The sequence below is a fragment of the Ranitomeya variabilis genome, chromosome 2 (genome assembly GCF_051348905.1).
Source record: "Ranitomeya variabilis isolate aRanVar5 chromosome 2, aRanVar5.hap1, whole genome shotgun sequence".
Classification (NCBI taxonomy): domain Eukaryota; kingdom Metazoa; phylum Chordata; class Amphibia; order Anura; family Dendrobatidae; genus Ranitomeya; species Ranitomeya variabilis.
In genome coordinates, this window is record NC_135233.1 from 556,575,845 (window position 1) to 556,647,933 (window position 72,089).

Below are 72,089 nucleotides of genomic sequence, written 5' to 3' on the forward strand. Positions count from 1 at the left end.
TGCTGGTTAAATGTCTACGCATGCACGTTGTATTTTAATTTTGAAGATTCTTCCCTTTGCTAAAGGTCTTTGAGCATTTTGACTAGTGTTGAGCGATACCTTCCGATATCGGAAAGTATCGGTATCGGATTGGATCGGCCGATATTCCAAAAATATCGGATATCGCCGATACCGATACCCGATACCAATGCAAGTCAATGGGACGAAAATATCGGAATTAAAATAAACCCTTTCTTTCCTTGTAGGTTAATTCTACATGAAGGAAAACAAGTAACAATAATGTAGGATGTATTGGGGGAGGTGGCGGAGACATTAAAATCACAGAGGTTTAGCCCAATCAAATAGAATAGCAGGAATTTTTTTTTTTTAAGACGTTCGGATTTACCAAGATATTGACTATGTTAAGATTTTTTTTATTTTGTCAGATATTGATGTTTCACTACTTCCACCCCCTTCACCTTCTTTTTTACTTCTCCCACACTTTCTTCTTCATCATCCTCAGCAGCAGCATCTTTGACATCAACTTCTTCTTCACCTTATTCATCTTCTTCTTCATCTTCTACCTATTATTTTTTTTTGTTACATTCTTCATATTCTTTTTATTCAACTATTATTCTTCTTCGTATTCTACTTCTTCATCATATTCTTATTTGTGACAGGCATTCCTGTAGTTGTTATCTATAAAAGTTTGAAGATTACACCTTCCATTCTGCCTGTCACAAAAGAGTTACAACAGGATTTGTCCGCGTTCAGTTTGGCCTGCAGCAGCAGGCTTTATCCAGGGGCACCACGAGGAGGAACGGACTCACCCCCATACACTGCTTAGTCTTCTTCTTCTTATAATTTAGATAATATCTTTTGCTCTGATGTTTAGTCTTATGCTTAATGTTCTTCTGCTCTTTGTTCTGCAGCCTCTTGTTCTTCTGCTTCTCGGTCTTCCATGTCGTCGTCTCCAGGGTTGTCGTCTCCGGGGTCGTCGTCGTCATCGGGGTGGTCTTCAGGGTCATCGTCTCCAGGGTCGTCGTCATCTCAGTGGTTGTCGTCTCTGGTGTCGTTGTCATCTTAGGGGTGGTCTTCTGGGTCATTGTCTTTAGGGTCTTGAACTTGGAAATGTAGCAGAAGGTACAAGAAGGCTGAGAAAATGCCGAGAACCAGCTGATGGAACTGGAACTCGGATGGCTACCCAAAGGTCCAAGAGCCAATGGAACTGCCGAGGACCAGCTGACGTTACTGGAACCCGGTAACTAAGCAGGAGGTACCCGTGCCAGAAAGCACTACCAAAGAACACCTGACGTTGGTGGAACTCGGAAACCCAGAAGGAGGCACCTAAGCCAAAGGCTCTGCCCGGAACCAGCTGACGGTACTGGAACCAGGATGGGGAGCAGAAGGTACAAGAGCAAAAGACACTGCCGAGAACCAGCTGACGGTACTGGAACCCGGATGGGTAGCCCAAGGTCCAAGAGCCAATGGAACTACCGAGGACCAGCTGACATTACTGGAACCCGGTTACTAAGCAGGAGGTACCCGTGCCTGAAAACAGTACCAAGGACCACCTGACGTAGGTGGAACTTGGATACCCAGAAGGAGGCACCTAAGCCAAAGGCTCTACCCGGAACCAGCTGACGGTACTGGAACCAGGATGGGGACCTATTCAAGATTGTCTTCCTAGAGCCCCAACTAGCGGTGTTGGAGCAAAGGGTCAGCAGGGGGAGCAGAGTGAAGGCCGAAGCCTGCACTGGTGGCAGCTTTGTGTCTGCATGGCGTTTGCAGGACACGATGCCGGCTACACAGCAGGGGAACAGCTGGCGTTGCTGAACCCCACTGACACATTGGCGGGTGTTTTTCTCTGTGCAGCCAGCACTTCCGAGCACCAACTGGCAGTGTTAAAGCCCAGGGTCAGCAGGAGGAGCAGAGGAGCAGAGTGTAGCCCGAAGCCTGCACTGGCGGCAGCTTTGTGTCTGCGTGGCGTTTGCAGGACACGATGCCGGCTACACAGCAGGGGAACAGCTGGCGTTGCTGAACCCCACTGACACAGTGGCAAGTGTTTCCTCTGTGCAGCCAGCACTTCTGAGCACCAACTGGCGGTGTTAGAGCCCAGGGACAGCAGGAGAGAGTGTAGGCCGAAGCCTAACTGAACCAATTTTAAAGGGAAACTTTAAACCCCCTCAGTTGTTACAAACTAGAAGAGCCACCTTGTGCAGCAGTAATGCTGCACAAGTAAAAGATTGCTCTTTTAATTTTGCTCCTTGCACACTTAGAATGAAACACGTATAAAATTTAGCCCCTTAGACAGTCAAACTGTCTTGGAGGCGGGACTTTCCTTCTTAATGAGACGCAGCACAGCTGTCAAAATTACCACCTTGGTGCTGGGCGCAGCCTCCTGAGCGTCGCTTTTTGCTGCCCAGGAGTCTGCTCTGTTGTGTTATCCCTTGGCCATGCGCTGTTTGCGCTGCCCGTCTTCTGACATCATTTGATGTCAGCCGGTGCGGTCGCAATGGCCATGAATCCCAGCCCCGCAGTGTCTTTTCATTTATTCACTTATTCACACTGCGGGGCTGGGATTCATGGCCTTGCGCAGTAAATATGTTCGCCTCTCACTCATGTCCTTACACCTGCTTCAGACTGTGCGGCGTCAGCTGATCCCTTATCACATGCCATGGCCATGAAGCCGCACAGTCTGAAGAAGGCGGAAGGAGATGAGTGACAGGCGAAGATATGCACATATCATGCCCATCAATCACACCCTCGCAGTCAAAATAAATAAGACACCAAGGGGCATTGTGTCGGTCAGGGCGGCCGCACAGGCGCAGCCAGCCTGCCAACCAATGATGTCAGAAGACGGGCAGCGCTACCTGCGCATGGGCAAGGTTGAACATAGCAGCGCAGGGTCCATGGCAGATTCAAACAACGCTGATGACGAGGCGGTGCATGGTGCCAAGGGGGTTGCTGCGTGTCATTACAAAGGAAAGTCACACCTCAGGGACGGTTTAATGGTATCAGGGGACACATTTTATACCTGTTGAGTTCGAAGTGTGCAAGGAGAATAACTTAATGAGCCACCTTGTACAAATGCAGCATTAATGCTGTACAAGGTGGCTGTTATACATACAAACGCCTGGGGGGGACAGGTTCCCTTTAATTTCAGTTGTTTTGTCTGCGTGGTGCTTGCAGGACACGATGCCGGCTACACAGCAGGGGAACAGCTGGCGTTGCTGAACCCCACTGACACATTGGCTGGTGTTTTTCTCTGTGCAGCCAGCACTTCCGAGCACCAACTGGCGGTGTTAAAGCCCAGGGACAGCAGGAGGAGGAGAGGGAGCAGAGTGTAGGCCGAAGCCTGCACTGGAGGCAGTTTTAGGTCTGTTGTGTCTGCATGTCTTTTGCAGGACACAATGCCGGCTACACAGCAGGGGAACAGCTGGCGTTGCTGAACCCCACTGACACATTGGCGGGTGTTTTTCTCTGTGCAGCCAGCACTTCCGAGCACCAACTGGCGGTGTTAGAGCCCAGGGTCAGCAGGAGGAGCAGAGGGTAGGCTGAAGCCTGCACTGTCAGCAGCTTTGTGTCTGCGTGGCGTTTGCAGGTCACGATGCCGGCTACACAGCAGGGGAACAGCTGGCATTGCTGAACCCCACTGACACATTGGCGGGTGTTTTTCTCTGTGCAGCCAGCACTTCCGGGCACCAACTGGCGGTGTTAGAGCCCAGGGACAGCAGGAGGAGCAGAGTGTAGGCCAAAGCCTGCACTGGAGCAAGTTGAAAGGGAACCTTTAACCCCCCCCCCAGGCGTTTGTTGCTGAAAGAGCCATCTTGTACAGCACTAATGCTGCAAAAGGAAATGGTGGCTCTTTTAGTTATGCTCCTTGCAAACGCTGAACTAGACACTTATGAAATGTGTCCACTCACACCGTAAAACCGTCCCGGAGGTGGAACTTTCCTTTGTAATGTGACGCAGCACAGCCGTCATTCCTACCCCCTTGGCGCAGTGCGCCGCCTCCTCAGCGTTGTTTGATTCTGTCACGGAGCCTGCGCTAATATGTTATCCCTTGGCCAGGCGCACTTAGCACTGCCCATCTTCTGACATCATTTGGTGTCAGGCTGGCTGCACCTGTGCGGCCGCGCTGCCCGAGATCCCACCTCGCAGTGTCCTCTAATGTAATCCCACTGCAGGCCTGGGATCCATGGGCATGCGCAGTGCATATCCTCGCCTCTCACTCCCCTCCCTCCGGCTTCTTCAGACTGTGCGGCGTCACGGCCGTGGCATGCTATTAGGGATCAGCTGACGGCGCACAGTCTGAAGAAGGCGGAGGGAGATGAGTGAGAGCCTGAGGTGAAGATATGCACTGTGCATGCCCATGGATCCCAGGCCCGCAGTGGGATTAAATCAGAAAACACTGTGAGGCGGGATCTCGGGCAGCGCGGCTGCACAGGCGCATCCAGCCTGACACCAAATAATGTCAGAAGACGGGCAGCTCTAAGTGTGCATGGCCAAGGGATAACATAACAACGCAGGCTCCGTGACAGAATCAAACAACGCTGAGGAGGCGGCGCACGGCGCCAAGGGGGTAGTAATGACGGCTGTGCTTCATACCATTACGAAGGAAAGTTTCACCTCCGGGACGGTTTTACGGTATCAGTGGACACATTTTCTAAGTGTTAGGTTCAGCATGTGCAAGGAGCACAACGAAAAGAGGCACCTTTTCCTTGTGCAGCATTACTGCTGCACAAGGTGGCTCTGTCAGTAACAAATGCCTGGGGGGACAGGTTCCCTTAAATTTAAGTAGTTGTGCCAGCGTGGCGGTCGCATGACATGTTGCCGGATACACAGCAGGGGAGCAGCAGGCGTTACTGAACCCCACTTACACATTGGAGAGGTGTTTGGCTCTGTGCAAACAGCACTTCCGGGCAGCAACCAGCAGTGTTGGAGCCCAGGGACAGCAGGAGGAGCAGAGTGTAGGCCGAATCCTGCACTGGAGGTATGTAAATGTCTGTTAGTGTGCCAGCGTGGCGGTCGCATGACACGTAGCCGGATACACAGCAGGGGAGCAGCTGACATTACTGAACCCCAATAACACGGCAGCAAGTGTTAACTGTGCAGCCAGCACTTCCAGGCACCAACTGGCGGTGTTGGAGCCCAGGGACAGCAGGAGGAGCAGATTGGAGGTATTGCCACACATACAGCAGGGGAGCAGCTGGCGTTGCTGAACCCCAATAACAGAGGAGCGACTGTTGACTGTGCAGACAGCACTTCCGGGCAGCAACTGGCGGTGTTGAAGCCCAGGGACAGCAGGAGGAGCAGGCTGGAAGTATTGCCTCACACACAGCAGGGGAGCAGCTGGCGTTGCTGAACCCCAATAACAGAGGAGCAACTGTTGACTGTGCAGACAGCACTTCCGGGCAGCAACTGGTGGTGTTGAAGCCCAGGGACAGCAGGAGGAGCAGAGGAACACAGTGTAGGCCGAAGCCTGATTGGAGCAAGTCGAAAGGGAACCATTAACCCCCCCCAAGGCGTTTGTAGCTGAAAGAGCCATCTTGTGCAGCACAAAGGATGCAAAAGGAAAAGGTGGCCCTTTTCATTATGCTCCTTGCAAACACAGACCTAAACACTTATAAAATGTGTCCCCTGATACCGTGAGACCGTCCCGGAGGTGGGACTTTCCTGTTATGATCCCAATGGCAGGGGACCTCTAAGATTACAGCAAAGTCTGCAAAACATAAATACCAGCTCATAGGGAGGTGGTAACTAGGCTGACCATATACCTGATCCTAGCGCAAACACTAACAGCAGCCGGGGAACGTGCCTACGTTGATTCTAGACGTCTCGCGCCAGCCGGAGAACTAACTACCCCTATCAGGGAACATAAGACCTCTCTTGCCTCCAGAGAAAAGACCCCAAAGTAATACAAGCCCCCAACAAATAATAACGGTGAGGTAAGAAGAAAAGACAAACGTAAGAATGAACTAGATTTAGCAAAGAGAGGCCCACTGACTAATAGCAGAATATAGTAAGAAGACTTATATGGTCAGCAAAAAACCCTGCAAAATATCCACGCTGAATATCCAAGAACCCCCAAACCGACTGACGGTGTGGGGGGAGAATATCAGCCCCCCTAGAGCTTCCAGCAATAACAGGAATCACATATTGTACAAGCTGGACAAAAAAATATGAACAATGCAAATGATCAAGAGTACGAAAGCAGAACTTAGCTTATCTTGCAAAGAACCAGGACCTGAAGACAGGAGCAAACAGAAGAGAACTGATTACAACGAAGCCAGGCACTGGACTGAGAATCCAGGAAGTTTAAATAGCAACACCCCAGGCCTAACGAAGCAGGTGAGCACAAACCTGGCAAAAGACAATCCAAGTGCCAAATCACTAGTGACCACAAGAGGGAGCCAAAAAGTATAGTTCACAACAGTACCCCCCCTTTAAGGAGGGGTCACCGAACCCTCACCAAGACCACCAGGGTGACCAGGATGAGCAGCGTGGAAGGCACGAACCAAATCGGCCGCATGAACATCAGAGGCGGCCACCCAGGAATTATCCTCCTGACCATAGCCCTTCCATTTGACCAAATACTGGAGCCTCCGTCTAGAGAGACGAGAATCCAAGATCTTCTCCACCACGTACTCCAACTCGCCCTCAACCAACACCGGAGCAGGAGGCTCAACAGCAGGAACCACAGGCACAACGTACCGCCGTAACAAAGACCTATGGAACACGTTGTGAATGGCAAACGACACCGGAAGATCCAAACGAAAAGAAACCGGGTTAAGAACTTCCAAAATTTTATAAGGACCAATAAAGCGAGGCTTAAACTTAGGAGAGGAAACCTTCAGAGGGACATACCGAGAAGACAACCAAACCAAATCCCCAACACGAAGTCGGGGGCCCACACCGCGGCGGCGGTTGGCAAAACGCTGAGCCTTCTCCTGTGACAACTTCAAGTTGTCCACCACATGATTCCAAATCCGCTGCAACCTATCCACCACGGAATCCACCCCAGGACAGTCAGAAGACTCAACATGACCTGAGGAGAAACGAGGATGAAAACCAGAGTTGCAGAAGAATGGCGAAACCAAAGTAGCGGAACTAGCCCGATTATTAAGGGCAAACTCCGCCAATGGCAAGAAGGTCACCCAATCATACTGGTCCGCAGAAACAAAACATCTCAAATAAGCCTCCAGTGTCTGATTAGTTCGCTCCGTTTGACCATTAGTCTGAGGATGGAAGGCAGATGAAAACGACAAATCAATGCCCATCTTAGCACAAAAAGATCGCCAGAATCTGGACACAAACTGGGATCCTCTGTCGGACACGATATTCTCCGGAATGCCGTGCAAATGAACCGCATTCTGAAAAAACAAAGGAACCAGATCGGAAGAGGAAGGCAACTTAGGCAAGGGTACCAAATGGACCATCTTGGAAAAACGATCACACACCACCCAGATGACAGACATTCCCCGAGACACCGGAAGATCAGAAATGAAATCCATGGAAATGTGCGTCCAAGGCCTCTTCAGGACGGGCAAGGGCAAAAGCAACCCGCTAGCACGAGAACAACAAGGCTTAGCCCGAGCACAAGTCCCACAGGACTGCACAAATGACCGCACATCCCGTGACAAGGAAGGCCACCAAAAGGACCTAGCCACCAAATCTCGGGTACCAAAAATTCCCAGATGCCCTGCCAACACCGAGGAATGAACCTCGGAAATGACTCTACTGGTCCATTTATCAGGAACAAACAGTCTGTCGGGTGGACACGAGTCAGGTCTACCAGCCTGAAATCTCTGCAACACATGTCGCAAATCCGGAGATATGGCTGACACGATCACTCCCTCTTTAAGAATACCAGCTGGCTCCGAGACTCCAGGAGAGTCAGGCACAAAGCTCCTAGAGAGAGCATCAGCCTTAACATTCTTCGAACCAGGCAGGTATGAGACCACAAAGTCAAAACGAGAGAAAAACAATGACCAACGAGCCTGTCTAGGATTCAGGCGCTTAGCAGACTCGAGATACATCAGATTTTTGTGATCAGTCAAGACCACCACACGATGCTTAGCACCCTCGAGCCAATGACGCCACTCCTCAAATGCCCACTTCATGGCCAACAACTCCCGATTACCAACATCATAGTTCCGCTCAGCAGGCGAAAACTTCCTAGAGAAAAAGGCACATGGTCTCATCACAGAACAACCCGAGCCTCTCTGCGACAAAACAGCCCCAGCACCGATCTCAGAAGCATCCACTTCAACCTGAAAGGGAAGTGAGACATCAGGCTGGCACAAAACAGGCGCCGAAGTAAACCGGCGCTTCAGCTCCTGGAAGGCCTCCATGGCTGCAGGAGCCCAATTAGCCACATCAGAACCTTTCTTGGTCATATCCGTCAAAGGTTTAACAACGCTAGAAAAATTAGCGATAAAGCGACGGTAGAAATTAGCGAACCCCAAGAACTTCTGAAGACTCTTAACAGACGTGGGCTGAGTCCAATCATGAATAGCTCGGACCTTGACTGGGTCCATCTCCACGGCAGAAGGGGAGAAAATAAAACCCCCCCAAAAAACCTTCTGCACTCCAAAGAGACACTTTGAGCCCTTCACAAACAAAGCGTTATCACGCAAAACCTGAAACACCATCCTGACCTGCTTTACATGAGAATCCCAATCATCCGAGAAAACTAGAATATCATCAAGATACACAATCAAAAATTTATCCAGATACTTCCGGAAGATATCATGCATAAAGGACTGAAACACTGAAGGGGCATTAGAGAGCCCAAAGGGAATCACCAAGTATTCAAAATGACCTTCGGGCGTATTGAATGCAGTTTTCCATTCATCTCCCTGCCTAATGCGCACAAGGTTGTACGCACCACAAAGATCTATCTTGGTGAACCACTTGGCGCCCTTAATCCGAGCAAACAAGTCTGACAATAGCGGCAACGGATAGTGAAACTTAACAGTGATTTTATTCAGAAGCCGATAGTCTATACAAGGTCTCAAAGACCCGTCTTTCTTGGCCACAAAAAATAATCCCGCACCGAGAGGAGAAGTGGATGGACGAATATGCCCCTTCTCCAAAGACTCCTTGACATAAGAACGCATCGCGGCATGCTCAGGTACAGACAAATTAAATAATCGTCCCTTAGGAAATTTACTGCCAGGAATCAAATCTATAGCGCAGTCACAGTCCCTATGAGGAGGGAGAGCACTGGACCTGGACTCACTGAATACATCCTGATAGTCACACAAATACTCAGGAACTTCTGAAGGAGTAGAAGTAGCAATAGACACTGGCGAAGAATCGCAATGAATTCCCTGACAACCCCAACTTGAGACAGACATAGCCTTCCAATCCAAAACAGGATTATGGGTCTGTAACCATGGCAGACCTAAAACGACCAAATCATTCATTTTATGCAGAACAAGAAAACGAATCACCTCCCGATGTTCAGGAGTCATGCACATGGTCACTTGTGTCCAATACTGCGGTTTATTTTCCGCCAGTGGCGTAGCATCAATTCCTCTGAGAGGAATCGGAACCTTTAAAGGCTCCAGGACAAAACCGCAGCGCTTGGCAAATGACAAGTCCATAAGACTCAGGGCAGCACCTGAATCCACAAATGCCATAACAGGGTAGGAAGACAATGAACAAATTAAAGTCACAGACAAAATAAATTTAGGCTGCAAATTACCAATGGTGACAGGACTGACAACCTTGGTTAGGCATTTAGAGCATGCTGATATAACATGTGTAGAATCACCACAGTAAAAACACAGCCCATTCTGACGTCTATGATTTTTTCGTTCAGTTCTAGTCAGGATTCTATCGCATTGCGTTGAGACAGGTGTCTGTTCAGACAACACCGCCAGTGGTTTAGCGGATTTGCGCTCCCGCAAACGCCGATCAATCTGAATGGCCAGCGCCATAGAATCATTCAGACTTGTAGGAATTGTAAAACCCACCATCACATTCTTAATGGCTTCAGAAAGGCCATTTCTGAAATTTGCGGCCAGAGCACATTCATTCCATCGAGTAAGCACGGACCATTTCCGAAATTTTTGGCAGTACACCTCAGCTTCATCCTGGCCCTGAGAGATGGCCAGTAGAGCTTTTTCTGCCTGAATTTCAAGATTAGGCTCCTCATAAAGCAATCCGAGCGCCAGAAAAAACGCATCAACATCCGCCAATGCAGGATCTCCTGGCGCTAACGAGAAAGCCCAATCCTGAGGGTCGCCACGCAAGAAGGAGATAATAATTTTAACTTGCTGAGCTGAATCTCCAGACGAATGAGGTTTTAAAGATAGAAACAATTTACAATTATTCCTAAAATTCCTAAATTTAAATCGATCTCCAGAGAACAGCTCAGGAATAGGTATCTTAGGCTCTGACATAGGACTGCTAGCAACAAAATCCTGCATGCCCTGCACACGTGCAGCAAGCTGATCCACACTAGTAATCAAGGTCTGAACATTCATGTCTGCAGCAAAGCTTCAAGCCACTCAGAGATAAAGGGGAGGAAGAAAAAAAAAAAAAAAAAACTCAGAGCTTCTTTTCTTTTAATCCCACTTCAGCAATGCATTAACTATTTATTTTGGCCTGGCTTACTGTTATGATCCCAATGGCAGGGGACCTCTAAGATTACAGCAAAGTCTGCAAAACATAAATACCAGCTCATAGGGAAGTGGTAACTAGGCTGACCATATACCTGATCCTAGCGCAAACACTAACAGCAGCCGGGGAACGTGCCTACGTTGATTCTAGACATCTCGCGCCAGCCGGAGAACTAACTACCCCTATCAGGGAAAATAAGACCTCTCTTGCCTCCAGAGAAAAGACCCCAAAGTAATACAAGCCCCCAACAAATAATAACGGTGAGGTAAGAAGAAAAGACAAACGTAAGAATGAACTAGATTTAGCAAAGAGAGGCCCACTGACTAATAGCAGAATATAGTAAGAAGACTTATATGGTCAGCAAAAAACCCTGCAAAATATCCATGCTGAATATCCAAGAACCCCCAAACCGACTGACGGTGTGGGGGGAGAATATCAGCCCCCCTAGAGCTTCCAGCAATAACAGGAATCACATATTGTACAAGCTGGACAAAAAAATATGAACAATGCAAATGATCAAGAGTACGAAAGCAGAACTTAGCTTATCTTGCAAAGAACCAGGACCTGAAGACAGGAGCAAACAGAAGTGAACTGATTACAACGAAGCCAGGCACTGGACTGAGAATCCAGGAAGTTTAAATAGCAACACCCCAGGCCTAACGAAGCAGGTGAGCACAAACCTGGTAAAAGACAATCCAAGTGCCAAATCACTAGTGACCACAAGAGGGAGCCAAAAAGTATAGTTCACAACACTTTCCTTCGTAATGGGACACAGCACAGCCGTCATTCCTACCTCCTTGGTGCCGTGCGCCGCCTCCTCAGCGTTGTTTGATTCTGTCCCGGAGCCTGCGCTGTTATGTTATCCCTTGGCTCCAGGACAGATTCAAACAACGCTGAGGAGGCGGCGCACGACACCAAGGGGGTAGGAATGACGGCTGTGCTGCATTCCATTACGAAGGAAAGTTTCACCTCCGGGACGGTTTTACGGTATCAGTGGACACATTTTCTAAGAATTAAGTTCTGCGTGTGCAAGGAGCTGAACTAAAAGAGCTACCTTTTCCTTGTGCAGCATTACTGCTGCACAAAGTGGCTCTTTCAGTAACAAACGTCTGAGGGGGGGGACAGGTTCCCTTAAATTTTAGTTGTTGTGTCAGCGTGGCGGTAGCAGGACACATTGCTGGCTACACTGCTGGGGATCAGCTGGCGTTACTGAAACCCAATAACACTGGGTCGTATGTTTTGACTGTGCAGATGGCACTTCTGCGCCTCAATTGGCAGTGTTGGAGCCCAGGAATTACAGTTCAGGTGGTAGAAAGATGAACACAACAGGAGACCTGGATACTGTAGACAGTCACCCAATTATTTAATTAGGAAGAGGAGTGGCAAATTCCTGCGAGATCCAGGCCTGGATCATTTTCAGAAAAGTAAGCCGGTCAACGTTATCGGAGGATAGTCGCATGTGACGGTCTGTTAGTACACCACCTGCAGCACTAAAGACGCGTTCCAATAATACACTAGCCGCAGGGCAAGCCAGCACCTCCAATGCATACTGGCTTAGCTCTGGCCATGTATCCAGCTTAGAGACCCAAAACTTGAAAGGGGAAGAGCCGTCTCGGAGTACAGTAAGAGGGCAAGACATGTAGCCTGTCACCATGTGACGGAACCGTTGCCTCCTGCTGACTGGAGCCGCCTGTGATGGTGTAGACATGTGTGGCGGGCACACAAAACTGTGCCACAATTGGGCCATACTGGTCTTGCCTTGTGCTGAGGCACTGCTTTTGCTTGCTCTTTGTGCAGAGCTTCCTCCACTGCCTCGATGCACTGAGCTGCTTTGTAAAGCACTAGCAGCACTGCTCTCAGTTGGACTGGAGAAGATGATGGAATTCACCAGTGTGTCTTGGTACTCCCGCATTTTACACTCCCGGTTCAACGGTGTGATGAGGCTTTCTACGTTGTCCCGGTAGCGACGATCGAGGAGGGTGTACACCCAATAATCAGCCATATTGAGAATGTGGACGATGCGGCGTTCGTTTCTCAGGCACTGCAGCATGTAATCAACCATGTGCTGCAGACTGCCAACTGGCCAAGAAACGCTGTCCCCTGCTTGAGGCGTGATCTTTGCCCGCTCTTCATCACCCCACCCTCGCTGTACACACTGACTACTGGACAATTGTGTAACTCCCTCCTCTGGACGGATGTCTTCCTCCTCCATTGACTCCTCATCATCCTCCTCACAAAGTGTCCCCTGCCTACGCCTTTGTGAGGAACCACGTGGCGCTGACTGTCCAGATGCTGATGGAAATGGTGACTCCTCATCCTCCACCTCTCCCACAACATCATCCCTTAGCGCTTGCAGTGCTTGTTGAAGCAGGCAGATAAGGGGGACAGTCATGCTGACTAGTGCATCATCTGCACTCGCCATCCTCGTGGAATAATCGAAGGGACGCAAAACCTGGCAGACGTCCTTTATAGTGGCCCACTCTGTGGTTGTGAAGTCTGAACGGCGCGGAGTGCGACTTCTTTGCGCCTGATGCAGCTGGTACTCCATTACTGCTTGCTGCTGCTCACACAGCCGCTCCAACATATGTAACGTGGAATTACACCTGGTTGGTAGGTCACATATGATGCGATGTTCCGGAAGGCGGAATCGGCGCTGCAGAGCTGCAATGCACGATCTTGCCATGCTGGAATGCCGCAAGTGAGCACACTCTAGGTGGACCTTGTGCAGCAGTGCATCAAAATCCGGATAGTCCCTCAAAAAACTCTGCACGACCAAGTTGATCACATGTGCCAGACATGGGATGTGAGTGAGGTGGCCGAGGCCCATAGCTGCCACCAGATTTCGGCCATTGTCACACACTACCATGCCTGGCCGGAGATTCGCTGGCAGAAACCACACATCGCTCTCCTGCTTGATGGCATTCCAGAGCTCCTGCACTGTGTGGCTTCGATTCCCCAAAGAAATTAATTTCAAGACGGCCTGTTGACGTTTGGCCATGGCTGTGCTCATGTCGATCGTAACAGGTAAACGTTCACGGGTCCATGTGGAGGTGGACTGTGACGGCTCCTGCAGCGATGATTCTGAGGAACTTGTGTATGAGGAGGAGTCAATGCGTACAGAATGGATTCCTGCAATCCTTGGAGTGGGCAGGACACGTCCTGCACCACTCGCACGATCTGTACCCAGCTCAACAACATTAACCCAATGGGCAGTGAGGGAAAGGTATCGCCCCTGTCCATGGTGACTGGTCCACGCATCGGTGGTGAGGTGGACCTTGCTACTGATGGCGTTCAGTAGCGCGTGTTTTATGTGTCCCTCCACATGCTTGTGCAGGGCAGGGACGGCTTGCCTGCTGAAATAAAAGCGTCTGGGCACATTGTACTGTGGGACTGCCAATGCCATCAAGTCATGGAAGCTGTCAGTCTCCACCAGCCTGAATGAGAGCATTTCAAAGGACAGTAGTTTTGCAATGCCAGCATTCAGAGCCTGTGCTCGGGGGTGGTTTGCCAAGAATGGCCGCCCTTTCTCCCATGCCTGTACTACCGATGGCTGTAGACTGGGCTGGGAGTGTGAGGATGACTGGGAACGTGGTGCTGTGGGTGGAATTACAGTGGGTCTCTGGACAACAGTGACAGAGGTTCTTCCATGGCGATCCAGGGAGGAAGCCGAACCAGCTGTGTGTGAGCTGGAGGAAGAGGCAACACGAGCTGAAGAGGTGGTAGCTGCCGCTGTTGGTTGGCCTAGGTCTTCAGTGTGTTTTTGTAACTCCACCGCGTGCCTGGTCCACACATGTTTCCACATATTTGAGGTATTGAGGTTGCTGACATTTCTCCCTCTTTTGACTTTCTGATGACACACCTTGCATTTGACAAAGCAAATGTCATCTGCAACTGTGTCAAAAAAGGACCAGGCACTGCAAGTCTTGGGAGCGCCCTTTTTGGCCTTTGGAAGAGGCATGCTCCTAATGGGTGCCGAAGTGGAGGCTACAGGCTCTGCAGTCTTCCCCCTCCCTCTCCCTCTTTGGCCCGTTCGGGGAATCTCTTCCTCAGAGCTGCTCCCACCACCCTTCTGTTCCTCACACCACGATGGGTCAAGGACCTCATCATCTACACTACTCTCTGCCACCAACTGCTCCTCCTGGGTAGTCTCGGCAGCACAGCACACACCAGAAAGATCTCTGACTGCTTGGGCAATTTGACAGGTGGTGAAGAGGCAGATGGGTGCTCTCCAGTGCTCTGTGCCTGAGAGGATGTGGCAATAATTAAAGTCAATGCGCTAGCTGCCATCCATCCGACAACGGCTTCAATTTGGTCTTCACGCAGCAGCGGTGTACGGCGCTCTCCTACAAAGCTGCACATGAAGGACAGTTCCCTGCTGAAACTGGATGATGATGAGTCACCAGTGCCCGCAGCAGGCACAGAATCCCCACGTCCTCTCCCTGCTCCGCGCCCACGTGCCTTACTCCCTGCCCTCTTCATCTTGGTTGACTGATAAAGATAAGCAGAAAAGTACTAACGGCTTAGTGTGCTTATTCCTGAACAGCTCCTAACAGGTATAAGAAACACTTATTTTCTAAAGTGTGGACTAGACTTTAATATAAGCTAATGTGGCCTACACAACTGTAAAGTCGTGTGTTTGTTGCACTTTATTTTTTTGGGGGGGCAGAACTGACTACAGAGCGAGCTGCACTCATACGGAGACCGTGCAGACAGCCGTAAACGGCGCTGCAAGGCCCAAAAAAACTCCTCTATGTTATCCTATGTAGTGTTTTTCCACAATGTAGCTGGATACGGGTGGAAAGCCACTAATAGGAAATATTTGAAAAAATGTGCAGCAGGCTGCACTATTAGCAAAAAAGGACTATGTATTTTACGGTATGAGGCAGTGACGCACCTGAGCTGAATACAACCAGCTGTGGCTGCACACATACTACAGAACGAGCTGCACTCACACGGAGACCATGCAGACAGCCGTAAACGGCACTGCAAGGCCCAACAAAAAACTCCTCTATGTTATCCTATGTAGTGTTTTTCCACAATTTAGCTGGATACGGGTGGAAAGCCACTAATAGGAAATATTTGAAGAAATGTGCAGCAGGCTGCACTATTTGCAAAAAAGGACAATTTATTTTAGGGTATGAGGCAGTGACGCACCCTGAGCTGAATACAACCGGCTGTGGCTGCACACAGACTACAGGGCGAGCTGCAATCACACGGAGACCGTGCAGACAGCCGTAAACGGCGCTATAAGGCCCCAAAAACCTCCTCTATGTTATCCTATGTAGTGTTTTTCCACAATTTAGATGGATACAGGTGGAAAGCCACTAATAGGAAATATTTGAAAAAACAGTGCAGCAGGCTGCACTAATAGCAAAAAAGGACAATGGATAGAACAGTATGAGGCAGTGAAGCACCCTGAGCTGAATACAACCGGCTGTGGCTGCACACAGACTACAGAGTGAGCTGCACTCACACACACACACAGACCTTGCAGACAGCTGTGAAAACAGTGCTGCAAGGCAAAAGCAAGGTTCTCACACAGCGGTTGCTAAACTAGCCTGGGTAAAGCACAATGAAGCAAATCGCTATCTCAACTGGCCCTCAGTCAGAACACAGCGTCCTGTCACTAACTGAATTCACAGCAGAGTGAGCCTGAAATGGCGGCAGCGATTTTTATAATGCATCATGACATCATTTCAGCAGCCAATCACAGCCTTGCCTGTAGTTACATGCCCACCATGCAGAACAGGATGTGCCCACACTTGTAATCATTCCTCATTGGCTGAATTTGTGCAGTATGAATTCTGGAAACTTCCGATTCCGGTATCCGATATGCGGTAAATATCGGAACTCGGTATCGGAATTCCGATACTGCAAATATCGGCCGATACCCGATACTTGCGGTATCGAAATGCTCAACACTACTTTTGACTGATCATTCGGATCTTGGTTAAAAAATTGCCACACTACATTCTTCCTACTATGGAATACCTTTTCAGGCATTGCACGCTGTGCTACTTTCACCAGAGGGCCATGCTGTCCTAAAACTGTTTTTGTTTTTGACAAATGTTTTTGGCCTGATACGGGCCTGCCAGATGACAGCTGTTGCGATGTAGATGGCTGCTGCGGATCATCCTCCTCCGCTTCTGAGCTACTGGCAGTGGCACCCTCTTCCCCCAATGGCTGCCAATCTGGGTCAACAACTGGGTCATCTATCACCTCCTCTTCAATGTCATGTGCACCTTCCTCTGTGTCACCGTGTAAGGTGCTATAGCGTTCGGGTTGGGGCACCATAGTCTCATCAGGGTCAGATTCTGGCTGAGTACACTGCGAGAGCAATGTAGTGATCTGAGTCAATGAAACAGCATAATAATCTAGCTGTGGCTGTGCATCAGTGCACTCCATGTCCGATTCATCTTGTAACGGGCAGTTAACAATTTCCCTTTCTAACCCAGGCACGATATGTGTAAAGAGCTCCATGGAGTAACCTGTGGTGTCGCCTGATGCATCCTTCACTTTTGGTTTGGGTGAAGGACACAAGGAAACGTCTTGTTCCTTACCGGGAGCATCCACTGACGACTCGCTGCTTTTATATTTTGAACTTTCTGAAGAGAAGGCGAAAGAGCTAGAGGCTGAGTCAGCAAGGAAAGCCAAAACTTTTTCCTGCTGCTCTGGCTTTAAAAGCTGTTTTCCTACTCCAAGATCAGGGAGCCTTCGAGGCTTTGTGTAGCCAGACGATGATGCTGGCTCAATGCCTCCAGCCTTAGGTGCTATTTTGCTTTTCCCACTACCACCAGATGCTCCAGCACCACCACCACCATCAGTACCTGCTGGCAATGACCACCCACGATCTCTTCAACCAGACTTCCTCATTTTTGGGAAAATCTAACCAAAATAACAACCATTATATGGTACTGCAAAACAAGGTAGAAGGTGTATATAAACTTGCTGAGAATTTAAATCTCCCTTTTTTTGGGAGGAGACTGCACCAAAACTCAGGCCCAGTGTATAACACAACACAATGTGAGTGGCAGAACGTGGCTGGCTGATATACGACAAACTAACAGAACTGACGTATATTCACTTTGTGACAATTTGAATCTCCCTTTTTTGGGGGGAGACTGCATCAAAACTCAGGCCCAGTGTATAACACAACACAATGTAAGTGGCAGAACGTGGCTGGCTGATATACGACAAGCTAACAGAACTGACGTATATCCACTTTGTGAGAATTTGAATCTCCCTTTTTTGGGGGGGAGACTGCACCAAAACTCAGTCCCAGTGTATAACACAACACAATGTAAGTGGCAGAAAGTGGCTGGAAGATATAGGAAAAAATATAAGGACTGTAGTACAAATTCAATCTCCCTACAATGATCTCAGGACAAGTATGGCAGCAATACAAACGACTGCTGCACACAAAAGTGTGGACAAATAAACAAGATAACTGTGCAGAAAGGAGCAACAGGATTTTTGCTTTTAAAAAAGCAGTTCGTTTGCACAGCAGCGTGCAAACAGCAATGCAGCTATCAGGGAGCCTTATAAGGCAGCCTAATAAGCTACAGAGCTGATGCACAAAAATATACCCTCCACTGTCCCTGCAATAAAAAGGTGGTGTTGGACAGTAGAAATCGCTACAGTACAAGCGGTTAGGGGGTTAATCTTCCCTCCCTAACTATATCCCTTCTTCTGATGAAGCTGCAGCAACTTCTCCCTATGCTAAGATCGGCAGAAGTAAGATGGCGGTCGGCGTGCATGCCCCTTCATACCCCCTGTGATGCCACAGAAAGCAAGCCAATCACAGTCATGCCCTTCTCCAAGATGGTGGGGACCGAGACCTATGTCATCACGCTGCCCACACTCTGTGTCCTCCTTCATTGGCTGAAAAATGGCGCTAAACGCGTCATAAGAAACGCGACTTTGGCGCGAAGATCGCTGACCTCATGGCCGATCACACACTAGGATCGGGTCGGGTTTCATGAAACCCAACTTTGCCGAAGGTCGGCGATTTTTGAATTTGTCCTATCCGTTTTGCTCAACCCTACCTACAATATTTTGGAACAAATTCCATCAGGACTTGCTTTAAACAAGTGACTTGTATTCTTTTTTGCACAATCCATTTTTCAAAACCTCATCAGGAATAAAAATTCTCAAACTCAGCATAGACATGGATTTCCCATAGTAATGACTAGGAAGAGTTAGCTAAGCCAGAAAGGTCTTTAAATTGAATCTGTCAGTAGAATCAACCTCTCTAAGCGATCTATATGGACGTGTAGGTCATAGGAAGCTGAATAAAAAGATACCTTGATATTTGTGGTCTTATTCCAAGAATATCCATATTTTTATTAAATGTAAATGAGCTGTTCAGAACTATGGGCCGGACACTGATCTCCCATAGAATCTGCCTCCAGAGATTATTAAAAATGAAAGAAGGCTGCAGCATTTATGAGATATATGTCCTGTCAGGGGTGATCAAAACATTTTATCTACCCCAAAGTGGTATCAATAAAAATGTTCATTCTGAGCTAGAAAAAACAAGCCCTTACACAGCTCCCTTGACCGAAAATTGAAAACATTACCAGCTCTTGGAAGATGGTGAAAGAAACGTTTTTTTTGTTAACTAAATTCTGAACTTTTTTCACATTTGAAATAAAAAAAATCATACTAAACTGGAGAATCAAATTGCCAGAACTTTTTTACCATATAATGAATGCTGTAAAATCAATACCCCCCTAAATGTTCAGAATAGTGCCTTCCTTCGCACCTTTTGCCGCACTTGAATTTTTTTTCTGCTTTCCAGCACATTACATGATAAGATGGGGGGTCATTCAAAAGTACAATTTGTTCTGTAGAAAACAAGCCCTCATATTGCTATGTTAACAGAAAGATGAAAAAAAGTTATGGCTTTTGGATGTGGAGGGAAAAACTACAGAATAGAAAATGAAAATCACTTGGATGGGAAGAGGTTAACCCATCTAATCCGTCAAAAATTTGTTTGATAGATACATTTTAATTTATAGAAACATCATCCTGAGCCAAAATATGCAATTTTTTAAGAGGACTCTGGACTAATTATTGAGATAAGATCGTACAGTCACTGTATCTTTATGAGTAGGTCTAGAAGCAAACTTTAACTATAATTGCTAAGAAAAAAAAAGAAAATTAAGTTTCTACGAGATAATAGTGAAGAGAAGAAAATGAAAATCATTTTTGGTATTCTTATTCAACTAGCCGGAGTATTCTCAATTTATTATACTTTGCAGCCTGTTATGATTAATAAGTGCCTACATGCATTCAACTAGAGTGGTTTTGAGAACTTCTCTTTGCTTGTTAAGATTAAAGAAGTCAAGAGGTCATTAAATGGAAGAAGAAAAATGTGGTGACTGAAATTTTATTTCTTTAACTTCCGAAACACCATGGAACTGATAAGCAATTGTAATACCTCAATATATAAGCCAAGACTGGATACAATTGTCTAGTGGCAAAACTTAATTTTTCAGCTTTCACCCATACGGGGAATGCTGACGTTGGTTCAGTCATTGCCCTGAGTATACAGAGTGGCTGCTGTATCCGCACCCCTGGCCCTGATTGACAGCTGGCCCCAATGTAGAGCGAGTGTCAGTCAGGGTCGGGGGTGCAGTTAGAGCTTCTCTACGCAGAGCGGTGACTGAAACAGTGCCGGCACCACCCCTATAACTAGAAGTTAAATTCTGCCTGGAGAATAAAAACTTATTTTGTCCTGACAGCAATCGGATACGTTTGGATGCTGGGCAGGTTCAAAACGCTATTAACCTGCAGATTAGTCTTATATCTGCAGGTTATTAGCATTTTCCTGGGGACAGGTTCCCTTTAATGTTCCATTTTTCATGTAAATGATGCTCTTTGCTGGGGGTCCTTGAAATGGAATAACATGTTATCACCTTATTTTTGGAGCCACCTTTCTTATGTAAAATCAAGTATCTAAAGTAGTAATTACTATAAAAAAATACGTTGTATTATTGTTTTATTATTGATTCAGTTTGCATTGCCAACACAACCAACATAGACAAATAAAAGTACAGTAATTTACATTTATTTACGGTTTCTATCTGAACAGTTCAATGAGTTTTTAACAATAATCTAAAATCTAAAAAGTGTTAATATTAGTGTTGAGCATTCCGATACCGCAAGTATCGGGTATCGGCCGATATTTGCTGTATCGGAATTCCGATACCGAGTTCCGATATTTTTGTGATATCGGAAATCGGAATTGGAAGTTCCCAGTGTATGGTTCCCAGGGTCTGGAGGAGAGGGGACTCTCCTTCAGGTCCTGGGATCCATATTCATGTAAAAAATAGAGAATTAAAATAAAAAATATGGATATACTCACCCGTCCAGCGGCCCCTGGACCTTACCGATGTAACCGGCAGCCTCCATTCCTAAGAATGAGGAGTTTAGAACCTGCGATGACGTCGCGGCTTGTGATTGGTCGCGTGAGCTTTAGGGTTGTCTTGCAGTCAATAGCACGGGGAACATTTCATGGGTAGGGGAAAGAATGGATTCAATTAAATTTCAACAAATTCTTGATGCAAACATAACACCATCTGTAAAAAAGCTGAAGTTGAACAGAAGATGGCTTTTACAAATGGATAATGATCCTAAACACATGTCAAAATACACAATAGACGGCCTGAAAAGGCGCAAGCCAAAGGTTTTACAATGGCCCTCACAGTCCCCTGATCTGAGCATCATTGAAAACCTGTGGTTAAACCTCAAAATAGCTGTGCATGCAAGATGACCCTGAAATTTAACATAATTGGAAGAATTTTCCAAGGAAGAATGGATGAAAATCCAGCAAACAAGAATTCATGGACTCTTGGCTGCCTACAAAAAGTGTTTACAAGCTGTGACAATAGCAAAAGAAGGTACTGCTGAGTATTAACCATGCAGGGTGCACAATATTTTGCAGGGGCCCATTTTCCTTTTTATAATTTTAAAATGTAAAAGATGAAAGTATATATATTTTGCCTAGAATACAAGGGAAATGTTTCATCTTTAAAGTGAACTCGTTTTCAGGATTAAAATGATACCTGGTTTGAAGAAATATGTCTTTTGGTTCTTGTGTAATGAGTGTTTGAAGTTTTCAGTCAATGAGATGCTCGCCTGTGGGTGGCCGCTTTTTCCATGCTCTCACCTCATCGTCTTCATTCAGACTTAAATGACAGGTCACTAAAACTTCAGTAACATCTATATGCAAGTGATGTTCTTAATCTGCACAAGCCCCACCTAATGGTGGGTGGCGCTTGTGCAGATTTAGATCATCGCTCGCCGATAGTTGCTACTCCGCATGCTCCACTGCAATTTTGGTGGAGCAAAAGGTTCAGTGACCTGTCATTTAAGCCAGAATGATGATGATGAGGCTATAGCACGAAACAAAACTGCCAAGCAGCTCACCCTGGAGCACAAGCATCTCATTAACTGAAAACTTCTAACACTGATTACACAAAAAGCACAAAATGGATTTCTTCAACCCAGGTATGATTTTAATCAATTTAACAGTGCCAATCTGACAATGCCTGTAGTTTACTTGGTAAAATCCTGATGACCGGTTTTCTTTAACTTTAGCCCTTTTAGAAATCATTTCAGCTTCAACTTGGTTAACTGTTCACAATAATAGTAATTTTGATCAGGGGTGTACAAACTTTTACATACCACTGTAAATGAGTTTCAGGAGAGTGTGGGTGCCTTGCAACTTTACAGGTTGTGGGTACTACATTGATCTTTATCCAGGAAACTAACCTGTTTTCCATAGGCGGAGTCAGGCAAGAATTTCCCTCATGTTCTTATTTTGCCTTCCTCTGGATCAACATGTTAGTGCATAGATTGAACTTAATGAACTTATGATGCCTTATTTCAACCTCAAAACTATAAACTACATTATACAATACAACTAAAAGCGGACATACTCTTGTTCTCCCAACCTTAAATGAAAGGTCTCCTTTCTTCAGTCAGATACTGTAGAGCAGTGGTCCCCAACCTTTCATACCTTGAGAGCTACCTTCAGTTATGAGAGATAGATAAAAGCCACATCCAGTGCACCAACTCTCCCACACCATAGTGTCACCCAGAGCACTGATTATTGGTATAATGAAATCCAAAGCTTCCCCATAGAAAGCATCTTGCGCCACCTTTTCTTCTGAGCAGTACACTTTAATCCAGGGGTTTCTGCTTTTCCTCCATTCGGAATTTTCACATGAAGCATTCCCACCAAACTGTTGTGTCCAGCTTCAACACCTCTCTAATAGATAGCATAAACCTCTCTCCAGCTAACCATATTTATACCTCCCCTCCCCGCCAATATAGGCAAGTGCAGAACTGCTCTTCTGTGCTGGGCAACTCAAAAATGTCGCCATCTGGAGACCTTCTCTTTATAGCTGTTGGCTAGGCCTTATAATAATGCACCAAGCTGGCAGACAACCGTGAGCTACGAATCATGAGACCTTAAGGTACATGTGGCCTACCAGCCATAGGATGGAAACCCCATGTGTAGATGTAGAGAGAATTGGGAACCTTCATTTGATTGCCTTATATATTTTTAGGGCAAGCATATGATATCAATTTGTCAAGAGATAGTGAACCCAAAGCTTACAATTGTAATAAAACCTATATAATGATTGAGGTAATGCATAATCTAAGTTTTGTTAGATTCAGTAAAACAGTATACCGCTCAAGAGCCTTTTTATGTAAAATCTGAATGCTATTCATGGATAAACCTAAACAAGGAAGATCTGCTGTAAGTCAATGGCTCATTGGATTTTATTGGTATTTAAACAGTCAAGACATGATTTATCCATGTACAATGTAAATCTCTGTTTGCAAAACTTGCTTTGCGAATACAAATTTATGGAAGTTAAAAAAGGGGAATGTGAAATTGTTGCATTATTGATCTTAGCCTTCCACTCAGGTAAAGCCTGTTAGCTGTATTTTAAAAAGCCACATTCTATTATCAATTGAGAATGACGTTAAGACGAAAAACCAAGGATTGTTTTTCTTCAAATGGGTAAGCATTTTTCTCAAGCATAATAAATCTTTGCAGGATATAAATTTGTAATAGAGTTTATATTCTACTTTCTAAAGCTTTTCCTTGTCTCCCACTGGCTGCTCTATAATGTCAAACAGATTCAATCACGGATAAAACATTTGTGAGAATGTACAATCAAATTCTATCCTTTGTCTGATATTCATCTCAAATTACCACTTGTGGAGTCGGAGAATAAATAATGTCTTTCTCCTTCATATCCTTTATCTCGTATAACAAATTCCTTTAAAACATTACCAAGTAAGCTCTATCTCACAATATCTGCATGTGGTTTTAGTACAGCAATTTGGAAGTAATCCCCCACTTAAAGACATAATTACATGCTCTTTGGCAAAACTCTCACCTTTTCAAGTACTGGTTCTCATTTATGTTCGTAAGTGAGAAGAAAACAGTTTTCAACACTTATCAATGGAAAAAATATACTTACTGCATGGAGGAAAATAATTTAAAAAATTTAGAAACGCCTGTCTTTTTGTTTTTATATATTGTGCTGCAAAGAAGTTTTATGTGTTAAGAAAAGTTTTGAAAAAAATAGTTCCGACTACTATAAAATAGCAAAAAAAATTATATTTGCCGTCCTTGATTGACCACAGTCTCCATTCCAGTGCACACCTGGTCTATGTTTTCTGGTCCCTTCCTTGATGCAACAATAGCAGCCTAAAATGCTTACGTTGGCAATATTTGGATGAGGTGGGTCACTGCTATGGCCAACGATTGGCTACATTGGCATTTCCTGTATGTCGAAGACTGGACCAGTAGGCAGACAGCAGTGAGGATCAGGTGAGCGCTAAAATAAAACTTGCATGGCCACCACTCCATTCACAAAAGCAAAGCATGGAACTAGGACCCATTCCTAACATCCGATGCACATTTCCAGATATTTATATCAGGAATGTCTGAGATGACAATATTCATATTACACACTGTTTGCAGGAAGCTTATATGCTCCTCCTAGATGTGGCTGCAAGCAGCCAGCGTATTATGTTTTACATCCATGTCTATGTTAATAGAAACAGGGATCCAACCTCTAGAAAGAGTAATTAATCAGCTAACATTTTGGTTTTAATGACAACATAAAAAGGATGATGCTAAATGGTGGAGATTTCAATGTTTTTATAATTAATCACATTAAACATTTACAATATGTAACCTATCCTTTACATATCTTGTTCTATGAAGTGCAGTGGAGCTTGCCAATTATGGTCCACAGTGTAAACAATATACATTTTCCGATCCTTTTCTCGACTTTGGCTTCAAAACTGTAACATAGCAATAATAAATGACAGATATGTTTATATATGCACAAAGGTGTATATATAGGTATGCGCTGGTAAAAATAACGAAACGGATGACAGGAAGTAGGATGATACTCCTAAAAAGGCTGAAAACCCTTCTCAAATGTCCCACTATTGAATAACACTTCATAAAGAGTCTGGCATTCAAATCATTGCTAATAGAGTCGCGGTGTGTTCACTGAAAGGAGCCAAGAACGTGATAAAAACATTCGGAGGATTTCTTGCTACCTCCGTTGCTGGCTGACAGTCTTGGACAAGAATCCTGTTCCAGAGGCTTTCCGGTGAGTAAGATATAAGCGGGTGGCTGCCCCGGCCGGCGGCAAGCCACCACCAACAATCCTCCGGGTGGAGACGAGATCCTGCAGAACCAACGCTGTGTGCGGTAGCGGTGGTGAATGCGAGCGGTGCGCAGGACCTGAGTGACGTAACTGTCACGTGACCTTAACCCCAGGAGAGTGAGTACGAAGTGCAGCTAGGACCAAACAACCGACGCATTTCGGACACCTGTCTCCTTCCTCAGGGACCAACCCTGAGGAAGGAGACAGGCATCCCCGATGGAATAATTCCTCTCCACTGGTGAAAAGGTCTTAGAGAAGAAGAAGCAAGGATGCTTCCGACCTTGAGCATCCTTTTGGAAGAGGACTGCTCCAGCACCAACGGATGAGGCATCCACCTCCATAATAAATGGCTTATCAACATCGGAGCGATGTAGGATGGGAGCGCTAGCGAAGTGTGACTTAATCAAGAGAAAGGCCTTGGAGACCTCCTCTGACCACAACTTGGGATTTGCTCCCTTCTTGGTGAGGGCAGCCAAGGGAGCTACCAAAGTTGAGAAATGGGGAATGAACTGGCGATAGTAATTAATGAACCCCATAAAGCGCTGCACCGCTTTGAGAGAATGGGGTTCCTGCCAGTCCATCACAGCCTGTAGCTTGGCAGGATCCATAGCCAATCCCTGGGCAGAGATGATATAGCCAAGGAAAGGCAAGGACTCCTGCTCAAATACACACTTCTCCAACTTGGCATAGAGGGAGTTAGCCCATAGGAGGTCAAAGACCTTGCAAACATTTCTCCGGTGGGAGTCTATATCTGGAGAGTAGATGAGAATATCATCCAGATAAACTATGACCGAGGTGGAAAGCATATCCCGGAAGATGTCGTTTACAAACGTTTCTTGGAAAATGGCTAGGGCATTACAGAGCCCAAAGGGCATCACCAGATATTCATAGTGCCCATCCCTGGTGTTAAAAGCCATCTTCCATTCGTCCCCCTCACGGATGCGAATCAGGTTGTAAGCACCCCGCAGATCTAATTTAGTAAATACCCTTGCTCCCCGTAGACTATCAAAAAGCTCAGATATCAGGGGTAGTGGGTACTTATTTTTAACGGTGATGGCGTTAAGACCCCTGTAGTCTATGCATGGACGCAGTTCTCCACTCTTCTTCTGTACGAAGAAGAACCCAGCCCCTGCAGGTGACACTGGCTTCCTAATGAATCCTTTTACCAGATTCTCTCGGATATACTGTGACATTGCCTCCGTCTCTGGGAGAGACAAAGGATAGACTCGACCCCGGGGAGGCTCAGCACCAGGCAAGAGGTCAATAGGACAGTCATAGGGGCGGTGAGGCGGAAGGGTCTCCACAGCCCTTTTGGAGAACACGTCCGCATAAGGCCAATATTGCTTGGGAAGAGAGGATAAATCTGCGGGTGCCTCAGTAGTAGCAACCTGAAAGCTCTCCCTCTGACATCTACCCCCACAAGATTCACCCCATCCTAAAATTCTGCCTGTGGACCACTCGATATGAGGAGAGTGATACCGTAGCCTAGGCATCCCTTACAGGATCTCATCAATTCCCTCAGGAATGACGAGCAGAGATATAATCTCCTGAGATGGCGACAAGGACAGAGTGAAAGGGATGGTCTGGTGTGTTATCTGTGAAGGCATTGTTGACCCATTCACCACTCGTACAGTTACTGGTTGAGCTAGCATTACCAGGGGTATTGCGTGACGTTGGGCGAAGGCAGAAGACATAAAATTGCCCTCCGCCCCAGAATCCACGCAGAGCTCTACCGAGTGAGTGAATGAGCCTATTGTAATTGTCCCCTTAAAGGACAATTTGGAGGCAAACGTCGCTTTGTCTAGTGTACTTCCACCTACTACCACTAGACGCTGACGTTTCCTCGACCGCTGGGGACATCTGGTGGCAAGATGTCCTGACAGCTGGCAAACAAGACAAACCTGGAGTGCACGAGTGGTTCGAGACTTAGATCCCGCTCGTGACACTTCCATGGCCTCATGTGACTCACGAGCCTGGACTGGAGATTCCAAAGGTTTGGCGAAGGTGGGAGCCAGCCGAAACCTCTGCCTACACTGGGCTCGCTGTTATGGACTGGTGATTTAGGAGCGACATGTGACTAGCTCTGAGCAGGTGGTAACTATACTGACCGCAGTTCCTGATCTTAACACAACACCAGAAGTAGCCGTGGGATGTTCCTGTCACTCCCTGGACACCTCGTCACAGCCAGAGAACTAGCTACCCCTAAAGGTAGAAACAGGAAAGCTATCTTGCCTCAGAGAAAATCCCAAAAGGACAGACAGCCCCCCCCCCCCACAAATAATGACTGTGAGAGGAGAAGGAAATGACATACATAGAATGAAACAAGATTCAGCAAAGGAGGCCACTTCTAGCTAGATAGATAGTACAGGACAGAACACTGTGCGGTCAGTAATAAAAACTAGAAAAAGTCCACCGCAGAGAAATGCAAAAATCTCCATACCTGACTAAAGGTGTGGAGGGCAAAATCTGCTGCCCAGAGCTTCCAGCTTAGCTGAATAGATCCATACTGATAAGCTGGACAAATGAGCAAAACATAGAATGTGCTGAACAATAAGTCCACAACAAGAGGACTGCAAAAGGACAAGCAAGGACTTATTTCTGCTGAACAGGTCAGAGTGTCAGGGAAATCCAAAAGAGCCGAGACTCCAAGCAGGAACAATTGACAACTGGCATTGATTGAGGGATAAGGCCAGACTAAAATAGCCGAGCCAGAAAGACGATCAGTGGAAGCAGCTGCTGATGCTAAATCCAAGAAGCAGCCATACCACTCAAAACCACCGGAGGGAGCCCAAAAGCAGAACTCACAAAAGTGCTACTTACAACCACCGGAGGGAGCCCAAGAGCGGAATTCACAACAGCTCGCTCTAACCTCCGCTTGTGAAAACGGAGGTCAATACGAGTGGACACTGCTATTAACTCCTCCAGTGTGGCAGGAATCTCCCTAGTGGCCAGGGCGTCCTTCACGTGGTCAGCCAGCCCCCTCCAAAATATCGGAATAAGGGCTTTATCCGACCACTCCAGCTCAGATGCTAGGGTGCGGAAGTGGACGGCAAAATGGCTGACCAAGTACCAGCCCTGAGTCAATGCCAACAGTTGGAGCGCCATATCATGGGTGACACAAGGTCCTAAAAAGACCTGTTTCAGAGTGCTCAGGAAAAACGAAGCACTCTGCACCACATGATCACCATGCTCCCACAGCGGCGTAGCCCACTCCAACGCCCTGTCCGACAGGAGAGACACAATAAACCCCACCTTAACCCGCTCTGTAGGGAAACGAGAGGCCAGAAGCTCAAGATGTATAGAGCATTGACTCACGAAACCCCTACAAGACTTACTATCACCAGAAAATTTTTCTGGCAGCGGGAGGCGAGATAGTCGGTACAGGGGTGGCAGTGGACAAGGTGGCTGCAGCCACGCTAGCAGCCTGAACAGCAACTGTGGTTACATCCACAGCTGAGGTTGTGCGCTCGAGAGCCGCCAACCTACCCTCCAGCTGCTGGATGTACCACAAAGATTGCTGTTTGTCCGTCAGTACTAGCTAGACCCTGGCACTAGTGTAATGATAGGGCTAGCGGAATGCACCAAATAATAAGAAAGATAGAGTAAGGTGCATTCGCAGCCCGGGGTCCACCGTGCAGAGATGGAACCTGCTGCCAAGTAATGACGGACTATATGGCAGTACAATATGGATACACACACGGGTTAACTTCACCCTGTGTGAAGGAAGCGAACCCTGTTGCATCACAGGGCTGCGGTACCGCACCAAGAGCGCAAGCAAGGAGTCTCAGAACTCAATCCCAAGACACAGGATTTGAGTTTATATAGACCTCTTGCGCTCGACACCGCAACTGGGGTGTCAGAGTGAAAGAAATAAAAATAAAGATGCACGAGAGTGCGTGCGGTGCCGCACTGGCGGACGCCACTAACCACCCAGGTTTGGGTCAGGAAAGCGCTGTGAAAGCGCACGGCGCCGCACTGGTGGTCACAGCAGCTAGACGCTGTATTGTGTGTCACGTGCTGATGGCTAGATAGCAATCATCCACCTTACGCGAGCAGTCATACACAAGGAAGAGGATAATCAATGAACGACTTTCACACATTTTTACACATTTACACTAGCGCATGGCCGTGCGGTCATGCAAAGCTTATATAGCTGCAGCATGAACAGGACCTTCCAAAAAAGGACCAATGGGAAGCTGCCACAGAAATTGAGCACCTTCAGGACCTTCCTGGAGGACCAATGGGATCTGCTGCAGTATCTGAGCATGTGACCCTCGATCTCCAATGGGAGATCTTGCCCTGGGCATGCTCAGAAGGGGAAATGCAGGACATAGTCCCAAAAGTATCTGCTCGCCGCTACCCAGCACTGGCTTCAATGGCAGAGGCTGGAGAAGCAGTAGTAACCCTATGCACAGAGTGGGACTGAGCAAGACGCTGGGACTGACGTCTCCACTGAGCAGACTCCACTGCGGCTGGAGCAGAATGGGAGACCGCAGCGGACATGGTTCGAGCTTTCCCCTGTGTAGTGGCGGGAACTCGACTCCTAACATCAGGTGACATTGTTACTTTTCAGGAACACTTGGAAAGAGAATTATTGCTAAGTGAGCAAATAAGTAGCATTAACATTACAGGGACACTCAGGTGCTATAATTTTCAATGAGGCACAAAGGGGGCATTATTATTTTCTAGGGAGCAAAATGTGACCTTTATTACTCACTAAGGCACTTACAAATCTCATTATCTGACTTATTTACTGTTTTTATTGGTAGAAATCTGACCTTGTGAATAGTGATGAGCGAGTATACTCGTTACTCGAGATTTCCCGAGCACGCTCGGATATCCTCCTAGTATTTTTTAGTGCTCGGAAATTTAATTTTCATCGCTGCAGCTGAATGATTTACATCTGTTAGCCAGCATAAGTACATGTGGGGATTCCCTAGCAACCAGGCAACCCCCACATCAGAGGCGTAGCTAGGGTTTTGGTCCAGGGGGGGCGAAGCTTCTGAGTGGGCCCCTAACCAGGTAACCTTGAGTACAACTTGATGACGCCCCCTAATAGTGGAGGAGAACCTCAGCAAACTGCGCTGTTACTGAAGATAATCTCTATATAATGACCAAGATGGATATTACCACCATATGGTCAGTGGTAGATACCAGCCCTACAGAACATATAAGAGATCACAGCACAGTTGTAGAGACCGCAGGTAAAGAAGGATGCAGGGACAAATAGGAGCCAGAAAGCAAATAGCGTTTTTAACTTTCTTTTTAACTTCCAACCAAAAAGATAACAAACGTTTTCCACGCAGGGAACTTATATACAAGAACACAATCTCGCAGTAAATCCCAATTATTATATGGCCGCCCTGAACTACACCCGTAGAACGCGGCAGCGCCTCACTAGTGACTCCCTACTAAGATAAAGTCAACAACGGTCACTTATCAGTGCTGGTTCAGCGATGTAGTCCTGACGGGGAGGCTCCGACAACGCCGTAGTCCTGATGGCGGAGGAAGGAGGTGTCTTCTGGCGACGGGCCCAGGCGTAGAGTCGAGTCCAGAATGTCTTTTGCGGTGCTGCGTTCCCTCCTGCAGGCGGACGTTGATCCGAGGTAACAGCCTCCCAGTCCAGAGAAGAGTCTTTTTGAGGAGGATTAGGAGAATAATCAGTATCAGTCACAGCTGAGACGAAACCATGCGAGTCCGTAGCACTCTCTGGCAAGGTGTTCTCAGGGAGCGCGGTAATACTGTCCCTGAGCTGGTCAGCACTACCCCTCTGCCTGGGGGGTCGCTGACGACGAATGCGTCTCTTTTTGGGGGCTCCAGTAATTGCCCGCAGTGTCTGTTGCACGTTTTCCCCCTGCTTCCTGCAAGTCTCACTGCGACCTGCACACTCACAGCAACTGCGCTGCAGTTTCCTCTCCTCAGAGATTTCCCGCGCTTCTCTGCCCCTGCTTTCGCGCGTTTTGCTTTTTATCCTCTCCTCTCCCTGCGTCACTCTGCCTCCTGTCACATGAGCCTGGCTTCCCATGCACCCCTCAAATCCGTCCCCCGGAACCCCGACTCCCGGCAACAATGGTTCCACCCGTCTGCACAGCTCACCAGGTCCCTGTCCCCTACATTCCCCCACCCTGTATGCTCGCCAGTCCCTGGGCGAGGCCTTCGCACTGACAGGTCGCCCACCTGATGGATTGTTCCACACTTGGGTCTGTCTAGTGTGTAAGTCAGGACTGTAGCGAGTTGGGGGTCTACCGGCAGTAGAACGTTCAGAACGTCGTGGCTCGGGTCCTTGTGTAGGGGGTGTTGGGGGAATGTCGTCAGCGGAAGGGTGACTGGTCAGGGGTAGTGTAGTAGTCGAGATAGGGGGAGTATTTTGACGCCGTTCTTCTTCTTCATCATCTTCTTCATCCCACCAATGGTTGTTGGGGGACTCAGTCGTAGGTGGCTCTTCCCTGATTGCGGATTCCGGGGTGTCCGAGTCAACAGAGCGACACAACCGGAGCATGTTGCGATGAAGAATGCGAGTACCTGTACTTCCGAGGGCCTCAGACTGCACTTCATATACAGGTCCATGCGGGTCTATACGGCGAAGCACCCGATAGGGTGTTTTTTCCCAACGATGGTCTAACTTGTTTTGCGGTCTTTGCTCTCGAACGAGTACTCGATCACCTGGCCGGAACTCTGGGGGTTTTGCTGTAGGGGTGCTCCGCTGCTCCACTTCCCGAATTCGAGTGTGTACCAGTCGGTGTAAGGTCTGCAGCCGATGCCGATGATCACGCACCCACGAAGCCATCCCTGTTCGGGGGCCTTCTTCCTCCGAAGACAGTTCCAGATCTGTCATGCCTTTTCCTGGGCGCCCAAAGACCACTTCATACGGGGTGCGTCCTGTGACTTGATGAACTCTATTGTTGTAGACCCACACTAGGTCAGACACGTACTCCGGCCAGCGGGCCTTCTGATCTTGTTCTAGCGCACGCCGCATTTGAAGCAAAGTCCGGTTAAACCGCTCACAAGCCCCATTTCCCTGGGGATGATACGGTGTGGTGCGTGACTTATCAATGCCGTAGAGGCGATGCAGCTCTTCCATGACCTTGCCCAAGAAACAGGCGCCTTGATCCGAATGTATTCGCCTCGGACAGCCGTAAACTTGAATAAAGTTCTTACAGATAGCGCTCGCCGCCGACTCAGCTGTCTGATCACGGGTAGGGATGACTACCGCGAATTTTGAAAAATGATCTACCATAACGAGGCAGTGTTCGTAGCCTTGATGCGCTGCTCCAATGGTAATGTAGTCTATCATTAATACTTCAAAAGGGGCAGACGTCGTGATGCTCTGCACAGGCGCCCTTTCCTCCGGTGACTTGGTTAGCTCACATTGTCGACATTGTCTACAGGCAGTTTGTACTTCCGCAAGCAGCCGAGGATGATAGAACGGAGTTTGCAGCCACTTAAACGTCCTCTTCACTCCGAAGTGTGCCCCGGACTCATGAGCTTCTTTAGCAACTGCGGCCACCACAGGCCCTGGTAAGACCATCTGCCAGGTCGGCTCAGAATCTGCCAGAGCCATGGTTAAGTGGCATAAGAGCCCGTCCTGAAGAGTTAGGCGCTCCCACTGCCGCAGAAGAAGGTTCAGATCTGACGGGAGAATTTGTCCAGGGGTTCTCACGGGCAATAGACCATTCGTTATCCACTGTCGCAATGGAGCTAGTTCCTGGTCTTCCTGTTGTAGCCGTATCCATTCGTCCCGACTCTGAACCAACAGTCCTGCAGCCGTTCCGTTCCCGGTCTGTTCCCGGCTCACAGCCGTCTGAGCAGCGCCCCCGATGGCGTAGGGGATTTCTTCTCCCTCCAGCTCCTCATCTCGGTTAGTTCTTGGGGGATTTTTCCGCAGACGAGATAATGCGTCAGCATGAACATTCTCCGCTCCTCGCTTGTAAAGGATACAGTATCTGTACTTGGCCATCCGGGCTACCCAGCGCTGTTCTAGGGCACCCAATTTCGCATTTTCCAGATGTGCCAATGGGTTGTTATCCGTGCGTATCAGCACCTCGGAACCGGCCAGGTACTCAGCGAACCGCTCCGTCATAGCCCACACCACGGCCAGCAGCTCCACCTTGAAAGAACTGTAATTGTCTGGGTTCAACTCAGAGTCATGAAGAGACCGACTCGCATAGGCGATCACTCTCTCCCGCCCATCCTGAACCTGAGACAACACAGCCCCCAATCCCTGAGAGCTGCCGTCGGTGTGTAGGATGAACGGTTGCGAAAAGTCCGCATAAGCCAACACCGGCGGCTCCATGAGAGCTGTCTTCAAGTCCCGGAACGCTGCTTCTTGTGGCTCCTGCCATTGTATCTTCTTTCCCCGTTCCTTGGGGGAGCTTCCTTTCAGCAGGACTTGTAGATTGTGAGAACGGCGAGCAAAATTCTTCACGAAGCGCCGGTAGTACCCAGCGAGGCCCAAGAATGCCCGTACATCTTTAGCGGTCTCCGGTGTGGGCCACTCCTGGATTGCAGCAATCTTCTCCTGCGATGGCCGGACTCCTTCGGCGGACACCACATGCCCCAGGTACTCGATCTGTTCCCGGAACAAGTGACACTTCTGGGGCTTCACCTTAAGCCCGTATTTCAGCAACCGGTCTAGTACCTGTTCCAGTCGGCACAGATGTTCCTCGAATGTTGGGGCGTAGATGATGATGTCATCCAGATAAATGAGAGTGGCCTCGAAGTTCAAATCCCCCAGACACCGCTCCATTAATCGTTGGAAGGTGCCTGGAGCGTTGGCCAGCCCAAACGGCATTCGATTGAACTCAAATAGTCCCATGGGAAGGATGAACGCTGTCTTAGGACGATCTGCTTCTGTCATCGGGACCTGCCAGTATCCGCTGGCTAGGTCTAAGGTGGAAAAATATTTGGCCCGACCCAGCACGGAGAGAGACTCCTCGATACGGGGAAGTGGATAAGAGTCTCGGACGGTGCATGCATTTAGCTTACGATAGTCCACACAGAACCGGAGCGTGCCGTCCTTTTTCCGCACCAGCACGATCGGGGCAGCCCACGGGCTCTGACTCTCGCGGATCACTCCCTTTTGTAGCATCTGGCCTAACAACGTCTTTACTTCCTGGTACATCTGCGGGGGAATCTGTCTGTACCGCTCCCTGATGGGCACTGTATCTCCGGTCGGAATTCCATGTTCGATGGCCGTGGTACAGCCAAAATCATCTTCATGTTGCGCAAACACTTCAGCATAGTGTCCAAGGAGCCGCTGCACTCGCGAGACTTGTGATGGATCCAGACCCGGTAATTCTGCTCGCATATGTTCCAGAATAGTTTGACCTTTTCGTAACGCTATCAGCTCAGGATCCTGTGTAGACCGGACACTGACCATCCAGGGATCAGGGGAATCCACCTTTAACTGTAAAGTATCTGGAGGAGGCATCACTTCTAACGGTCGTAACACTTTGGCCATCTCACTTCGGACCCGTAGCACGACATCGTGTTCGTCCACATTCACACATCGCACTGGTACGGCCCCATTTTTAACAGTAGCCAGAGATCGGGCCACCAGCAGTCCTGTGGGCAAAGGGGACGTAAAGGTGGGCTCAACCTGCACTTGCACTCCTTCCAGAGGGATGCGAGCTCGGATGGGCAGGGATATAACAGTCTGTCCTGGGGGAAACGTCACTTCTGCTGTCGGGGAGGTGATTACTTTCCCTAGTATGTCTCCCTCCTGAAAGGTCTCTTGCACACGGACTTCCCTCACTAACTGTCTGAACACGGAGCCTTGAGGTGTACTGGTCCCCCACTGATTGAGTGTCTCTTGTGTGGTCTCCCCTAACAGCAAACTGCCAAAGTCCTTCAATACATTCATCCCCAAAGTCACGATATGTTGTGGGCTGGGATCCCCCCGTGTCAACACAACCCCCCGGCGGCCCAGGTCTTTCCCACATAAAGATATTTGCATCCAGGTGACCCCTTCCACTGGGATGGGCAGCTGATTGGCGGCCTGCAACCGGATTACGGGGCCCCATTGGGGTCTGACTGACACAGGGAAGTGTTTTCTAAAATAGGCCTCGGGCATAGTCGTGACTTGAGATCCGGTGTCCACCAGACAACGTACAGCCCGCCCTTCAAACTCTGCCCAAACCAGGGGGCAGCTGGCAACCAAATTTTCGGGACTTTCACCACCCATCCGCGGGGATTCTGACTCCGAGCGTCGTCCCCTTAGCTCGGAGTCCTCTAGTTTAACGCCCGCCGTGACGAGGCCCTCCCTCTCCGGGGGCACTCCCGTGCGAAATGTCCTGCCTCCCCGCAACCATAGCAAGCACCGGAGACCGGATAATATCCTGAACGAGCGCCACGAGCTGGACTCCCAGACCCTTGCCCCCGGGGTAGCTCCCTTGGGCTACGCGCATTTTTTTTTACTTCGGCCAGTTCGTCTCGGATTTGTTTGAGCTCCTGCCGCATCTCCTGAACCCACGACGGCTCACCCCCTCCTGGTGCAGCGGTCTGGATAACCCGAGCCTCTCCTGTCAGGACCGTCACCCCCCTCTCTTGCTCCCGGGTGCGGGCCTCATTGCCTATGTCGGAGAAAGTCAGGCGCGGGTCGACCCGCACTCGTTCACGTAGAGCCTGTTTGGTCAACTCATCCCGCAGTCCCGTCACCAGTTGGTCGCGCAGGGTCACGTCGACATGTCCCATCCCCATACCATCTTTCCGCACGATTGCAATGTTTAGCTCTTGCAGAGCATTCATGTACTGAGTGACAGTCTCGCCCTCTTTTTGTCGCCGTCCAAACAACCGGGCCCGCAGCTCTCCCACGTCGGTGGGATCCCCGTGCGTCCCCTCTAACACATGTAACACCCCGGTAAAAGTATTCCGCTCTGTGGGGGGTCTCAACATCACTGAATCTCGGGCCTCTCCGTCTAATGCCATAATGGCTACCTCAGCTTCCAGGGCCGGGGTCATAGGATGCATTCTCAACAGCCCCCTCATCCTCTCAGTCCAGCTCCACAACAACATGTTGCTCCCATTAAACTTGGGCAAATTGTTTAACATGGCCCCCAATGAGAGAGAAGCTCTAGGCCCAGCCCCATCCTCCGTATCTTCTGGCTCCTTCTTTGGATCCTGCATCCTGCCGACTACGCCAAATGTAGAGACCGCAGGTAAAGAAGGATGCAGGGACAAATAGGAGCCAGAAAGCAAATAGCGTTTTTAACTTTCTTTTTAACTTCCAACCAAAAAGATAACAAACGTTTTCCACGCAGGGAACTTATATACAAGAACACAATCTCGCAGTAAATCCCAATTATTATATGGCCGCCCTGAACTACACCCGTAGAACGCGGCAGCGCCTCACTAGTGACTCCCTACTAAGATAAAGTCAACAACGGTCACTTATCAGTGCTGGTTCAGCGATGTAGTCCTGACGGGGAGGCTCCGACAACGCCGTAGTCCTGATGGCGGAGGAAGGAGGTGTCTTCTGGCGACGGGCCCAGGCGTAGAGTCGAGTCCAGAATGTCTTTTGCGGTGCTGCGTTCCCTCCTGCAGGCGGATGTTGATCCGAGGTAACAGCCTCCCAGTCCAGAGAAGAGTCTTTTTGAGGAGGATTAGGAGAATAATCAGTATCAGTCACAGCTGAGACGAAACCATGCGAGTCCGTAGCACTCTCTGGCAAGGTGTTCTCAGGGAGCGCGGTAATACTGTCCCTGAGCTGGTCAGCACTACCCCTCTGCCTGGGGGGTCGCTGACGACGAATGCGTCTCTTTTTGGGGGCTCCAGTAATTGCCCGCAGTGTCTGTTGCACGTTTTCCCCCTGCTTCCTGCAAGTCTCACTGCGACCTGCACACTCACAGCAACTGCGCTGCAGTTTCCTCTCCTCAGAGATTTCCCGCGCTTCTCTGCCCCTGCTTTCGCGCGTTTTGCTTTTTATCCTCTCCTCTCCCTGCGTCACTCTGCCTCCTGTCACATGAGCCTGGCTTCCCATGCACCCCTCAAATCCGTCCCCCGGAACCCCGACTCCCGGCAACAATGGTTCCACCCGTCTGCACAGCTCACCAGGTCCCTGTCCCCTACACAGTTACAGATAATGACTTACCGCTGACGTTCTTTATGATGGAATCGTCACTTTTCCCGTCTTTTCCATCTGGCCCAGACCGACATGACAACTTCTTCCAGCAACAACTCGTCTGCAGAAAAAAAAACAAGGACACGTTTCACTTCTCATATTCCAGCCATCACCATCTATTCCCAACCTGCACAAACCCCTCATCCTGCTGCTACCCCAATACTGAGCACCTGCTGCCGTAATTGTCCCTATTACTGCCCCTGATACCCCAATACTGAGCCGCTGCTGGCGTATGTGTCCCTATTACTGCACCTGATACCCCAATACTGAGCCACTGCTGGCGTATGTGTCCCTATTACTGCACCTGATAACCCAATACTGAGCCTCTGCTGACGTATGTGACCCTATTACTGCACCTACTCTGTGGTTCTCTGTACCCTCTAAATTCTAAAGCACCCCTCTACAATATAGTAATGACGGGTGCAAGTGCCCTAGAAAACAGAGCCCACATTTTGCCCCCTAGAAAGTAACAATGCCCTCTGTGTGCCCCTTTGATAGTCACAGTAACCTGAGTTATCCTATTACAATAAGTGCCCAATTTACATTTAATAATGTCCCGAGTCTCCCCCCCTATACACAGTATAATGCCCCCTAACTGTATAGTACCACCCACACATTATACTGACCCCTTAGTAGCCTTCAAACTGTTTGATGGCTCCAACTCTGTAATACCCACACTGTATGATGGCCCCATAGATAACCTCCATATAGTATAATGTGCCAGATAGTCCTCAATATAGCACAAGGCAGCACCCCTATAGGCATACCCTGTAGTTTAAACTAGCACCCTCCATAGGCAGACTCTGTAGTATAAGGCAGCCCCCCCATAGGCAGATCCTGTAGATAAGGCAGCACTCCCCCCCCATAGGCAGATCCTGTAGATAAGGCAGCACTCCCCCCCATAGGCAGATACTGTAGATAAGGCAGCCCTCCCCCCCTATAGGCAGATACTGAAGATAAGGCAGCACTCCCCCCATAGGAAGATCCTGTAGATAAGGCAGCACTCCCCCCATAGGCAGATACTGTAGAAAAGGCAGCACTCCCCCCCAAAGGCAGATCCTGTAGATAAGGCAGCACTCCCCCCATAGGCAGATACTGTAGATAAGGCAGCACTCCCCCCCCATAGGCAGATACTGTAGATAAGGCAGCACTCCCCCCCTATAGGCAGATACTGAAGATAAGGCAGCACTCCCCCCCTATAGGCAGATACTGAAGATAAGGCAACACTCCCCCCCTATAGGAAGATCCTGTAGATAAGGCAGCACTCCCCCCCTATAGGAAGATCCTGTAGATAAGGCAACACTCCCCCCCATAGGCAGATACTGTAGATAAGGCAGCACTCCCCCCCCATAGGCAGATACTGTAGATAAGGCAGCACTCCCCCCCTATAGGCAGATACTGAAGATAAGGCAGCACTCCCCCCCCTATAGGCAGATACTGAAGATAAGGCAGCACTCCTCCCCCTATAGGCAGATACTGAAGATAAGGCAGCACTCCCCCCCTATAGGCAGATACTGAAGATAAGGCAGCACTCCCCCCTATAGGCAGATACTGAAGATAAGCCATCACTCCCCTCCCTATAGGCAGATACTGTAGATAAGGCAGCACTCCCCCCTATAGGCAGATACTGAAGATAAGGCAGCACTCCCCCACTATAGGCAGATACTGTAGATAAGGCAGCACTCCCCCCATAGGCAGATACTGTAGATAAGGCAGCACTCCCCCCCATAGGCAGATACTGTAGATAAGGCAGCACTCCCCCCTATAGGCAGATACTGAAGATAAGGCAGCACTCCCCCCCCCTATAGGCAGATACTGAAGATAAGGCAGCACTCCCCCCCTATAGGCAGATACTGAAGATAAGGCAGCACTCCCCCCCTATAGGTAGATACTGAAGATAAGGCAGCACTCCCCCCCTATAAGCAGATACTGAAGATAAGGCAGCACTCCCCCCCTATAGGCAGATACTTTAGATAAGGCAGCACTCCCCCCCTATAGGCAGATACTGAAGATAAGGCAGCCCCCATAAAAACACAGTAAATAAATACTCACCTCTCTAACTCCTTGTTTCAGCGGCGCTCCCTGCTCCCACTCATCTGACAGCGGGCGCTGGGTGGTGACGTCATCGCGCCCGCTGTCAGACAGTGTGGGGGATGATGGGAGGAGTGCAGTGCAGCGCTCCTTCCCTCATCACTGCGGTGAGCTGTATCGGCCGCCGATACAGCTCACCATGCGATGACGGTCGGGGGGCCCACTGCTGGCACCGGGCCCCCCCCGCCTGCTCAGGGGCCCCATAGCGGCAGAGCAGGGGATCGATTCTCCCTGCTCTGCCGCAGAATGTAACTGCATCGGCGCGCTGCGCACGCCGATGCAGTTACAGTAGCGTAGCTCCCGGTGGGCCCCCTCACAGCGCGGGGCCCGGGGCGATGGCCCCCTCTGGTAGCTACGCTACTGCCCCACATGTACTTAAGGTACCTTCACACTGAACAACTTAACAACGATATCGCTAGCGACCCGTGACGTTGCAGCGTCCTGGATAGCGATATCATTGTGTTTGACACGCAGCAGCGATCAGGATCCTGCTGTGACATCGTTGGTCGGAGCTAGAAGTCCAGAACTTTATTTCGTCGCTAGATCACCCGCTGACATCGCTGGATCGGTGTGTGTGACACCGATCCAACGATGTCTTCACTGGTAACCAGGGTAAACATCGGGTTACTAAGCACAGGGCCGCACTTAGTAACCCGATGTTTACCCTGGTTACCATTGTTAAGTTAAAAAAAAAAACACTACATACTTACATTCCTGTTGCGTCCCTCAGCGTCAGCTTCCCTGCATCCCCCAGTGTCAGCGCCGGCCGGCCGTAAAGCAGAGCACAGCGGTGACGTCACCGCTCTGCTTTCCGGCCAGCGCTTACACAGTGCAGGGAAGCTGAAGGCAAGGGACGCGACAGGAATGTAAGTATGTAGTGTTTTTCTTTTACTTTTACAATGGTAACCAGGGTAAACATCGGGTTACTAAGCGCGGCCCTGCGCTTAGTAACCCGATGTTTACCCTGGTTACCCGGGGACTTCGGGATCGTTGGTCGCTGGAGAGCTGTCTGTGTGACAGCTCTCCAGCGACCAAACAGCGACGCTGCAGCGATCGGCATCGTTGTCTAGATCGCTGCAGCGTTGCTTAATGTGACGGTACCCTTATGCTGGCTAGTAGCTGTAAATCATGCAGCTGCGTCAACAAAAACTAATTCTCCTAGCACTTACACATACTCGGAGACCCCCCGAGCATGCTCGGGAAATCTCGAGCAACGAGTATACTCGCTCATCACTACTTGTGAACTAACACCATCCTAATTTTTATCAAAGTGCAGCGCCCCAGAGTCCTGGTCGTTGCAGTACTGATGCTCCGCCGCTAAGGGGGGCTATGGTATGTCTGATGGCACTGAAGGAGTTCACCTGACCAGGTATCACAGACACCAATACACTTCACAGTCTGGCCTCCAGGGGGAGCTAAGGGTACTATGTATTAGGCCACTCCTCACAATCTGGTAAAACTGGGGGTTGGATAGGAAGTTAGAGAGAAGCTGACTGGGAATCGAACAGGCAACATCCTGTGGCAGAGGGTGTTGCGGGGAGAGACTCAGGGGGGTCCCTGTCAGGGGTGGGATCCTGGCAGAGACCTAGCGAACTGAGAGAATGTTACGGGACCGCGCCTGCACCTGATCGCGGCGGTTCCCTAAGAAAGGACAAGAAGCAAGGTTTATTGTGCTGAGTGAGAAAAGAGATCAACGCAACAAGGAGAAACACCAGTAGGAGTCGTGCTGTAAGACGAGGCAACATCCTACTGAGGCGCGTAGCCGGTGGCCGGAACGCCGAGGAAGTACTAGGCTCCAAGCAATACTTCAAACCTATGGCAGGACAGTCAGCTATAGGCGGGCTGTCTCACACAAATCACCTACGAAGACACAGGGGGCAACAACAGGAGAAGGGTGACACTAGGGTCCAGGAAGAGCTCCTAGCCTACCCGTCATACGGGTGCGTCCCAGCCATATCATCTGGGGGACGAAGAAGAACATCAGAATCGAGTTGTGAGGGAACTTCAGAAACAGACACAACAGCTGTGGGGACTATCCCGTAAGCACAGCAGGGGAGGACCACAACACACAAGCGCTAGAAGGTAGGCACAGATTTCCACCTGCAAAGGGAACTCTGGAGGTGCCATCGGACCGGCCGGACTTGCGCAGCCTGGTTAACCATATTCCAGACTGAGGATCCTGGAGCCTTCAGTAAAGAGGTAAAGAGACTGCAACCTGGTGTCCTCGTTATTTACTGTGACCAGCACTGCACCGCACAACCACCACCATCCACACCTTTCATTGGGCGCCCCTCAGCAGGGTCACGGACCGGGTCTAGCCACCGTGACAACCCCAGAGCAGAGACTCAGAGGCACGGTACCGGGTACCCCTCGGCCCTGCGGCAGTGGGGGCGCTACAACTTGGCGTCACGAACAGGATCTACTTAAGCCTGAAGAATCAGGTCATGTGTGCCTTGGAACTGTGATTTATTATACTTGGACTGTGACTTATTGCAAAGACTGTGTATTGCCACTTGCCGCCAAAAGTTCCCGCCAAAACCGCCGCCATTACAGCGCTAAGGAGAGCGCAGGAGAAGAAGAAGGGCGTGGAAGTGGGCGCAAACAAGCTGAAGAGCGCGAAAGACAATGGCCGCCCAGTCTAAGTATTTATGTCCCTTGAGGACGTGTCTGTCAGCAGCCGAGATCCACCTCCTAATCCTTAATGGAGGGCAAAGAAAGCGAAACCGCCCACGAAGGAGAGAGCTGGAAAAGGACGAGGAAGAAGAAGTGAACCACGTGGAGAACGCCATGGCGAGCTGCCCGGAACCGGAGCGTGGGGTCGGAGCAGAGGACTCCCCCAGCTACCCGGAGGGACACCGTGACCAGGCCTCCACCGCTGATACTAACTTCCTGCCGGCCGGAGTGGATGAGCTCAGCGACCAACTCCTGCGGACGCAGCTGAGCACTGAGGCCGGGTGGAAGAAGACCTTCATCGGGAGCCTCACCAGACGTCTGTCGGCAGCCTCGTCTGGTCCGGAGCAAGAAAGAAGTTCCAGCGCTCCGAAGCCAGAAAGCAAGGCTCTGCCGGAAAGCGAGATGCTGCAAACGGAGATGACAATGCCGCAGCGCAAGGCCCTGCAACCAGCGTTCCAGATCCCAGCGGAGACGGAGCAGATCGGCACCGGAGGATTCGCGTCTGAAGCAGGTATGAAGAACGACCCTGCCTCGCCAGCAGAGGACCTGCTGATAGGCCCCGTCGCATTACCCCCTCTCCCTGGGACCTATAGACTCCGGCGCTTTACACCCTGGGATTGGGCCACGGGTATGGAGCACTTCTTAAAGGCCCCGATCTCGCCGATCACCTTGCCGAGCGAGGTCTATGCGGAGCTACGGCCGCCAGAGCGAGAGTAAACCTCGATGCCATGGATATGTGAATAGTTAACTGTTTGTTTCCCTGCATTTTGCTGCTTTAAACCCGACTAGGGTTATTCTTAAAGGGATCCCTTTGTTTACCCGGGATCCCTATTGCTTTTTATTTTTGTTTTTGTTTTCCCTTTCTGCTCCTTTTAACCCCCTATTTGGAAAAGAACTGTTGGACCATGAACACTGCATGATTACAAACTTATTGTAAATAGTTTGCACCTTCTTAAAGGTGCCCTCTACTGGTTGTACAAAGAAAAGGGCTCTGCGAAGAAACTGTTCCTGGAAGCAGTACCGGAGTCCTTGCTGCGTACGGACTTGCAGCTTGAGAAGTTGCACTACCTCATAGAGACTTGGTCCCCTCTTAAAGGGAACGTTCACCCATAGCACTTAAAGTATAATGATGCCTTAAGAGAAATAGTGATAATGCTTACATGTAAAGTTATATTTATTCAGACAGTTGATAGTAAGAAATGTTTAATCATGTTGCTAGAAGAATGAGGACAGGAAGTGAACCCAGATGGGGTTAATCGGTGAGTCCTCCTAGGAGCCATACAGAGATGGCTCGGTGATCCTGAACTGAGAGGTGGAAGATAAGTTCTATACTGTGTATAGTAGCAGAAAGGCAGTAGGCCCGGGCGGAAAGGGGCGGTCCTGCAACAGAACGAGAGGCAGTAGGCCTGGGGCAGATAGACAGGCGGTCCTGCAGATGTAAGGATGGAAAATGAAGGAAAAGTTGATTAGCCTTATAGTGTTTAATAAGAAGGTCTTTAGTGGATTTAGCATGTACATCCTTAAAGGCAATGTTAAATTATTGTTCAAAAATTTGCACTTAGTAGAATACCCGGTTGGGTAAGAAAATTATTCATAGTATGTTATTTAAAGTATCTAACCATGTTTGTAATGTTCAAGTGTCCTCACCTCCCATAAAGGGAAGCTCTGTTCAAATTTACTTAATGTTATTGCATTTCCAAAATTGTATGTCTTTTTGCTGACATGTATTGTTGTTTTCTTCCCAGTCCAGGAGTACTGGATTTAACCGGGCGGGAGTGCAGCGCCCCAGAGTCCTGGTCGTTGCAGTACTGATGCTCCGCCGCTAAGGGGGGCTATGGTACGTCTGATGGCACTGAAGGAGTTCACCTGACCAGGTATCACAGACACCAATACACTTCACAGTCTGGCCTCCAGGGGGAGCTAAGGGTACTATGTATTAGGCCACTCCTCACAATCTGGTAAAACTGGGGGTTGGATAGGAAGTTAGAGAGAAGCTGACTGGGAATCGAACAGGCAACATCCTGTGGCAGAGGGTGTTGCGGGGAGAGACTCAGGGGGGTCCCTGTCAGGGGTGGGATCCTGGCAGAGACCTAGCGAACTGAGAGAATGTTACGGGACCGCGCCTGCACCTGATCGCGGCGGTTCCCTAAGAAAGGACAAGAAGCGAGGTTTATTGTGCTGAGTGAGAAATGAGATCAACGCAACAAGGAGAAACACCAGTAGGAGTCGTGCTGTAAGACGAGGCAACATCCTACTGAGGCGCGTAGCCGGTGGCCGGAACGCCGAGGAAGTACTAGGCTCCAAGCAATACTTCAAACCTACGGCAGGACAGTCAGCTATAGGCGGGCTGTCTCACACAAATCACCTACGAAGACACAGGGGACAACAACAGGAGAAGGGTGACACTAGGGTCCAGGAAGAGCTCCGAGCCTACCCGTCATACGGGTGCGTCCTAGCCATATCATCTGGGGGACGAAGAAGATCATCAGAATCGAGTTGTGAGGGAACTTCAGAAACAGACACAACAGTTGTGGGGACTATCCCGTAAGCACAGCAGGGGAGGACCACAACACACAAGCGCTAGAAGGTAGGCACAGATTTCCACCTGCAAAGGGAACTCTGGAGGTGCCATCAGACCGGCCGGACTTGCGCAGCCTGGTTAACCATATTCCGGACTGAGGATCCTGGAGCCTTCAGTAAAGAGGTAAAGAGACTGCAACCTGGTGTCCTCGTTATTTACTGTGACCAGCACTGCACCGCACTACCACCACCATCCACACCTTTCATTGGGCACCCCTCAGCAGGGTCATGGACCGGGTCTAGCCACCGTGACCACCCCAGAGCAGAGACTCAGAGGCCTGGTACCGGGTACCTCTCGGCCCTGCGGCAGTGGGGGCGCTACAAAAGCACTCAGTCTTTTCTACTTAGCCATCTGCAGTCCATATTATAAAAGCTACAGGCACATGGACCCCGTTCGGAAGTTTAAACTTAATTGGTTTTATAGACCTTTCTGGTCTTCTTGGCTTGGCTCTGCTCCCTTCCCCTACAGATACCATCCTTTGCTATAATCCATGTCAGATCTTACAAGTGGTCTGGAGCTTCTCATTGACATAGTCTCCCAAGGCCTTTTAAGACTCACATATATGCAACTCTGTGTCTGAGTGTTGAGACTGTTATGAGATGAGTTGTTGTGTGTTTGGCGGTCCCCACCATCCAATTTCTTCTTTTATTATCATTACAGACTCCAGTAATTTCTACAATTTACACTTACTACTTCACAAGACCTTGGTTAAAAAAGCCCTCCTCCTCACATCAAAGTTTGCATCCTCTTAATATATTGCAATCATCATATTATATAGCACTGTGTAATTACAATTGCTCATTTTGCCTTTCTACCCAGCTAATGCATCTCTTTTCTCTGCACTATGTAGAAACAGAAAGTCTCTTGATCCTGCATTTATCATTCCCCTTTTCATCTTCTGACTCAGCAGCTCTCTCCTACCTCCTGCCAGAGACATTTGCAGTGATTGATGACTCATACAGGGAAAATTGACCTCCTGTTTTTACATAGAGCTTAGAAGATTTCAGTTAGTCTATTTTTTATCACGTGATGTTACAAATCTAATGGAAAAAGAGCAGAATTAGCTGGCTAGAAATTGACAATTCTTTTTTTGCCTATCATTTTCTCTCCCAGAGCCTGTCCCAAAAACCGATTCAAATCTTGCAAGAATATAGTCATTGGATTATATTCCAAAATTTTGCAGCAATTTTGATCCAGTAAGATATCAAGGCACATTTGCTTATATTGTCATCTATCAAGTACCAAAATATTGCCCCTTCTGTCTGCAGGTTTTATAATTATTGATTGATCCTTTTCATATTCTACAAGTGATTCCAACTTGGAGCAATTGGGATGACCACACTTACTACCTTCAATACTGTCAAATGCACATCTCATCAATTCCTCAAAGATACTGAGATCTCTTCTCCCGAGATCTTGGTGCCAAGATCTCCATCTGCGCCATGCGCTGCCCTCGATGGCCATTTTCCCAGAGTCCACTGCACAGGAAACCATTGGACTGCGGAGGCTCTGGCCTTTCACGAAATGCCGGCAGAGTCCCGGAAGCACCAGAGATATCCACAGTAGTGCCGGAAACACCCTTAGCACTGCCGGACACCCCCTCATCCCAGCCTGTGGCCTGCAGCAACAGTTAATTTCCCCCCCAAATTTGGAGGAAAAAAAGTGCATGTTATCCAAAAAATATGGTATTTACATTTGAGGGGGGACATATCTGATTTTGTAGAGTTCTTAAAAGTCCTGGATTCTTTCCTGACTTCTATCAGTCCCTCTTTCCTTTCCTGTGTTCCTTTCTTTACTTCTTCCTCCCTTCCCCATATCTCTCACTATCCAAAGTGTCATAGTCCGAGAAAGTATTATCAGTGTCTCCTATTGTCAAACTGTGGGGATCATATGTTCTAGTTTTTTTTTTTAAATCTACTAGATCCCTCAAAAAATAATGTTTACTTCCTTAATGCTACAATGTACATCACACTATGCTTAACCCTTTCCATCTCATCTGCCCATCTGCTTATGTGGTTTATGATGTGTCCTGCCTTGCTTGTCAGTCTGCTGTACATAATCGCTTGCTGTCCGGGTCCTTGCTGTTCCACGTGCTTTCCAGCCTGCTATACCAATACCCTGGGTCCATATGTTCACCCTAAAACTATGACTTTGTGAATCTATTTACCACGTGAACTCCAACAATTGGCTACGCCACTAAAAATAAAAAATTATCCTAATAATAAAAGGTGTATACACAAAAATATTGAAGATATAGAATACGTAGATAGACATCCACATAATTTGTATACATACTACATTGGAATTTCACCTGGCAGTGTGGAGGTTAATAATTCCATGTGAATCATACTGCGAAGAGCAAACATATAAAATAGTCCAACAAAGACATTTGTATTAAAATGTATGAACGTCCTAATAATGTTAAGAGTTATAACAGTTTCTCATTCCTTTGAACATTTCCTTTCAAAGATAATCCATTATTTTCTTAGGCTGAATAGTCTTTTCAAGCTAGCGGTAGTTACTATCAAAGCAGTTTTAACATTGTTAGGATACCATTATGGTTCATTATATTTTATGTGGGAATCTGAGAAAGAATCATTTTCAATACATTTCTTCCAAAATTAAAATCACAAGTTGTAAAACTAATCTAAGAAGTGTCAGATATAATGAAATGTAATTTCAGTCTTCATAGTTACTCGTTATTAACTTCGGCAGTTGGGAGCGTATGACTTTCTAACTAGTCGTGAGCGGGAATGAAAAATACATCACTGAAAATTGGATTTTTGTTTCCTGTTCACTGCTGGATGGAAATATTTAACCATTGGCTGAAGCAGAAGTTATTGAAATTCCACTCATTTGCAGGCAGTGTATGATCGTTAGAATTGAAGCTCATTGTATTTCCCACTGTTCCTAGCTTGAGTTCATGTAGTTTAGATATTTAAAATTATTTTGTGGGAAATTACAGACACATAATAACTGTGAACAGATACTTGGGTAAATCTAAGCTTATTGTCTTCTTAATATTGTTTCTTTTGGTTCTTCAAACCTATAGAACTTAGTGCAACACCAACCAGAAACCATAAATTAAAGATATTTCACCATAACACAAATTAGAACAATGTTACAATGTTTTTAATTGGTGGGAATTTTTTTGCACTTGTCATAAATGAAAGGCTGGATGTCTACAATGAGTAGCTGTTTTGAAAAGTAGAACACATCTCATCTCTTCATAGCTATTCTTATTTCAGAATGACCACAAATGAGGGTCACAGACTGTTGAGTATTTTAGCTCTTAATAACAACAGAAACCGAAAAACCCACCGCACAATTGTAGCCAAAAGTTTTATGGCTGACACAAATTTTGGTTTTCACAGTTTGCTGCTTCATATGTTTTTAAGCTTTTTGTGACAAATGTATCATGTTTTTGCAAAGACTCAACATTTACAATGTTGACCCTTATTTTTCAAGACTTCAGCCCTTTGCTCTTGCAGCTGTATACCAGCTTTAGGGACAAATCCTAATCAATGACCATTCTTGCCTAATCTGTGTTTGAATTTTATTACAATTTCTGTGCTTGTTTCTCCTCCCAATTTTTGAGGATTGATCACAGTATCTCGATGCGATTGAGATCTGGGAGTTTCCTGGCCATGGACCTAATTTTAATATTTTGTTTGCAGAGCTACTAAAGGTACCGTTACACTCAGCAACTTTGAACGAGAACGACAACAATCCATGACGTTGCAGCGTCCTGGATAGCGATCTCGTTGTGTTTGACACGCAGCAGCGATCTGGATCCCGCTGTGCCATCGCTGGTCGGAGCCCTTTGCAGTCCAATCCCTGTACACTATGCAGAATAACAGTTTGTCCTTGTCATTTGTTATTTTTGGCTTCTTTGCTGCCTTTCATGACCCCACGCCAGCCTCTAAAAGCCGTTGCATCATTGCATTTGCAGACGCAGTGACACCTGCCTGCTTCCATTCCCGAGCAAACTTTGCTCTAGTGATGAACTGATCCTCTGTGTGAATCCCATTTAGGAGTTATACATGAAACTTGTTGGACTTTCTTGGATACCCTTAATCCTTCTTCACAGCAATTGAACCCCTCTCTCTGGAATATTGATCTTAAAAATGGTTGATTTGGGTGCAATCTTAGAAGCAGCAATGTCCTTGCTCGTAAAGCCCTTTTAATGCAAAAGAATGATGACTGCTAGTGATGGGTGAGCATTAAAGGGAACCTGTAACCCCCCCAGGCGTTTGAAACTAAAAGAGCCACCTTGTGCAGCAGTAATGCTGCATTCTAACAAGGTGGCTCTTTTAGTTATTGGTGTTGTAACTGCAGAAATAATCCGTTTTGTAATTTGTCCCAAATACCTTTCTTCAGTCAAGGAGGCAGGTTTTCCCCCCTGCTGCAGATGCCACACAGCCATCACTCAAATCCTCTTGGCGCTGGGCGCTGCCTCCTCAGCGCTGATTTGAAATGAACCGGCGCCTGCGCTCTTTTCTCCTGCCTTGGGCAGGCGCAGTGAGCGCTGCCCGTCCTCTGTGCTCATATGCAGTCTAGCTGACTGTGCCTGTGCGGCCGCCCTGCCTGTGAATCCCCGCCCCGCAGTGTCTTCTGATTTATTCTCACTGCGGGGCTGTGATAAATCTGCAGGGCAAAACCGCTATTGCAGATTCCGCTGCGGGTTTACACCTGCAGTTTTCTATTGGAGCAGGTGTAAAACCGCTGCGGATTCCGCACAAAGAATTGACATGCTGCGGAAAATAAACCGCTGCGTTTCCGCACGTTTTTTCCGCAGCATGTGCACTGCAGATTGCATTTCCCATAGGTTTACAAGGTACTGTAAATGCATGGGAAACCGCTGTGGACCCGCAGCTGCGGAAACGCTGCGGATTTGCAGCAAAATCCGCAGCGTGTGCACATACCCTTAAACATACAAAAACGAAACTCAAATGGATTTTCATGGGAAATATGTTAAGGAATGTCATTACCCTGGAAATGATGTTCCTTAACATATTTCCCATGAAAATCCATTTGAGTTTCCTATATAAGGCAAAATTAATAACAAAAAAGAAAAATTCTCCTCCACACCATGGGCTTTGTTCACACGTAGCATTTTTTATGCGTTTTTCAACTGTAACATTGCTTTCAACTAAGACAAATGCATTCATTGGGAAATGTAATTTTAACATTTTACAACCTTATTTGGCCATGTGGTGTGTGACATATCATCAGACTCATCTTGTTTCATTTATGAAGGAGGGACTCTGAAAGTCACAAGGCCTATTTTTATAGGGCCACCAGGTGGCCTTTACTATTCTTAAAGGGCCAGCAGTTGGCCCTCAATACTCTTAAAAATCCATCAGCCAGCTATGTTTTGTTGTTCCCATTATTAAACAGTGGGTCTCCTATACTGTGATTGCATATGCAGTGAGTGGCAGTGCTGCCAAAAATTAGAAGACATCTCAGTACTTCTTTGAAGAAAAGTAGAAGAGGGTCTCCTGAAAACAATATTCTCATTCCTAGGAAGTGGGTCTCCCATACTGTTTGCCTATGCAGTGAATTCAAGAGCTTCTAAAATTTAGATGCACCCTAATACCCCTTTGAAGAGACATACAGGAGAGCCTCCTGAAAGCATTGTTCCCATTATTAGGAAGTTGGTACTCCCATACTGTTTGCCTAAGCAGTGAATGCAAGGCCTGCCCAAAATTTAGACACACCCTAATAACCCTTTGAACAGACATAGAGGAGGGACACCTGAAAGCAATATTACCATTATTAGGAAGTTGGTACTCCGATACTGTTTAACTATGCATTGAATGCAATGACTTCCCAGCAATAAAAATTTACACACCCCAATACCCCTTTGAAGAGACGCAGAGGAGGGCCACCTGAAAGCAATGATCCCATTATTAGGAAGTTGGTATTCCCATACTGTTTGCCTATGCAGTGAATGCAAGACCTGGCCAAAATATTGATGCACCCTAATAACCCTTTGAACAGACATACAGGAGGGCCTCCTGAAAGCAATATTCCCATTATTAGGAAGTTGTTACTCCCATACTGTTTGCCAATGCAGTGAATTTCAGTGTTGAGCCTGAAGAATCGGCCTTGGTGAATTGCAGTTTTGAGGCTGAAGACCCAGCATTGACAAATTGCAGTTTTTAGACAAAAGACCTGGCATTGTTAAATTGCAGTGTTGAGGCTGAAAACCCGGCAGTGGCGAATTGCAGTGTTGAGGTTGAAGAACCGGCATGGGCGAATTGCAGTTTTGAAGCTGAAGACCCAGCATTGGTGAATTGCAGTGTTGAGGCTGAAGACCCGTCATTGGCGAATTGCAATGTTGAGGCTGAAGAACCTGCATTTGAGAATTGCAGTGTTGAGCCTGAAGAACCTGCAGTGGAGAACTGCAGTGTTCAGTGTTGTGAAATTGGATTTTGGGCTCCCCCGGTGGCCACTGGTGGAATTGAACTGGTGTGCATCATCCTCTCTGTTCACCTGTTTCCATCAGGATGTGGTAGTCGCTATTTAGCCTTGCTCCTCTGTCACTTCCATGCCGGTCAACATTGTAATCAGAAGCCTTTCTGTGCATGTTCCTGCTGCTAGACAACTCCCAGCTAAGTTGGACTTAGTCCTTGTTTGTTTTTGCATTTTGTTCCAGTTCACAGCTGTAGTTTCGTTTCTGTGTCTGGAAAGCTCTTGTGATCTGAAATTGCCACTCTGATGTTATGAGTTAATACTAGAGTCTTAAAGTAATTTCAGGATGGTATTTTGATAGGGTTTTCAGCTGACCATGAAAGTGCCCTTTCTGTCTTCCTGCTATCTAGTAAGCGGACCTCAATTTTGCTAAACCTATTTTCATACTACGTTTGTCATTTCATCTAAAATCACCGCCAATATTTGTGGGGGCCTCTGTCTGCCTTTCGGGGAAATTTCTCTAGAGGTGAGCCAGGACTATATTTTCCTCTGCCAGGATTAGTTAGTCCTCCGGCCGGCGCTGGGTGTCTAGGGATAAAACGCAGGCTACGCTACCCGGCTACTGTTAGTTGTGCGGCAGGTTTAGTTCATGGTCAGTTTAGTTTCCATCCTTCCAAGAGCTAGTTCGTATGTTTGCTGGGCTATGTTCTCTTGCCATTGAGAACCATAACAGTTTGACCGGCCAAAAGGGTTAAATTAATTGACAGAGAAAGGAGAGAAAAGAGAAGTCTGCTGAAGATTTTTTTTTTTTTTTTTCCTTCAGTTCTGAGTGTGCTTGTAATTGAATCTCTTGCAAGTCTGCCTATATTGCAGCCTTTCTCTCTCTCTCTCCTTCTAATCCTGGAATGGCTCTGTGTTCACCTGTTTAAAATGGATATTCAGAGTTTAGCTGCAGGTTTGAATAATCTCACCATGAAAGTTCAAAATTTTCAAGATTTTGTTGTTCATGTTCCTATATCTGAACCTAGAATTCCTTTGCCTGAATTTTTCTCGGGGAATAGATCTTGCTTTCAAAATTTCAAAAATAATTGCAAGTTGTTTTTGTCCCTGAAATCTCGCTCTGCTGGAGATCCTGCTCAGCAGGTCAGGATTGTGATTTCCTTGCTCCGGGGCGACCCTCAGGATTGGGCTTTTGCATTGGCTCCAGGGGATCCTGCGTTGCTCAATGTGGATGCGTTTTTTCTGGCCTTGGGGTTGCTTTATGAGGAACCTCAGTTAGAACTTCAGGCGGAAAAGGCCTTGATGTCCCTATCTCAGGGGCAAGACGAAGCTGAAATATACTGCCAGAAATTCCGTAAATGGGCTGTGCTTACTCAGTGGAATGAGTGCGCCCTGGCGGCGAATTTCAGAGAGGGTCTCTCTGATGCCATTAAGGATGTTATGGTGGGGTTCCCTGTGCCTGCGGGTCTGAATGAGTCCATGACAATGGCTATCCAGATCGATAGGCGTCTGCGGGAGCGCAAACCTGTGCACCATTTGTGGGTGTCTACTGAGAAGACGCCAGAGAATATGCAATGTGATAGAATTCTGTCCAGAAGTGAACGGCAGAATTTTAGACGAAAAAATGGGTTGTGCTTCTATTGTGGTGATTCAACTCATGTTATATCAGCATGCTCTATGCGTACTAAGAAGCTTGATAAGTCTGTTTCAATTGGCACTTTACAGTCTAAGTTTATTCTATCTGTGACCCTGATTTGTTCTTTATCATCTATTACCGCGGATGCCTATGTCGACTCTGGCGCCGCTTTGAGTCTTATGGATTGGTCCTTTGCCAAACGCTGTGGGTATGATTTGGAGCCTCTTGAAACTCCTATACCCCTGAAGGGGATTGACTCCACCCCATTGGCTAGCAATAAACCACAATACTGGACACAAGTAACTATGCGGATTAATCCGGATCACCAGGAGATTATTCGCTTTCTTGTGCTGTATAACCTACATGATGTGTTGGTGCTTGGATTGCCATGGCTGCAATCTCATAACCCAGTCCTTAACTGGAAAGCTATGTCTGTGTTAAGCTGGGGATGTAAGGGGACGCATGGGGACGTACCTGTGGTTTCCATTTCATCATCTATTCCCTCTGAGATTCCTGAATTCTTGACTGAATATCGTGACGTTTTTGAAGAACCTAAGCTTGGTTCATTACCTCCGCACCGGGAGTGTGATTGTGCCATAGATTTGATTCCGGGTAGTAAATACCCTAAGGGTCGTTTATTTAATCTGTCTGTGCCTGAACATGCGGCTATGCGAGAATATATAAAGGAGTCCTTGGAAAAGGGACATATTCGTCCTTCGTCATCTCCCTTAGGAGCCGGTTTTTTCTTTGTGGCTAAGAAAGATGGCTCTTTGAGGCCGTGCATTGATTATCGGCTTTTGAATAAAATCACGGTTAAATATCAATATCCGTTGCCACTGCTGACTGATTTGTTTGCTCGCATAAAGGGGGCCAAGTGGTTCTCTAAGATAGATCTCCGTGGGGCGTATAATTTGGTGCGAATTAAGCAGGGGGATGAGTGGAAAACCGCATTTAATACGCCCGAGGGCCACTTTGAGTATTTGGTGATGCCTTTTGGTCTTTCAAATGCCCCTTCAGTCTTTCAGTCCTTTATGCATGACGTTTTCCGTGATTATTTGGATAAATTTATGATTGTGTATCTGGATGATATTTTGATTTTTTCGGATGACTGGGACTCTCATGTCCAGCAGGTCAGGAGGGTTTTTCAGGTTTTGCGGTCTAATTCCTTGTGTGTGAAGGGTTCTAAGTGCGTTTTTGGGGTTCAAAAGATTTCCTTTTTGGGATATATTTTTTCCCCCTCTTCCATCGAGATGGATCCTGTCAAGGTTCAGGCTATTTGTGATTGGACGCAACCCTCTTCTCTTAAGAGTCTTCAGAAATTTTTTGGCTTTGCTAACTTTTATCGTCGATTTATTGCTGGTTTTTCTGATGTTGTTAAACCATTGACTGATTTGACTAAGAAGGGTGCTGATGTTGCTGATTGGTCCCCTGCTGCTGTGGAGGCCTTTCGGGAGCTTAAGCGCCGCTTTTCTTCCGCCCCTGTGTTGCGTCAGCCTGATGTTGCTCTTCCTTTTCAGGTTGAGGTCGACGCTTCTGAAATCGGTGCTGGGGCGGTTTTGTCGCAGAGAAGTTCCGATTGCTCCGTGATGAGACCTTGTGCTTTTTTCTCGCGTAAATTTTTGCCCGCCGAGCGGAATTATGATGTTGGGAATCGGGAGCTTTTGGCCATGAAGTGGGCTTTTGAGGAGTGGCGTCATTGGCTTGAGGGGGCTAGACATCAGGTGGTGGTATTGACTGACCACAAAAATCTAATTTATCTTGAGTCCGCCAGACGCCTGAATCCTAGACAGGCGCGCTGGTCGTTGTTTTTCTCTCGGTTTAATTTTGTGGTGTCCTACCTGCCGGGTTCTAAGAATGTTAAGGCGGATGCCCTTTCTAGGAGTTTTGAGCCTGACTCCCCTGGTAATTCTGAACCTACAGGTATCCTTAAGGATGGAGTGATATTGTCTGCCGTTTCTCTAGACCTGCGGCGGGCCTTGCAGGAGTTTCAGGCGGATAGACCTGATCGTTGCCCACCTGGTAGACTGTTTGTTCCTGATGATTGGACCAGTAAAGTCATTTCTGAGGTTCATTCTTCTGCGTTGGCAGGTCATCCTGGAATCTTTGGTACCAGGGATTTGGTGGCAAGGTCCTTCTGGTGGCCTTCCCTGTCTCGAGATGTGCGAGGCTTCGTGCAGTCTTGTGACGTTTGTGCTCGGGCCAAGCCTTGTTGTTCTCGGGCTAGTGGATTGTTGTTGCCCTTGCCTATCCCGAAGAGGCCCTGGACGCACATCTCGATGGATTTTATTTCGGATCTTCCTGTTTCTCAGAAGATGTCTGTCATCTGGGTGGTGTGTGATCGTTTCTCTAAGATGGTCCATTTGGTTCCCCTGCCTAAGTTGCCTTCTTCTTCCGAGTTGGTTCCTCTGTTTTTTCAAAATGTGGTCCGTTTGCATGGTATTCCGGAGAATATCGTTTCTGACAGAGGTACCCAATTCGTGTCTAGATTTTGGCGAGCATTCTGTGCTAGGATGGGCATAGATTTGTCTTTCTCGTCTGCTTTCCATCCTCAGACTAATGGCCAGACCGAGCGGACGAATCAGACCTTGGAGACATATTTGAGGTGTTTTGTGTCTGCAGATCAGGATGATTGGGTTGCTTTTTTGCCTTTAGCGGAGTTTGCCCTCAATAATCGGGCCAGCTCTGCCACCTTGGTGTCTCCCTTTTTCTGTAATTCGGGGTTTCATCCTCGATTTTCTTCTGGTCAGGTGGAATCTTCGGATTGTCCTGGAGTGGATGCTGTGGTGGAGAGGTTGCATCAGATTTGGGGGCAGGTAGTGGACAATTTGAAGTTGTCCCAGGAGAAGACTCAGCTTTTTGCCAACCGCCGGCGTCGGGTTGGTCCTCGGCTTTGTGTTGGGGACTTGGTGTGGTTGTCTTCTCGTTTTGTCCCTATGAGGGTTTCTTCTCCCAAGTTTAAGCCTCGGTTCATCGGCCCGTACAAGATATTGGAGATTCTTAACCCTGTGTCCTTCCGTTTGGACCTCCCTGCATCTTTTTCTATTCATACTGTTTTTCATCGGTCATTATTGCGCAGGTATGAGGTACCGGTTGTGCCTTCCGTTGAGCCTCCTGCTCCGGTGTTGGTTGAGGGCGAGTTGGAGTACGTTGTGGAAAAAATCTTGGACTCCCGTGCTTCCAGACGGAGACTCCAGTATCTGGTCAAATGGAAGGGATACGGTCAGGAGGATAATTCTTGGGTGACTGCCTCTGATGTTCATGCCTCCGATTTGGTCCGTGCCTTTCATAGGGCTCATCCTGATCGCCCTGGTGGTTCTGGTGAGGGTTCGGTGCCCCCTCCTTGAGGGGGGGGTACTGTTGTGAAATTGGATTTTGGGCTCCCCCGGTGGCCACTGGTGGAATTGAACTGGTGTGCATCATCCTCTCTGTTCACCTGTTTCCATCAGGATGTGGGAGTCGCTATTTAGCCTTGCTCCTCTGTCACTTCCATGCCGGTCAACATTGTAATCAGAAGCCTTTCTGTGCATGTTCCTGCTGCTAGACAACTCCCAGCTAAGTTGGACTTAGTCCTTGTTTGTTTTTGCATTTTGTTCCAGTTCACAGCTGTAGTTTCGTTTCTGTGTCTGGAAAGCTCTTGTGATCTGAAATTGCCACTCTGATGTTATGAGTTAATACTAGAGTCTTAAAGTAATTTCAGGATGGTATTTTGATAGGGTTTTCAGCTGACCATGAAAGTGCCCTTTCTGTCTTCCTGCTATCTAGTAAGCGGACCTCAATTTTGCTAAACCTATTTTCATACTACGTTTGTCATTTCATCTAAAATCACCGCCAATATTTGTGGGGGCCTCTGTCTGCCTTTCGGGGAAATTTCTCTAGAGGTGAGCCAGGACTATATTTTCCTCTGCCAGGATTAGTTAGTCCTCCGGCCGGCGCTGGGCGTCTAGGGATAAAACGCAGGCTACGCTACCCGGCTACTGTTAGTTGTGCGGCAGGTTTAGTTCATGGTCAGTTTAGTTTCCATCCTTCCAAGAGCTAGTTCGTATGTTTGCTGGGCTATGTTCTCTTGCCATTGAGAACCATAACAGTTCAGGCTGAATAATCTACAATGGAGAATTGCAATGTTGAGGCTTTCCTGACGGTGTTTGAAAGGGTCGCAGAAAGGGAGAAACTCCTGCCTGAACAGTGGGCAGTAGTGTTGAGCATTCCGATACTGCAAGTATTGGGTATCGGCCGATACTTGCTGTATCGGAATTCCGATACCGAGATCCGATATTTTTGTGGTATCGGGTATCGGTATCGAAACAACATTAATGTAAAAATGTGTAAAAGAAAGAATTAAAATAAAAAATATTGCTATACTCACCTCTCCGACGCAGCCTGCACCTTACCGAGGGAAGCGGCAGCGTTCTTTGTTTAAAATTCGCGCTTTTCTTTCCTTTACTGAAGTCCCGGCTTGTGATTGGTCGCGTGCCGACCATGTGGCCGGGACGCAACCAATCACAGCAAGCCGTGACGTAATTTCAGGTCCTTCAGGATTTTAAAATTACGTTCCGGCGTTGTGATTGGTTGCGTCGCAGTCACATGGGCAACGCAACCAATCACAGCAAGCCGTGACGTAATTTCAGGTCCTTAAGGATTTTAAAATTACGTCCCGGCTTTGTGATTGGTTGCGTCGCAGTCACATGGGAGACGCAACCAATCACAAGCCGTGACGTCACGGGAGGCTGGACACGCGCGCATTTTAAAATGGGCGCGTGTCCAGCCTCCCGTGACGTTCCGGCTTGTGATTGGTTGCGGCGCGGTCAACCAATCACAAGCCGGGAGGCTGGACACGCGCGCATTTTAAAATTTTAAAATGCGCGCGTGTCCAGCCTCCCGGCTTGTGATTGGTTGATCGCGATGCAACCAATCACAAGCCGGGACGTCACGGGAGGCTGGACACGCGCCCATTTTAAAATGCGCGCGTGTCCAGCCTCCCGTGACGTCACAGCTTGTGATTGGTTGCGTCTCCCATGTGACTGCGACGCAACCAATCACAAAGCCGGGACGTAATTTTAAAATCCTTAAGGACCTGAAATTACGTCACGGCTTGCTGTGATTGGTTGCGTTGCCCATGTGACTGCGACGCAACCAATCACAACGCCGGAACGTAATTTTAAAATCCTGAAGGACCTGAAATTACGTCACGGCTTGCTGTGATTGGTTGCGTCCCGGCCACATGGTCGGCACGCGACCAATCACAAGCCGGGACTTCAGTAAAGGAAAGAAAAGCGCGAATTTTAAACAAAGAACGCTGCCGCTTCCCTCGGTAAGGTGCAGGCTGCGTCGGAGAGGTGAGTATAGCAATATTTTTTATTTTAATTCTTTCTTTTACACATTAATATGGTTCCCAGGGCCTGAAGGAGAGTTTCCTCTCCTTCAGACCCTGGGAACCATCAGGAATACCGTCCGATACATGAGTCCCATTGACTTGTATTGGTATCGGGTATCGGTATCGGATTGGATCCGATACTTTGCCGGTATCGGCCGATACTTTCCGATACCGATACTTTCAAGTATCGGACGGTATCACTCAACACTAGTGGGCAGAGATACTGGTGCCATACTTTATTGGTAAACCTCAGAAAGCATACTAATGATTTAGCTTTGTAGGATGCTAAAGAGTAAGGGAAGCTAAAAACGGAGATTCTTGCACATTTAGGGATAACAATGACTCTCAGGGCACAGCGGGTTCACCGTTAGGCGTTTCACCGGGACAAACTACCGCGCTCCCAAATGTTTGACCTGTTACACCTGGTTCACAAGTGGCTGCAGCCAGAGTCCTGTATGCCTGTGCAGATGGTACAACAGGTGGTGATGGACTGGTTTGTGCACTCCCTGCCGAGGCCCCTACAGACTTGGATTGCCCAGAGTAATCCCTTGAATGTCAATGAACTTGTCGGACTGGTTGAGAGATATCAGGGGATGGAAAGTTCCGTGGGAAAGCAGCTCACTCTATACTGGGGGTGCCAACAGGGGGCAAGGTCCAAAAGGGGGTGGAGCATCCATACTATTTGCCTATGCAGTGAATTCCAGAGCAGCCACAAATTTTTATGCACCCCAATACCCCTTGAAAGAGATGTGGAGGATGGCTTCATAAAACAATTTTCCCATTATTAGGAAGTAGGTCTCCCATACTGTTTGCCTATGTGCAGTGCCCCAGAATCCTGGTCGTTGCAGTACTGTTGCTCCGCCACTAAGGTGAGTGATGGTACATCTGATGGCACTTAACCCCTTCATGACCCAGCCTATTTTGGCCTTAATGACCTTGCCGTTTTTTGCAATTCTGACCAGTGTCCCTTTATGAGGTAATAACTCAGGAACGCTTCAACGGATCCTAGCGATTCTGAGATTGTTTTTTCGTGACATATTGGGCTTCATGTTAGTGGTAAATATAGGTCGATAATTTCTGAGTTTATTTGTGAAAAAAACAGAAATTTGGCAAAAATTTTGAAAATTTCGCAATTTTCACATTTTGAATTTTTATTCTGTTAAACCAGAGAGTTATGTGACACAAAATAGTTAATAAATAACGTTGCCCACATGTCTACTTTACATCAGCACAATTTTGGAAACAATTTTTTTTTTGCTAGGAAGTTATAAGGGTTAAAATTTGACCAGTGATTTCTCATTTTTACAACAAAATTTACAAAACCATTTTTTTTAGGGACCACCTCACATTTGAAGTCATTTTGAGGGTTCTATATGGCTGAAAATACCCAAAAGTGACACCACTCTAAAAATTGCACCCCTCAAGGTGCTCAAAACCACATTCAAGAAGTTTATTAACCCTTCAGGTGTTTCACAGCAGCAGAAGCAACATGGAAGTAAAAAATGAACATTTAACTTTTTAGTCACAAAAATGATCTTTTAGCAACAATTTTTTTATTTTCCCAAGGGTAAAAGGAGAAACTGGACCACGGACGTTATTGTGCAATTTGTCCTGAGTATGCTGATACCTCATATGTGGGGGTAAACCACTGTTTGGGCGCACGGCAGGGCTCGGAAGGGAAGGAGCGCCATTTGACTTTTTGAATGAAAAATTGGCTGCAATCTTTAGCGGACACCATGTCGCGTTTGGAGAGCCCCCGTGTGCCTAAACATTGGAGCTCCCCCACAAGTGACCCCATTTTGGAAACTAGACCCCCCAAGGAACTTATCTAGATGCATAGTGAGCACTTTAAACCCCCAGGTGCTTCACAAATTGATCCGTAAAAATGAAAAAGTACTTTTTTTTCACAAAAAAATTATTTTAGCCTCAATTTTTTCATTTTCACATGGGCAGCAGGATAAATTGGATCCTAAATTTTGTTGGGCAATTTCTCCTGAGTACACTAATACCTCACATGTGGGGGTAAACCACTGTTTGGGCACATGGTAAGGCTCGGAAGGGAAGGAGCGCCATTTGACTTTTTGAATGAAAAATTATCTCCATCGTTAGCGGACACCATGTCGCGTTTGGAAAGCCCCTGTGTGTCTAAACATTGGAGCTCCTCCACAAGTGACCACATTTTGGAAACTAGACCCCCCAAGGAACTCATCTAGAGGCATAGTGAGCACTTTAAACCCCCAGGTGCTTCACAAATTGATCCGCAAAAATGAAAAAGTACTTTTTTTTCAAACAAAATTTCTTTTAGCCTCAATTCTTTCATTTTTACATGGGCAACAGGATAAAATGGATCCTAAAATTTGTTGGGCAATTTCTCCTGAGTACGCTGATACCTCATATGTGGGGGTAAACCACTGTTTGGGTGCACGGCAAGGCTCGGAAGGGGAGGCGTGCCATTTGACTTTTTGAATGGAAAATTAGCTCCAATCGTTAGGGGACACCATGTCGCGTTTGGAGAGCCCCTGTGTGCCTAAACATTGGAGCTCCCCTACAAGTGACCCCATTTTGGAAACTAGACCCCCCAAGGAACTTATCTAGATGCATAGTGAGCACTTATAACCCCCAGGATGATTCACAGAAGTTTATAACGCAGAGCCGTGAAGATAAAAAATAATTTTTCTTTCCTCAAAAATGATTTTTAGCCCAGAATTTTTTATTTTCCCAAGGGTAATAGGAGAAATTGGACCCCAAATGTTGTTGTCCAGTTTGTCCTGAGTACGATGATACCCCATATGTGGGGGTAAACCACTGTTTGGGCGCACGGCAGGGCTCGGAAGGGAAGGCACGCCATTTGGCTTTTTGAATGGAAAATTAGCTCCAATCATTAGCGGACACCATGTCGCGTTTGGAGAGCCCCTGTGTGCCTAAACATTGGAGCTCCCGCACAAGTGACCCCATTTTGGAAACTAGACCTCCCAAGGAACTAATCTAGATGTGTGGTGAGCACTTTGAATCCCCAAATGCTTCACAGAAGTTTATAACGCAGAGAAATGAAAATAAAAAATAATTTTTTTTTCTCAAAAATGATTTTTTAGCCCACAATTTTTTATTTTCCCAAGGGTAACAGGAGAAATTGGACCCCAAAAGTTGTTGTCCAGTTTCTCTGGAGTACGCTGATACCCCATATGTGGGGGTAAACCACCGTTTTGGCACACGTCGGGGTTCGGAAGGGAAGTAGTGATGTTTTGAAATGCAGACTTTGATGGAATGCTCTGCGGGCGTCAGGTTGCGTTTGCAGAGCCCCTGATGTGCCTAAACAGTAGGAACTCCCCACAAGTGACTCCATTTTGGAAACTAGACCCCCAAGGGAACTTATCTAGATGTGTGGTGAGCACTTTGAACCCCCAAGTGCTTCACAGAAGTTTATAACGCAGAGCCGTGAAAATAATAAATGTGTTTCATTTCCTCAAAAATATTTTTTTAGCCCAGAATTTTTTATTTTTGCAAGAGTAACAGGAGAAATTGGACCCCAAAAGTTGTTGTCCAGTTTCTCCTGAGTACGCTGATACCCCATATGTGGGGGTAAACCACTGTTTTGGCACACGTCGGGGTTCGGAAGGGAAGTAGTGACGTTTTGAAATGCAGACTTTGATGGAATGCTCTGCGGGCATCAGGTTGCGTTTGCAGAGCCCCTGATGTGCCTAAACAGTAGGAACTCCCCTGTTGTGAACTCTGTGTTCAGGCTCCCTCTTGTGGTCACTGGTGGTATGGTGTGACTTTTGCTTTGGGCTCCCCCTGGTGGCTTTGCCTGTTATCCTGCTGGTCTCTGGCTATCAGCTGGTTCGTTATCCTCTGGGAGGTTCCAATATAGCTCTGTTTTACTTTCACTTGTTGCCGGCTGTCGATGTAATCAGTGCTACTCAGATTCCTTCTGACTACCTTGCTCCCAGTCCATCCAGGATAAGCTAAGTTTTGTTTGCTCATTTTTTGATCAGCAGTGTTTATTATGTTTTCTGTTCCAGCTTGCTAATATGTAATTCCCTCGCTTGCTGGTTGCTCTAGTGGGCTGAGTTTCTCCCCACACACCGTTAGTTGGTGTGTGGGTTCTTGAAATCTCAGGATGGATATTTTGTAAGGGTTTTTTATTGATCGCATAGACCCCTGCTCTATTTTCTGCTTTCTATTACTAGTGGGCCTCTTTTGCTGAATCTGATTTCATCCCTATGTATGTGCCTTCTTCTTACTTCACCGTTAATATTTGTTGGGGGCTTCTATATCTTTGGGGATTATTTCTCTGGAGGCAAGCGAGGTCTTTCTTTCTCTTTGGGGTAGCTAGTTCCTCAGGCTGGCTCGAGACGTCTAAGAATTTTTTAGGCACGTTCACCGGCTACCTCTAGTTGTTTTGGATAGGTTCAGATTTGCGATCAGTCCAGTTACCATCTCCCTAGAGCTCGTCCTTAGTTTAATCACTTGCTGATCTATTTGTGATCCTCAGCCACTCGGGATCATAACACTCCCCACAAGTGACTCCATTTTGGAAACTAGACCCCCAAGGGAACTTATCTAGATGTGTGGTGAGCACTTTGAACCCCCAAGTGCTTCACAGAAGTTTATAACTCAGAGCCGTGAAAATAATAAATGTGTTTCCTTTCCTCAAAAATATTTTTTTAGCCCAGAATTTTTTATTTTTGCAAAAGTAACAGGAGAAATTGGACCCCAAAATTTGTTGTGCAGTTTCTCCTGAGTACGCTGATACCCCATATGTGGGGCTAAACCACTGTTTGGGCACATGCTGGGGCTCGGAAGGGAAGTAGTGACGTTTTGGAATGCAGACTTTGATGGAATGGTCTGCGGGCATCATGTTACGTTTGCAGAGCCCCTGATATGCCTAAACAGTAGAAACCCCCCACAAGTGACCCCATTTTGGAAACTAGACCCCCCAAGGAACTTATCTAGATGTGTGGTGAGCACGTTCAACCCCCAAGTGCTTCACAGAAGTTTACAACGCAGAGCCGTGAAAATAAAAAATCATTTTTCTTTCCTCAAAAAAGATGTTTTAGCAAGCAATTTTTTTTTTCACAAGGGTAACAGGAGAAATTGGACCCCAATATTTGTTGCCCAGTTTGTTGTGAGTACGCTGATACCCCATATGTGGGGGTAAACCACTGTTTGGGCACACGTCAGGGCTCGGAAGGGAAGTAGTGACATTTGAAATGCAGACTTTGATGGAATGGTCTGCGGGCGTCACATTGCATTTGCAGAGCCCCTGATGTGCCTAAACAGTAGAAAAACCCCACAAGTGACCCCATTTTGGAAACTAGACCCCGAAGGAACTTATCTAGATGTGTGGTGAGCACTTTCAACCCCCAAGTGCTTCACAGAAGTTTATAACGCAGAGCCATGAAAATAAAAAATAATTGTTCTTTCCTCAAAAATTATGTTTTAGCAAGTAATTTTTTATTTTTGCAAGGGTAACAGGAGAAATTGGACCACAACAGTTGTTGCCCAGTTTGTCGTGAGTACGCTGGTACCCCAAATGTGGGGGTAAACCACTGTTTGGGCGCACGTCGGGGCTTGGAAGGGAGGGAGCACCATTTGACTTTTTGAACGCAAGATTGGCTGGAATCAATGGTGGCGCCATGTTGCGTTTGGAGACCCCTGATGTGCCTAAACAGTGGAAACCCCTCAATTCTAACTTCAACACTAACCCAAACTCACCCCTAATCCTAATCCCAACTGTAGCCATAACCCTAATCACAACCCTAACCCCAACACACGCCTAACCACAACCCTAACCGCAACACACCCGTAACCCTAATTCCAACCCTAACCCTAATCCTAACCCTAATCCCAACCGTAACCCTAATCCCAACCCTAACCACAACTGTAATCCCAACACACCCCTAACCCTATCCGTTACCCTAACCACAAGCCTAATCTTAACCCTATTTCAAACCCTAGCCCTAATTCCAACCCTAACCCTAAGGCTATGTGCCCACGTTGCGGATTCGTGTGAGATTTTTCCGCACGATTTTTGAAAAATCTGCAGGTAAAAGGCACTGCGTTTTACCTGCAGATTTACAGCAGATTTCCAGTGTTTTTTTGTGCGGATTTCACCTGCGGATTCCTATTGAGGAACAGGTGTAAAACGCTGCGGAATCCGCACAAAGAATTGACATGCTGCGGAAAATACAACGCAGCGTTTCTGCACGGAATTTTCCGCACCATGGGCACAGCGGATTTGGTTTTCCATAGGTGTACATGGTACTGTAAACCTGATGGAAAACTGCTTCGAATTCGCAGCGGCCAATCCGCTGCGGATCCGCGGCCGATCCGCTGCGGATCCGCGACCGATCCGCTGCGGATCCGCGGCCCATCCGCTGCGGATCCGCGGCCAATCAGCTGCGGATCCGCGGCCAATCCGCTGCGGATCCGCTGCCAATCCGCTGCGGATCCGCTGCCAATCCGCTGCGGATCCGCTGCCAATCCGCTGCGGATCCGCGGCCAATCCGCTGCGGATCCGTGGCCAATCCGCTGCGGATCAGCTGCCAATCCGCTGCAGATCCGCAGCCAAATCCGCACTGTGTGTACATGCCATAACCCTACCCCTAACCCTAACCCTACCCGTAACCCTAACCCTACCCCTAACCCTAACCCTACCCCTAGTTCTAACCCTAGTTCTAACCCTAACCCTAGTGGAAAAAGAAAAAAAAATATTTTCTTTATTTTATTATTGTCCCTACCTATGGGGGTGTAAAGGGGGGGGGTTATTTATTATTTTTTTATTTTGATCGCTGCGATAGAACCTACCACAGCGATCAAAATGTACTTGTAATGAATCTGCCGGCTGGCAGATTCGGCGGGCGCACTGCGCATGCGCCCGCCATTTTCCAAGATGGCGGCGCCCATGGAGAAGACGGCCGGACACCGGGAGGGACATAGAAGCTAGGTAAGTATGGGGGGGTGGGATCGGAACACGGGGGGGGGGGATCGGAGGACCGGGGGAGCGGACAAGAGGACCGGGGGAGCGGACAGGAGAGAGGAGGGGAGCGGACAGGAGATCGGGGCAGAAAGGACAACTGGGGGGGCGATCGGTGGCAGTGGGGGGGGGCAGATCGGGGTCTCCAGCCATGGCAGATGCTATTGCAGCATCGGCCATGGCTGGATTGTAATATTTCACCATTTTCATAGGTGAAATATTACAAATCGCTCTGATTGGCTGTTTCACTTTCAACAGCCAATCAGAGCGATCGTAGCCACGGGGGGGTGAAGCCACCCCCCCTGGGCTGAAGTACCACTCCCCCTGTCTCTGCAGATCGGGTGAAAATGGAGTTAACCCTTTCACCCGATCTGCAGGGACGCGATCTTTCCATGACGCCACATAGGCGTCACAGGTCGGATTGGCACCGACTTTCATGACGCCTACGTGGCGTCAAAGGTCGTGAAGGGGTTAAGGAGTTCACCTGACCAGGTATCACAGTCACACATTACATTTCACACTCCGGCCACCAGGGGGAGCAAAGGGTTCTATGATTAGGCCACTCCTCACAATCTGGTAAAACTGGGGGCTGGATAGGAAGTTAGAGAGAAGCTGACTGGGTTTTGCCCGGGCAACACCTAGTGAGAGAAGGGGTTGCTTGGGAAGATTCAGGGGGGTCCCTGTCAGGGGTGGGATCCTGACAGAGGCTTAGCGAAAAGGACAGATCATTACGGAACCGCGCCTGCACTTAATTGCGGCGGTATCTTAAGAAAGGATAAGAAGCGAGGTTTATTGTGGAGAAGTGAGAAACGAGATCACAGCACAAAGGAGAATAGAACCAGTAGGAGTCGTGCCCCGAGATCGGCAACATCCTACTGAGGCGCGTAGCCGGTGGCCGGAACACCGAGGAAGTATTGGGCTCCACGCATTACTTCAAACAGCGGCAGGGCAGTTGACTTTAGGTTGGCTGTCTCACCTAAATCACCTAAGCAGACATCGGAGGCAATTGTGGGAGAGGGGCGTCTCTAGGGTCCCAGAATAACTCCAGGCCTACCCCGTCATACGGGTGCATCCTAGCCAAATCATCTGGGGGACAGAGAGAGAAAGAACATCAGAAACAGACACAACAGTTGTGAGGACTATCCCGTGGTGCTCAGCAGGGAAGTACTACAACACCCAGGCGCTAGAAGGTAGGCACTGATTTCCACCTGCAAAGGGAACTCTGGATGTGCCTTCGGACCGGCCGGTCTCAGCCAGCCCTGTTAGCAGTGCTCTGGATTGCGGATCCCGAAGCCTTCAGTAAAGAGGTAAAGAGACTGCAACCCTGTGTCCTCGTTATTTATCGCACCACGCACCAGCATCACACCTTTCATTGGACGCCCCTTAGCGGAGTCACGGACCGGGTCTAGCCACTGTGACAACCCCAGGACCGAGACAGAGAGGCCCGCTACCGAGTACCCCGCGGCCCTGCGTCTGGGGGTGCTCCATATGCAGTGAATGCAATGGCTGCCAAAAATTTGGACGCACCTCAATATCTTTTTGATGAGATGTGGAGGAGGGCCCCATAAAAAATGCTCCCATTATAAAGGAGCGGGTCTCCTATACTTGTAATGCTCATACACTGAGTGTATGGGCTGACAAACATTTACCCCTGGGGAGTATACGTGAACATACTGTATAAATATTTTTGTTACGGGCTTAATAAACACCCTTTAAAACAATTATGTGGGTGTTGCATCACGGACCACGGTCACTCTTGGGATATAGTGGTGGTGGATGATGAGGATGAGGAGAAAGAGGGCAACAGCAAACAGCCAAATTCAGGAAGCGTATAACTATGTGTGGGTGTGAAGAGGTGCATGGGAATAAACTTCCCAAAAAAGGACACTGGATTTGAGTTTATGTTATGCTGCTATCATTCGGTGGTGTTAAGAAGTCTGGCCCAATCCAGCTCTTGTTCATTTTTTATAAGAGTCAGCCTGTCAGCATTTTCAGTTGTCAGGTGGATGCACTTATCTGTTATAATTCCACCAGTGACACTAAAAACCTGCTCTGACAAAATGCTAGTGGCAGGGCAGGCCAGGAACTCCAAGGCGTAGAGAGCCAGTTCATGCCACATGTCCAGCTTGAATACAAAATAATTATAAGGCATAGAGGATGTTGTTACGGTCAGCAAAGTACTCCCTCAGCATCTTCCAAAACTTTGCACTCCTTGTGAGAGTACTCCACACCTCAGGGCCAGTGCGATGGGAGGGTCTGAGAAAACTCTCCTAGAATTTTGCCAGTGTTCCCCTGCCTCTGCTGAATTGAAGTTGTGTCTCTCTTGCCTGTACTCCTTGGTTGTCCAAAGAACTGTGACCTCTTCTGCCTGCATTTTCAGATATTAATTTTTTAATAATTCTGAAACAAGGGCCCTCTGGCACTGCACCATTTTAGTCGACCTGTCTGCCTCTGGAATAAGAGATAGAAAGTTATTTTTGTAGCGTGGGTCTATAAGTGTCACCAACCAGTATTGACTGCCAGCTAAAAAATTTGAGAACGCAAGGATTATGGAAAAGGCACCATAACATAAACTCAGCCATGCGTGCCAGACTGCTAACAGACAAGTCTTCCGTGTCCTCACCAAGAGGGGAAAAAGGAAAAAAAAATCTCATTAAATCTTCAGCTTAGCGAGTGTGACCTGAGCGTAAGAAGTGCGAACTGCCATAAGTGTGTGACTTGTGATTCAGTCAAGAGGTATTTGGAAAACCTTTAACAAATACCTGTGTGAGTTGGTGTGAGTTCCTGAATTCGGAATAGCTATATTCACAAGGGGTTAATTTAGGGTGGGGGCTCAAGTCCTTTTGGAAGTGCAATGAATAGCAAGGTGGATTTCTGCTGAGGGGAAAAAGAAAGAAAAAATCTCTTTAAATCTTCAGCTTAGCGAGTGTGACCTGAGCGTAAGTGTGAACGGCGGTAAGTGTGTGACTTGTAATTCAGTGACTTTGGATTCAGGGAGTTTCCAAGAGAGGAATTACTGAATTGCTGTCTGTATTTTATTAATACTTTGCATTTATTTTTTATTTACCTTTTCTGTCTGGTGCAATCCCCATTAGGAAATGTGCTCCACTATTGTTAATGCCATCCACTGCACATCTTGCCACATGTATGCAATCCTTGAGCAGCCGGGGGAGCATACTGCTGTGCGAGATGTGAGCACATTGTGCATTTGGAAGCCCAGATTCTGGATCTAAATGTGCAGCTGGCAACACTGAGATCCCCTCAGTGGGATACATGAGGGGGGGATGGTAGGATGGAGCTGCAGGACAATGGAGCAGCAAGCTGGGTGACAGTTAGAAGGCCGGGTCGAGGGAAGAGTGCCAGGGAGGCTAGTCTTCACCTGGCACACCCCAATAAGTTTGCTAATTTGGCAGATGAGGGGGTGCCAGAACAGGGGTAGCACTGCTGCAGCCAGGTATGTCCTCTGAAAGCCGGAGGATTGACTGCTACATAAAGGAAGAAAATAAGAGAGCAGTGCAGGCCAGACAGGTGCTGGTAGTGGGGGACTCAATTATTATGGGATCAGATAGGGCAATCTGTCACAAAGACAGGGATCATCGAACAGTGTGCTGCCTACCTGGCGCTCAAGTCCGACACATCTCTGATCGGGTGGACAGATTACTGGGAGGGGCTGGTGAGGACCCAGCAGTTATGGTGCACATTGGCACAAATGACAAAGTTAGAGGTAGGTGGAAGGTCCTTAAAGATGATTTCAGGGAATTAGGCTGCAAGCTGAAAGCAAGGACCTCCAAAGTGGTATTTTCCAAAATACTGCCTGTACCACGTGCCATGCCAGAGAGGCAATGGGAGATTAGGGAGATTAATAAGTGGCTCATGAATTGGTGTAGGAAGGAGGGGTTTGGGTTCTTGCAGAACTGGGCCAACTTCTCAGTTGGCTACAGGTTCTACACTAAGGACGGGCTGCACCTTAATGGGGAAGGTGCAGCTGTGCTGGGGGAGAAAATGACTAGAAGGTTAGAGGAGTGTTTAAACTAGGGATTGGGGGGAGGGTATTAATTAAATAGGAGAGGAAGATAGTGCAGATAGTGACCTGGGCACAAATAAGGAAGTTAGGGTGGCGGTGGCATGGGGGTGGGGTTAGAACAGTTAATAATTTAAGAAAGAATAGACGTACAGAGAGAGACATAAAGTGCATGTATACTAATGCCAGAAGCCTCGCCAACAAAATAGTGGAATTAGAATTAATGTTGTTGGAGCATAATAATGACATGGTGGGGACATCTGAGACATGGCTGGATGAGAGTCATGACTGGGCTGTTAACTTGCAGGGCTATAGTCTGTTCAGAAATGACCGTACAGATAAGCGAGGTGTGTGTCTATATGTAAAATCATCCTTAAAACCCATCCGGCGTGATAATATAGGTGAATCTAATGAAAATGTAGAGTCCCTGTGGGTGAAGATAAGGGGAGGGGGAAAAAATAGTAACTTACTGATAGGGGTTAGTTATAAGTCTCCAAAAATAATGGAAGCAACGGAGAATATCCTCGTAAAGCAAATAGATGAAGCTGCGACTCGAGGAGAAGTCATTATTATGGGGGACTTCAACTACCCTGAAATAGATTGGGGAACAGAAACCTGCAGTTCCAGCAAAGGTAATCGGTTTTTGACAACTATGAGAGACAATTACCTTTCACAACTGGTTCAGGACCCTACAAGAAGGGGGGCAGTGCTAGACCTAATATTAGCCAACAGGCCAGACCGCATAGCAAATATAAGGGTTGGGGGTCACTTGGGGAATAGTGATCACAAAATAATAAGTTTTCATGTCTCCTTTAATAAGATGTGCAGTAGAGGGGTTTCAAGGACACTACATTTCAAGAGTGCAAATTTACAACGGATGAGAGATGATCTTGGTGCAATTAACTGGGACGATATCCTGAAACATAAAATACACAAAGAAAATGGGAGATGTTTATCAGCATCCTGGATAGGACCTGTGCACAGTATATACCATATGGGAATAAACATACTAGAAATAGGGGGAAATCAATATGGCTAAATAGAGCTGTAAGGGGCGCAATAAGTGACAAAAAGAAAGCATTTAGAGAATTAAAGGAAGTAGGTAGTGATGAGGCATTAAATAAATATAGAAAATTAAATAAATTCTGTAAAAAGCAAATCAAGGCAGCAAAATTTGAGACAGAGAAACTCATTGCCAGAGAGAGTAAAAACAATCCCAAAATATTCTTTAACTACGTAAATAGTAAGAAACTAAAAAATGATAGAGTTGGCCCCCTTAAAAACTGTCTGGGTGAAATGTTGGATGAGGATGAGGAAAAAGCCAATATGCTAAATTACTTTTTTTCTTCAGTATTTACAAAAGAAAATTCCATGGCAGACAATATGATCAGTGATAACAAAAATTCCCCATTAAGTGTCACCTGCTTAACCAAGCAGGAAGTACAGCGGCGTCTAAAAATCACTAAAAATGACAAATCTCCAGGCCTGGATGGGATACACCCCCGAGTACTGCAGGAATTAAGTACAGTCATTGATAGACCATTATTTTTAATCTTTAAAGACTCCATAATAACAGGGTCTGTACCATAGGACTGGCGTATAGCAAATGTGGTGCCAATATTCAAAAAGGGGACAAAAACTGAACTCGGAAATTATAGGCCAGTAAGCTTAACCTCTACAGTGGGTAAAATCCTGGAGGGTATTCTAAGGGATGCTATACTGGAGTATCTGAAAAGGAATAACCTCATGACCCAATATCAGAATGGGTTTACTAGGGACCCTTCCTGTCAGATTAATCTGATCAATTTCTATAAAGAGGTACATTCCGGACTTAACCAAGGGAACCCAGTGAATGTTGTGTATATGGACTTTTCAAAAGCTTTTGATACGGTGCCACACAAAAGGTTGATACATAAAATGAGAATAATGGGGATATGGGAAAATTTGTGTAAGTGGGTTTAGAGCTGGCTCAGGGGTAGGAAACAAAGGGTGGTTATTAATGGAGCACACTCGGACTGAGTCGCGGTTAGCAGTGGGGTACCACAGGGGTCAGTATTGGGCCCTCTTCTTTTTAACATATTTATTAATGACCTTGTAGGGGGCATACAGAGCAGAATTTCAATATTTTCAGATGACACTAAACTCTGCAGGGTAATCAATACAGAGGAGGACAATTTTGTATTACAGGATGATTTATGTAAACTAGAAGCTTGGGCTGATAAATGGCAAATGAGCTTTAATGGGGATAAATGTAAGGCCATGCACTTGGGTAGAAGTAATAAGATGTATAACTATGTGCTTAATTCTAAAACTCTGGGCAAAACCGTCAATGAAAAAGACCTTGGTGTATGCGTGGATGACAAACCCACATTTAGTAGCCAGTTTCAGGCAGCTGCTACAAAGTCAAATAAAATAATGGGATGCATTAAAAGAGGCATAGATGCTCATGAGGAGAACATAATTTTACCTCTATACAAGTCACTAGTTCGACCAGACTTAGAATACTGTATACAGTTCTGGTCTCCAGTGTATGAGAAAGACATAGCTGAACTAGAGCTAGAGCAGAGAAGAGCATCCAAGGTTATTAGAGGACTGGGGGGTCTGCAATACTAAGATGGGTTATTACACTTGGGGCTGTTTAGTTTGGAAAAACGAAGGCTAAGGGGTGATCTTATTTTAATGTATAAATATATGAGGGGACAGAACAAAGACCTTTCTGATAATCATTTTAATCATAGACCTGAGACAGGGACAAGGGGGCATCCTCTACGTCTGGAGGAAAGAAGGTTTAAGCATAATAACAGACGTGGATTCTTTACTCTAAGAGCAGTGAGACCATGGAACTCTCTGCCGTATGATGTTGTAATGAGTGATTCATTA